The 72,089-nt window shown below is 35.7% G+C and overlaps 4 protein-coding genes across 5 annotated transcripts; 1 reads left to right on the top strand and 3 right to left on the bottom strand.

The window, feature by feature from the left end:
• Positions 1–11,852: 11,852 nt before the first annotated feature.
• Positions 11,853–12,552, bottom strand: LOC101892388 (cytochrome c oxidase assembly protein COX20, mitochondrial). Its single transcript, XM_005182891.4, has 3 exons — positions 12,393–12,552; positions 12,137–12,324; positions 11,853–12,075 (listed from the first exon to the last, which is right to left on the bottom strand). The coding sequence occupies exons 1-3, from the start codon at positions 12,411–12,413 to the stop codon at positions 11,961–11,963; spliced, it is 324 nt and encodes a 107-aa protein (XP_005182948.2). The 5' UTR covers positions 12,414–12,552; the 3' UTR covers positions 11,853–11,960.
• A 2,795-nt stretch (positions 12,553–15,347) lies between these two features.
• On the top strand, positions 15,348–16,997 carry LOC101892100 (golgin-45). 2 transcript variants are annotated; one of them, XM_059123110.1, is made up of 2 exons: positions 15,348–15,503; positions 15,563–16,997. In XM_059123110.1, the coding sequence occupies exons 1-2, from the start codon at positions 15,479–15,481 to the stop codon at positions 16,930–16,932; spliced, it is 1,395 nt and encodes a 464-aa protein (XP_058979093.1). In that variant the 5' UTR covers positions 15,348–15,478; the 3' UTR covers positions 16,933–16,997. The 2 variants fall into 2 exon arrangements, with proteins under 2 accessions (XP_058979093.1, XP_005182947.3); XM_005182890.4 differs by having other exon boundaries at positions 15,349–15,503; positions 15,566–16,997.
• A 10-nt stretch (positions 16,998–17,007) lies between these two features.
• LOC101892560 (omega-amidase NIT2) lies at positions 17,008–23,654 on the bottom strand. The gene is made up of 4 exons (XM_005182892.4): positions 23,483–23,654; positions 22,897–23,403; positions 22,607–22,840; positions 17,008–17,240 (listed from the first exon to the last, which is right to left on the bottom strand). The coding sequence occupies exons 1-4, from the start codon at positions 23,502–23,504 to the stop codon at positions 17,152–17,154; spliced, it is 852 nt and encodes a 283-aa protein (XP_005182949.2). The 5' UTR covers positions 23,505–23,654; the 3' UTR covers positions 17,008–17,151.
• A 4,507-nt stretch (positions 23,655–28,161) lies between these two features.
• On the bottom strand, positions 28,162–52,204 carry LOC101892728 (phytanoyl-CoA dioxygenase domain-containing protein 1). Its single transcript, XM_005182893.4, has 3 exons — positions 51,905–52,204; positions 28,672–29,329; positions 28,162–28,598 (listed from the first exon to the last, which is right to left on the bottom strand). The coding sequence occupies exons 1-3, from the start codon at positions 51,926–51,928 to the stop codon at positions 28,414–28,416; spliced, it is 867 nt and encodes a 288-aa protein (XP_005182950.1). The 5' UTR covers positions 51,929–52,204; the 3' UTR covers positions 28,162–28,413.
• Between the last annotated feature and the right edge of the window lie 19,885 nt (positions 52,205–72,089).

Raw genomic sequence — 72,089 nt, forward strand, 5'->3', positions numbered from 1 at the left:
AATGTAAATTTCAACTATTTCAGAGCGCGTGTATTGGTTCATAGTAAAAATCAGCTTGGACTGACGCTTCAAACGCGGTATGTCATTAAGCGATGTGACATCTCTGTCAAAAGTTATGGCGTTGCCAGATGGGTCCGTCGAATATGGGCAACACTGTAGTCTTTAACAATTTATTTTTTACATGCCTTGCGTGTGTGTGTGTGTGTGTCTTTTATTTTATAACAACAACAGTATGATATAAAAATAAATCAATAAATCTCAATTAATTACAAAACAAAAAAATGATATCGGAACAGCTTGAAATCACTTAAAAAAGGTGTTAAATTCGCCAAAGACCAAAGGCGTTAATGAAATGCCAATGCAATTGACTGGCAAACGTTTGGCTTTGTGAAAAGCGGCTGCTTTTCATGGTAGACGGACGTGTAGACGTTTAATTTGCATTGCGAGTGGTCATATGTTAGGGTGGCTGGATGTATTACACACAATTGTCTATGTGTTAAAAGATAATTTCATTTACCGTGAATATAATTTTAATAATTCAAATAGTGCAACCCTTAATATGCAAATATTTATATTCAATATCAGTTTACATACTAATGTTATATATAACTTATTAAAAATTTCCAAAAGTGTGAGACCTTACAAGATAACTTTATTGTTGATTGGAATCAAAATATATTTAAATAATCAAAATAAAGTATACTTTTTATCAAGGCTTGTCCTCTGATTTTATTACACCCTACAACAGTATGTGCTGGGGATTGAGCCAAAGAGTTTATGACACCTCGAAATATAGGTTTTAGACCCACGATGTTATGTCTTCCTATCTCGACCGAGCTGAGTCGATCGATATTGATCGGTATGTGTCATCCGTATGACGTCGGTCCGTCTATATATTAATTCACAATTTCGATCCTCACGTAATTTTGTATAGAGAGTCAGAATAGAAACGTATTATTTTTGGAAATGTTCGCAAATATTGGGATGTTAAAATGAATAAAAACAACAATTTTCCTGATATTTCAACAGCTTAAGAGCACACTATTGTAAACCAGTCGACGCGGAATTGACAGGACAATATTGGATGGTCATCGGATAATATTTATAGAGTGAAATGGGTCATTACTTTTATGTGAAAAGTACCAAAATGTCGCAAATATTACTAAACCCGAACATTTCTTACACGTATCGGTTTATATATAAACATTTTTAAAAATAGTTTTGTACTCCCTTTTAGTACAACAGGTGGCAATTGCTACTAAATTTTGCATGGTGCTTGGATCCGGTCAAAACCCGAGATAATTTTCTAGTGAACATAATTTCCTGTTAAATATTGATTTCAGATTTATGAGAATTGTTTGAAAATTGGAGAGCTAGCCTTGTTATTTAGGAGATCAATATCTTGAGGGATTCGTTCAATCTAGTCGAAAGAATTTATATTCTCAAAATCAAGTTTAATGCGAACTAAAGTATTGTGATAAAATATTGAAATTAAGCATTTTCATGTGCCGCCTCAGGAACAAAAATGTAAAGATTTTTATAAAATTCGCATGTGAGTTGAAAACATAAATTGTAACCATTATTACCAACATAAGTCTGAAAAGGTTTTTTTTTTTAAATAATTAGCTATAATTTAATGTTTAAAACCTCCTTAACATTTAAAGTGATAATGACTGATGTTTAATTTAGAATCGCATTAAATATTGCTTTTTATTGACCCCTGGTTTGGTCCTTAATTATTCGTTAAAATGTACGCGCTACCGTTTTTTTGCAACCTTGTGCTGGCGCCTTTGACATTTTAACTAGTAATTAGTTGTCACTATTTTTTGCCGCCTCCTTTAGACATCAAGTAGTATTTTCGCTGCCATTCGGCAGACAACACCCACAATACCGTTTGCAATCACATATAGTTGTGCATAGGGAGGCATATTGCTACCAAAGGTTATATAGTTACCCACCAACCAAACTAATGCCATGTTTACGTTAGAACTTTTTGTAGGGTTAACCTACTTTGAGAGGATTTATTTGAAGTAAAAGTAATGGATATGACAATTTAAATCCAAATCCAGTGGGTAAACCCTCATATATATAAACGTACTATAAGAATAAATAGTTGGATTTAATGCTAAGAAAAACCCTTGTGTTTGTATTTATCTTTTACATATTACCCTACGGTCCACTGCTCGACGCATCCGGCCTATTACTCCCATCGGCGGAGCCCTTCTGAGCTAAACAACTGACCTGCCCAGAAAAAGACCGATCATATAGTTGACATTTTTACACTTGTAAATAAGCAAAATATTTTAAATTTAACGGGCCCGAACTTTTAATAACCATTACTATGAGGTGAAGAAACCTATTAAAAATTAAAGTGTCAGGATTCAATATTTATACCAGTTCCATTTTAAGCTGCAATTGCCATTCTCTGTTGGAGAATGCAATTAAAGTCTTCAAAATGTCATAAAGATGTAACTAAAATCATCGTTATGAGGTGCTAAACAAAACACGAGCCCACATAGACAATAGCTATAGAGGCTCTTGTCTATTGCGAGATTTGCATTTAAACCGATTCCATGAAAAAATCTTAATAATATGTGGGATATAGAGAGAATATTTAGAGAGAACATATTTACACATTTGTCTGCTACAGTGGTTGTCACCTATTGTGAACATCAAATACCAAACACTCCCGTTGAAAGATGTAATTAAAATCATCGAAACACTGAATTTTGGGAGGTACAATTATATGGGAGCTATAGGAAAACGTAAAGCTGTATATAGAACCCATTACGACCTCAGATAGTTTAAAATAATTACATTTAATGTGGCTTCAATCGTCAAAATACTGAACATCGGGTAGCACAATGCAAACTATTAAGCCAAGTTGAAAAACTCTTAATTATTTTACGCTGATCACAAATATAGTTCCTTTTGAGGACGTAAAAAACTCATTCTATGTGGGTTTTCATGGCATCTTTGAAAACAATAGGCCTAGCCCTTCTGAGTCTAACCCTACCCTTGTGAAAATTATCGTGAGGATCGGACACTAATTGCAATCTGTATATAATATCCCCTAGCTGTATTGTAAGGTGAAACCAGTAAAGAAAGTCTTAAAGTCGGGCGGGGCCGACTTTATGATACCCTACACCACTTTGCTAATTTAGTAGAGCTCCACGTAACAATTAAAAGTTTTTTCAATCATACACGCTATGATTATAATTATAATTTAAAGTTCAAAGGACCAAATATGCCGAAGCATTTGTATCTTTTAAATTCGGACTTGTATTGCCCATTTGATGCAAAATTAATTTAAAATCAGATAAAGAGATATATGGGGGCTATATCCAAATCTGAACCGATCTCGAAAAAATTTTGCAAATATATTTCTGAGCTGTATATGTTATATTTCCTGAAATATCGTTGTTACGGAGTGCATATTACGGCTGTGGGTAACAAATACTAGAAATCGGATGAACAATATATATGGGAGCTAAGCTATATCTGAACCGATCTTCACCAAATTTGACATACTAGCTTCTAGACTCAATTCAAGACACTTCTAGTCGTATGTGTCAAATTCCATCCTTTTTGCGCAAATATTAGACGTTTGGTGCACAATAAAAGGTAAATCGAACGAAGTTATATATGGGAGCTATATCCAAATCTGAACCGATCTCGATAAAATTTAGCAAATGTATTTCTGAGCTGTATTTGATATTTTTCCCCAAATATTGTAGTTACAGAGTGCATATTATGGCTGCGGAGGACAAAAATAACAAATCGGATGAAACATATATATGGGAGCTATAGCTATATCTGAACCGATTTTGATCAAATTTGGCATACTTATTTTCAGGCCTAATTTGGTTGTATGTGTAAAATTCCATACTATTCGGGCTGATATTACACGTTTGGTGCACAATAAAAGGCAAATCGGACGAAGATATATATGGGAGCTACAACTAAATTTTTACCGATTATCTCCAATTTCAATAGGTTTCGTCCTTGGGCCAAACAAATGATTTGTGCAAAATTTCATCTCAATCGGATAATAAATGCGACCTGCATTTTGTTCACAAGAATACATGGACAGACGGACGGACAGACGGACTGACATGCATAAATCAACTCAGAAAGTGATTCTATGGAGATCCTCAAAAGTAACTATGGGTCTATTTCGCTTCCTTTTCCATGTTACAAACAAATGCACAAAGACATAATACCCTTACCACTATGTGGTGTAGGGTATAAATATGGGGGATATAGAAAAACGAGAACATATTTACACATTTGTCTGCTGCAGTGGTTGTTACCTATTGTGAACGTCAAATACCAAACACTCCCGTTGAAAGATGTAATTAAAACCATAGAGACACTGAATTTTGGGAGGTACAATTATATGGGAGCTATAGGAAAACGTAAAGCTGTATATAGAACCCATTACGACCTCAGATAGTTTAAAATAATTACATTAAATGTGGCTTCAATCGTCAAAATACTGAACATCGGGTAGCACAATGCAAACTATTAAGCCAAACTGAAAAGCTCTTAATTATTTTACGCTGATCACAAATATAGTTCATTTTGAGGTATCCGACGAATAGACGTAAAAAACTCATTGTATGTGGGTTTCCATGGCAGCTTTGAAAACAATAGGCCTAGCCCTTCTGAGTCTAACCCTACCCTTGTGAAAATTTTCGTGAGGATCGGACAGTAATTGCAATCTGTATATAATATCCCCTAGCTGTATTGGACGGCGAAAAAATATTACAAAATATACACTTTAATATTATAAGTCAAATTGAAAATATCGCATGCGATAAAAAATATGAAAAATTTATTCTTTTATGCCAAGAGGACATTCTGAATTGACAAAATTTGTCGAAATCGGCCAAGCCATTCTTAAGATATAAGTATTCTAGATAACATTCCTTTCCTTTGTATATGAAGATTGTACATATTTCGCTATATATATTCGATATATTTACTATCGACATCTACGTAATGGTCAGAATTGACCTTTGTGTCTATTTGTGATTTCGCCGGATTAAAAATATTTGCGGTGTAATGGAAAATTTGACTTTTATTGAACACAAATGTTATGGTATATTTCACCCACTAACTATTACCCGATGACCATCAAAATTGGAAGGCTTCTGCACAGACCTAAGATTTAGTCCCTCGTAGAATTTTTTCAGTTTTTGGGCCATTTCCACCCCTAAATATTATGCGATTATCTCCAAAAGTAATAGGCTCTGGCTCTAGCCCCACCTCAATTCTAAATTTTGAGAAGATCGCCATAATTGTGACCTATAGACAGACGGACGGACATACATAGCTAGATCGACTTAGCTCGACGAGATAGGAAGATCCATATATACATTCCAATGTGGAAAACCAATATTTCGAAATGTTACATAATTTTTGGCCCAATCAAACTTATAATACCCACAAAAATAATTGGAACCAGTTAAGAAAGTCTTAAAGTCGGGCGGAGCCGACTTTATGATAACCTACACCACTTTACTAATTTAGTAAAACTCCGCATAACAATTAAAAGCTTTTATGGAAGAATTCAATCATACACGCTATGATTATAATTTAATTAGTTTAATAGCTTTGTTTTGTTTTTTTTTTTTTTTTTTTTTTTTGTAGTTGTAAGTCCTAGTTATAAGTACACATCAAAATATAGATAAAACTCTATTCGCTACAGCAAGTGTCGGGAGCAAACACTATTTATCTTATTTACTGATTATTTGTTAAATACAATTACATATCTAAAGAATGTTTAAGAATGTAGCATACCCATTTTATATAATGATATTAGAATAATACATGATAGTTTTATTGTTATTGATATTTATTGTTAATACCATGTCTTTAATGAAATGAATGAAGTCTCAATAAATAAATAAATAAATAATAATAATAATAATAATAAAAGATTATAATTTAAAGTTCAAAAGACTATATATGCCGAAGCATTTGTATCTTTTTAATTCGGATTTGTATTGGCCATTTAGTGCACAATTCATTTGAAATTGGATAAAGATATATATGGGAGCTATATCCAAAGCTGAACCGATCTCGATAAAATTTAGCAAAGGTATTTCTGAGCTGTATTTGATAGATTTCCCTGAATATGGTTGTTACGGAGTGCATGTTACGGTTGTGGGTAACAAATATAACAAATCGGATGAACAGTATATATGAGAGCTATAGCTATATCTGAGCCGATCTTCACCAAATTTGACATACTAGCTTCTAGACTCAATTCGTAAGTGCCAAATTCCATCCCATTTGGACAAATATTAGACGTTTGGTGCACAATAAAAGGTAAATCGGACGAAGTTATGTATGGGAGCTATATCCAAATCTGAACTGATCCCGATAAAATTTAGCAAAGGTATTTCTGAGCTGTATTTGACAGATTTCCCCAAATATTGTAGTTACAGAGTGCATATTATGGCTGCGGAGGACAAAAATAACAAATCGGATGAAACATATATATGGGAGCTATAGCTATATCTGAACCGATTTTGATCAAATTTGGCATACTTATTTTCAATTTGGTTGTATATGCAAAATTCCATACTATTCGGGTTGACATTACACGTTTGGTGCACAATAAAAGGAAAATTGGACGAAGATATATATGAGAGCTATATCTAAATTTTGACCGATTATCTCCAATTTCATCAGGGTTCGTCCTTGGGCCAAACAAATGATCTATGCAAAATTTCATCTGGATAGGGCAATAAATGCGAACTGTACTTTGTTTACAAAAATACATGGACAGACGGACGGATATGCATAAATCGACTCAGAATGTGATTCTATGCAGATCATCAAAAGGAACTATGGGTCTATCTCGTTTCCTTTTGCCTGTTACAAACAAATGCACAAAGACATAATACCCTGACCACCTTGTGGTGTAGGGTATAAAAATAACATAGAATAACACATTTTCCTCTATTTATTTAATATGACCACATCTTCCGCGTAAAATATGTTTTTAAATATGCCTCGGAGAATCATGCTAAAATAGATTGGATTGAGAAAAATCAGTTCGCAAGTTACAGTACTCCAATTATTTAATTTAAAAAGGTAATCAGTTTAATAAAAAATAAGTAAAAGCTTACACAGAATTTTACATTCTAGTAACTTGAATGCAACTTTATAACATATTTGCGTTCGAAATTTTTATAACAAACGAATTATAGTGGCGGCTACTAGTACACTTTTCCTAGTCACAAAGAACTTTTACTGATAGAAGGGTCGTGGAATGAACTCAAAGCATTTTACCTCATATTTGATATTTTAATATACGTGCGACAATTTATATTTAAAAAATATTTTATCAACTGTCTAATGCTTCAAAGCCAACTTAGTTCCTTCCAGTTTGGAGAAAATATTTTCATTTAAACACAGCAAATTGAGTAAGAGATAAATAAGTGAAATGGAAAAGTATGTACTTACCAATTCTGCCTTCAACTTCTCTATATGCCTTAGATTAGGTGTACAGTCATTTTAATAATTTGCAATAAAAATATTATTTATATTTAGATACTATATCACCACTTAGATTTCTTGATTATTTTATTATTTTTCCATTGTTTTACACAATTGTTTCAACAATAATAGTGCATCTAAACTTAATTAGGGTGCTTTCTTTTGTTTCTCTTTCATAAAAAAAAAAACACTTTTAAACGCTCCAAAGTGTAACGCATGCCGAAACAGAAACATGCACACTCAGAGGTACACACACCGACTTAACTTAAGCAACAATTTTTTTTCTCTCACTTAAATGCAACTACTCGAGGAATTACCACAACCGCACATCATAAACACAATATAAACCATCAATGGCACTCGAAATGTTCAATTATTAAATAAAATTCACATTAATTTTATCACTTTCCATTATTTTATAATTATTTACAACGATTTATGGCCAACATTTCACAATGCGCGTCTATGCATAACGAACCCGACAAAGAAACTAAAAACTTGTCATTATTGTTCTCATTGAGAGAAAAATGAGAATGAGAGTTAATATAATTGGAGCATTTCCCCCACTCGGCATAGATCCTCTCAGAGATAAGCAAATGATGTTCTCACATAGGTATATAAGGTAGACAAAACAAAAACAAGCGCTTCCTTATTTTTGGCGGAATAGTTGACATTTTGCAATAGTTTCTTTGTTGACTTCTTACTGTGTGGTGCATATTGTAGAAAATTTGGTATAAAAGAAAAACTCATATTTTTAATTTGGAAATAACGTCAAATGTTATTAGAATATGGAAAAATGTTTTGTTGTGTTTCATTGGTGCGTGTGTGTGCAACAGTTTAACGACTTTTAAATAAAAAATACGATTGTTTACTCTTAGAGTTCGACGGAAAAGTCTTAAGAAGCTAAATAAGAAAAACAAAACTATAAATGTGGTCACGTTGTTGCAAAGTTTCAAAATGCGTCGTTTAAAATATAAAATGTACATTTTTGTCGCGAGTGTAAAATTTTAATCCTAGTTAATTCGGTCGATTGGCTAGTCTCTTTTCATTAAATGATATCGAATATGAATTTCCTTTTCCCGTCACTGCGTTTCCGGATTGTAATATTGGTAAGTGTTTACAATAATTTCGAAAAAAAACCATGCTTTTCTTTAATGTAGCCACCTGGCGGATGTTATGAAATTAAATATATTGGGTGTGTGTCATTGATAACAGCATAATTTGTTGGTCATTAAGGTGACTCGCACGTCCATGTCGACTACTAATTTGTAAATCAATGTTTTGGATGTGAGATGTACTACAATAAAGAAAAGAACAAGACCATCGCACATCTGCTACTGGATTTTTATACCCTACACCACTCTATGGAGGATATATAGAAAAACTGCAACAAAGTCAACCGCCATAATTTTTACATGTTTTTTAATTTTATTGAATGAAAGCAAAAAATTTCAGAAATAGCATCAAATTTTAGTATAATTTTAGATTTGTTCGAATTGGTCACCTTTGGCACAAATTATGGCCATTGTGCGCTGGAAATGAAGCGAGGAACCCCATTTTGTAACCATTCTTGGGTGGCGTGCTGAGTGCGATGGTTCCTCCTGTCCTGTTGGAATGTCCAAGGTCTGCGGCCAAAATGTTTGCGTGCCCAAGGCTTTAATACACCCTCCAGAATATTTTCGCGATAATAGGTGTGTCTGGTTATTTTTCCAGCAGGAATTGTCCAGCAACTTCTTTCTGGGAGAGTAAGGTAGTTTTATTCTCTTTTGCAAGGAAAATGCGAAAAGTAAACAGACGGTATTCCTGCAGAAGTTTGCAACTAATCAGCTGATTTGTCAAAACAAACCAATTTGTCCCCATAAGGAGAATTAAAACAAAGGAAGCAATACTAATTTTACAAGTTTTTTAAATAAAAATGTTGGAAATAGTCTTTTATTTTCTTATTACATATTAATATTTACTTTTTTTCACATTCTTTTACGTTGTTCTCAAATTGAAACTAAACAAACAATAGAAAACATCTGATTGAATTTCGATGAATGAGAAGAATAAGAGTTGCAAGTGATTGCAATAAGAAATTTGTCCAGCAAGAATTTGCAAACTCTCACTGAAAGAACTGTCAAAATTTCTCTCTCCAACCGCTCTCTTTTGAAGAACTTTCGTGTTAACAGACAATTTGTAACAATTGTTACAAATTTTAGAGTAACCAGACACACCTAATATTTGGCATTTATTCTGATGCCAAGGTCGATTAATACTAGCGGAGAGCTAACGACAATATTTGTCGAATGGAATATTGCGATATGTTCGGCTCACGAGCCATTTTTCGGTCACTATGACGCGGGTTTCGATCGAGTCGCTTCTTTAGTTTTCTAACCATTTCTGCTGATGTTGATGTTTTCTACTTTCCTTGACGTCGGGCTACGCTACCAATATCACAGTAACGAGCAATGGTACGAGACACAAAAGATTTATTCACACTTAAATGCTGAAGTGCTCTAACGATAGCCACTTGTGTTATTTTTTTTTTCTGGAAAATTCTCACCAAAATGCTTTTCTACGCTTGTAAACAATATAATTAGCTGTCACTGGAATAATTTTAACAGCTATCGGACGACTGGCTTAGAATTGACAGCATCGTAATGGGTACTTCAACCTATGACAGCAAATTGTCTATGCAGGTCCGCATCTTCGTATAGCCCACATATAACGGTAACACCATTTTTTATTTTCATTTCATTTATTTCATACAATTCAATATAAATAAGCCAACATGGCCAAAATCTTATATTAACATACAACAGTATAAAAACAGTCTATAACCAAATTAATCCTAAAAAAACTAAATAAATAACAAAAATTATCAACGAATAGTAAAATATATACAAACAAAAAAAAATAATAATAATAATTTAAATTTAGTAACAATTAGACCCTCAGACAAAACTCCTCTACCAAGCTGAACAACAGTTTAGCAAGGTAGAGAGGAAAAAGGCAAGAGGCATCAATACACTTAAGCGCTAATCATCACTCGTTTCCAACCGAGCGAATGTAGCTACTACAAGTATAGCAAAAAAATCCTTAAAAAAGAAAAAAATCAATAAAATTATGTACTACATGGAAAATAAACAACCATAAAAATGGCCCTCCAGCCAATAACAAAAAGAAATAACAAAATATAACCCGCAACCAGAAACTCAATGAACAGACAAATATTCAAAGCACCTCTTCTTGTACATATCAAAAGAACAGGTAAAATTACGCAGGGCCAGAGGGAGCTGATTCCACAATCTCGCAACTCTTACAACAAACGCCTTCTCACCAACTACAGACGAAAATCTTGGAAACAGCAATTGCGGATTTCGAGATGATCTACAAAACACAAACTTATTATACAAAGGACAATTAACATTCCTCATAATTCTGTAATGACACAATGATATCGTTTTAATGATATTAGCTACATTATTCAACGGAATTATTTTAAAGTTCGTATTTGGAGGTTCTACAGCCAATTCTACAGCGTATGCATGTGCTCGTTTGCGTTTAATTGTTGTTTAATAAAAAACGAGATGAAAAAATTATTTGTTTAACTCTACATTAGTTTAAAAACTCTCGGATCTTTTTTTGATATTTTTTCTAGAGAAATGTGTTTGAACCCTGATTTTCTTACTTTTGAGATATTATATAAAATTTGGGTGAAAAAATTACTTAGAATTATAATATTATTGTTATGGAATGCATATTACAATCCTGAGAGAAATATGTACATGTGAGCCATATGTTTATCTGAACCGATTTTCACCACACTTGCTTCTATAATAATAAAATCCATACTTTTCCATACCATTACACATAACTCTTATGAAGTGTATATTACGGCTGTAGAGAGCTTAAATGTCAAATCGGATGAAATATATAAAAAAAGAGTAATAACTGTATCTGAACCGGTTTCCACTAAATTAAACAGACTTACTTCCCACACCGAAAGTCTAGTTTCTAATTTCCGAAAATTTATAATTTAATTTGAATACCTCCGAACTTACAGTTGTAACATTTCGAATCAAAAGTTAAAAAACTTAGAATTTGCACCAAAAAAATATTTCGATTGTTGAAATTGTTGAGTATTTTGTTGTCTAAACATCAATATTTAAAAACACCTCCACTGTTTAAACAAAGACAAACCAACGAATATCATGATTTTCCATTTGAAAAATTACGAAAACGGCCCCGATCAGGTATCTCTAAACAAGTGAGCTAAAACTATTTAGAATCTAATACTGTCATCACTACAAACATAATTTCTCGTTCTATCTAAAATAACAAATTATATTTAATCATATTTTACGAATAGGTACTTAGTTTTAATTTCGCGCTTTGATATTAAAAATAAACAACATTAAAACAAAATCACTTTTTTTATATACTGAAATAAAGAGATACTATCACTACGCCGATTTCAAATCCAATTGTTTTTCGATTTCCGTGCCCTCGTACAGGGCCTGCTGTCGCATAGCCTTTTCCAATTGGGCATATTCAAAACGCCTTACAGACCACTGATATCTGTAGGAAATAAAAGATTTATAAAAAAGTGTAACAACCATATCAAAGGTCCATATCTTACCTGCACCATGCCCAATACGACAATGTCCCACAAAAGAAAGATCCAAAGCCAACATGCGTTGATAGTTTCGTGCGGGAAGTGGCCAAAAATGTGAGTAAACCTATACCGACACCACCACCAATGCCATACAGAAAACTATTACGGAAACAGGGAATCTGAGAAACATCACGGCCATACAGCATCAAGCCCTAAAGACAAAGAAGATATTCATTTAATATTTGAGTTAATTATTGTCAGAAATCATTGTGAAACAAACCTTTTTCGGTTCATCCTCCATCGTGCGCTTGTGTTACGTAGTTTTTTCTCTAAAGGCTGGAAATGTAAATATTTAGAATGTCAGGTTGAGAGAGAAATAAAAAATACAACATTCACTATGAAATGTGTTCTACATATGTTACGTTGTACACATGGTAGAAAAATACAGGTCGATGCATCAAAGCTTGGGAAAATTGATGTGTCAAAAAATTGTTTTTTTTTTTTTAATGAGAAGAGTTTAGTAAAAATTCTTCAATTTTTCTTTATTTTATTCCAGTGATAGGTATCTAACCAGTTCATTAAAATTATGTTTTCAATAAAAAAAGGTTTATTTCGCGTAGCCGACGTTGGAAATACAAAAGTAACAAATTTAGAAACTTGGGTTCGCGTTAGCCGGTGCGGGTTGACCCCCCATAATGGGCCCTTTTCGACTTTTTGGATATTTTATAAAAAAAACCAGGTCCAAAAAATCAATAATTTGACTATAACTTCCGAACCGCTCATGTAACACTTGTTGAATAGGTATTTTCATAAGCTCTCAATCCGTATATTGTCTATATCGGGTAAGTTGATCCGGGTCTAGTCTTGAAACCGGGCTTTCGGGTCAAAAATCTGGGGTCCCAGGTCCGTCCCTCAAGAAAAAAATAGTTTCACGGAATCAGGGTGAAAATAAGTACCTCTGGAAAAAATTTAAAAAATAGAAGAGTTTTTACCAAACTAGAGTTGTTCCCAAATTTTAATAATTTTTCATTCCAAATTGTCATTTTCAATATTAGTTGACAGTTCATTGTCCCAGCAGCTGTGTCGATGCCATGGTACAATGAAGAGAAGGTAGGTCAACTTTGAAAAAATTACAAGTATAAAGGTCTACCTGTTTGGCTTGTAATGTCAGAATTAGTATTAAAACAATAAAAAAATCAAACCACTTGTTGCATTTATTTTGAATATATAATTGAAAACCGCGATAATTGAATGAAAGGTCAACACTTATTTTCAAAATCATGTACTATATATCTCTAAAGGATTATTTCGCTACAAAAACTCTAGATTTTGTCGATGCATACGTTGAATTAAACATTTTGAAAACACCCGAATTTGAATGTTTTCTGAACAATTTTTTTGTTATTGAAAAGAAAACACATATATAAACAAATAAAGATGACATATTAAGCCAAGAAAATGAATAAATTGAAATCATATGGTATCATAGCCCTACCTTAATATCATTGTACCATGGATGCGACCATGGTACAATGAAGAGAAGGTAGGTCAACTTTGAAAAAATTGCAAGTATAGAGGTCTACCTGTTTGGCTTGTAATGTCAGAAATAGTATCAAAACAATAAAAAATCAAACAACTTGTTGCATTTATTTTGAATAAATCATTGAAAACCGCGAAAACTGAATGTATGGTCAAAATTTCTTTTCAAAATCATGTACTATATATCTCTAAAGGATTATTACGCTACAAAAACTTTAGATTTTGTCAATGCATACGTTGAAATCAACATTTTGAAAACACCCGAATTTGAAGTTTTCTGAACAATTTTTTTGTTATTGAAAAGAAAACACATACATAAACAAATAAAGATGACATATTAAGCCAGAAAAATAAAAAAATTTAAATCATATGGTAGTTCTGCCCTACCTTGAATTCATTGTACCATGGATGCGACCATGGTACAATGAAGAGAAGGTAGGTCAACTTTGAAAAAATTGCAAGTATAGAGGTCTACCTGTTTGGCTTGTAATGTCAAAATTAGTATCAAAACAATAAAAAATTAAACAACTTGTTGCATTTATTTTGAATAAATAATTGAAAACCGCGATAACTGAATGAAAGGTTAACACTTCTTTCCAAAATCATGTACTATATATCTCTAACGGATTATTTCGCTACAAAAACTCTAGATTTTGTCGATGCATACGTTGAAATAAACATTTTGAAAACATCCGAATTTGAATATTTTCTAAACAATCCCAACATACCAAAAATACAATACAGCTTGAGAACAATATTATAAAAATATAATTTTTCAACAATGCTTGAGAAACACTTATGTTCCACAAACATTTCTCAAGTCTGTCCCTTGTTGACAAATTAGTTTTGATTTTTTGTGAAAATTGTCAGCAAGAAATTATTTTCTTTGGCAAAAAACAAAATCACGCGAATTTAGGACCCATTTGTGGACCGAACCCTTAAGGTATGGATGAATAATAAATCCGGGAATCTTTCACATAAATTATTCCAATCCCATTTCAGATTGGAAGCATCAAAAAAGTTGCAGGAATTCAATAAATGTGTAGTCTTAGTGGAAGAGATGCAGAAGTTCAAATAAGGGAGAAGAAAGCGTCAGAGTATCAAGGCCACATGCGGCAGTGACTACTGGGATGTCCATCAAGAAAAAACGTTGAAAATGATTAAAAACTAAAAAAAAAAAAAAAAAATAATATTTTATACTATTACAAAAATAAGCTTATTATAATATTATTTTTGTAAGCTTATTCTACAATTTCAAGTATAAGCTTATAAATAAGGGTTCCGTTTCGATTATTCTATACTTGTTATACAAACATTTTTCAATGTTTTCTCAAGATTTTCTCAAGATTAAGGCTTATGTTCATAAGCTTATTGTAATATTATTCTCAAGCCATTTTGGTATGTTGGGATTTTTTGTTATTGAAAAGAAAATACATACATAAACAAATAAAGATGACATTTTAAGCCAAGAAAATAAAAAAGTTAAAATCATATGGTATCATAGCCCTACCTTTATATCATTGTACCATGGATGCGACTAACTGTATTCTTCTGCCATAACTTGTTCCAAGCCACCAAGCAACTAGTTCCGCGGCTCATTCAATGAATGCATCCAGCTGATTGCGTTTTCCTCATGTCTCATTCGTAAACAAGAGAGGTACTCGGGGATTTTGTTTTCTCTTCATTTTTCATCGTTCACTCCTTTTTGTCTTTCTTATTTATTTCGTTTGATTTGTACACGACAACACAACTAAGTTGTTAATAAAAACTTTTAAATTCGGATTTATTCGTGTATTGTAGCTAATTTAAGTTTTAGAATTTAACCAAATGGCTTTCGTGGAGATGGCAAAGGGTATGTGGAAAATAAAAAATAAATTATGTGAATTCTTAAATTGTCAATATATTACAAAGTAGGTCGGACCAGTGGCGATGGTATGGATCAAGAGGATCTGCAAGAGAAAGTGGGGGCACAACAGTCAGCAAATCAAGCAGATAATCAGGTCAGCAGTGCTAATGACGTTGAAACAGCCAATCTACCTAAAGAATCAATAAGTGCTGCCTTGGATAATAAACAAAAGACGAGAAAAACATCAAGCTGCTCAAACAGCAACAAGGTCAACAATGGCTTGCCTTTACCCGGTTTGCATACACTATATCGTAGACCTGAATGCGTTACCAGAAGCTTAAAACCTGTAGTTCCTAAGGGCGAATTGGTAATGATGAAACCAAGACTTGTTGAACCCGTAAATGCAGTGCCAGAACACAAAAAGACAAAGCCACCGAAATTTATACCTTTTGAACCATATCCAGGTGCTGTTAATCCCATTGTGCCAAAAGCTCGTAGTGGTTCGGTTACGCCAAAATTTGGTAATACATCCGTGAAATCAAATCGCAATAATTTGGATATTGGTGTGCTAGTTTCACAAATGTCCAACATAAGAACACAAGAGCTACAAGATGTCGGTGCTGGTGAGGCAAAACAAACATCTATTGAAAGCGATTCTTCTTCAGATAAAACGACAGTGAACTCAGAAGAGTTGGAAAAATTAAAAGAGGAATTGAAAAAGATCAGAGACGAGAGGGATTACTATCAGGGGCAATATAAATTTCAAACCCAAGTCAATTCTGAATTGAAAAATCTTCTCGTTGCCTCTGTGGGAGAAGATCTATTGACGCGGGTGAATGTCTTGACTGAGGATAAACTTCAATTGGCACGCGCCCTATTGGACACAGCAAATAATGTTACCACTCATACGGAACAAATTGAATTCCTTGCTGGCCAATGTGAAGTATGGCGTTCGAAATTCTTAGCTAGTAGTGTAATGGTAGAAGAATTGGCCCGTTGGAAGGCTGATTTAACACAGAAAAATCAAATGTTAACCGAATCGACAAAGAAACTCCTACACACTACACATCAGTTGCGGCAAATGCACTTGGATATGTTGAAGAATTTAAAATTCCTAGCCAAAATACGTTATCTCAATTTACCAGCAACTGATGTTGTAAATTTAGCAGTGGAAAATTTAAATATTCTACAACAAATGGTTTTGCATTCGGGTGTGGGTATGCCCGAAGGTGATTTAACCATTTCATCTGCATCCACTTCGCCTCTGTGTGAATCAGAAAAATATGCGGTACAGGCTTTGCAATTTATTAGTCAACCTCTAATGGCAACAGATGAGGCCATTAAAGCTCTATTCGGTCAAACCCATCGACCATATGTGGTGCAACAAAGCTCCGCAGGTGGCGAACAGACAGGTGATACTAAACCAGTAGAATAAGTTAAATAAATACGCGTGGTTGTATATAATTGTGTTTTATATATTTTTAATTGAGAAAAAAGAAATCAAAATGTATTTGTTTTTTTTTTTTTGTTTGTATCCATATTTGTCCCTTTTATTTTTTAGCCATAATAAAACGATAATAAGCAATATTATTACCAGTTACAAAAAACAAAAAAGAATTAAATTAAATGCAATTATAGTCTGGAGATAACATTGTTAACATTTTTTGTTGGTACTATACAAATCCAAACGTCTTTGGGAGTACACTGGAATTTGTTGACGAACTTGTTCAACCAATGAGAAATCTGCAAAGATAAAATTCAGAGATTGATGGAGTTAGAAAAAGACAGAGAAAATATGTGACACTAGAGTAATTTTGAACAAAAATTGAAAATTTATGTTTTCTATACAATTTAATTTTTTAACGTTTTTATAAAAATTATGGAATTGAAAGATTGAAATGAAATATAAATAGTTTCATTCGAAACGCATAAAAAAGAATTGAAACATGCACGGAAAATTCCGGACAAATTTTGCATTGTCAGGCAGTTCAGTCTATAGAGCAGTAAAGAGATAAGGTTGTTAAATTTAAGTAATTATTTGTCATCAAAAATCTCAGTCGAGCATTAAATGAATAACAGCTATAACGATCGATGCGAAAATAAGTAATAATAGAATTAAAATGCTAGCAATGTCTTCAAAAAGGCGACAATGGCTTCAATATGTCCGTTTAACTTTATAATATTCCAATAATTGTTGTTGTTGTTGTAGCAGTAGTACATGTGTGTGTTTGTGTTCTGCTAATCTGGTTCCAACTCCAGGTTTAGAAATTCGGCTACTTTAACGGGCTGTTGCCAGAGATCCTCTGGAGTGAGTTGGGTAGGTTTGGCTGAGCAATTAAAAAGGTGTAGCGTATTGTGCGGGCCTGTATCACACGCCGGGCAGGCGTCACGCACATCTTCATCAATTCGTGCCCAATACGAATTGAGGCGACTACACCATCCTGAACGTAATTGCGCCAAAACTACCCTGGTTTGTCTAGGCAGCTGACGTTCTTCGGCTGCAATGGATGGGGGGTGGACTCCGAGGACGGCATTCACTTTATAACTGCTAATAGCATCCGCGACTGCATCGGTGTGAATGCCACTCAGACCTGCCTGATAGGCTTCTTGATCTAGAGGCTCTCTCTTGTAGCGCTGGACCTCCCTCTCTAGATCATGTATGTCCTTCCTGACACGCCTGGGTGGGGGAGAGTTATCCACCATATGATGGTTGGGATGGCTCTCACGGTAACACCCAAGCAGGTACTGCAACGAAAGCATATGATTATGCTGACGTAAGGGAAGGACTTTCGCCTCCTCATGTAGATGGTCCACTGGTGTCATGAGGAGGCACCCTGTCGCAGTTCTCAGGGCAGCGTTCTGGCAGGTCTGGATATTCTTCCACTGCGTAGCACTAGTATTCGCAGACCACACTGGAGCCGCATAGTTGACCACAGACCGACCTATCGCGTTATAAGAGGTCAACAAGGTTTCTTTGTCCGCACCCCAAGAGCTGCCGGCTAGCGCCTTGAGGACCTTGTTCCTACTTTTCATCTTGTCGCAGATAGCTGTGGCTTGCGCGGACGACTTGAACATGCTGTCGAACGTTACCCCAAGAATCTTGGGGTAGTTCGTGGTCGGTATTAAATTCCCCTCGACCTGAACATTCAGCTGTGTTCTCATCTCCGCAGACCATGTGGTAAAGAGTGTGGCCGTTGATTTCGTGGCGGATATTTTCATATTCCTCGCGTGGAAGTATGCGGCAAGCTCCGCGAGATAGGGGTTCAACCTTTCGCATATGTCATCGACCACTGGACCCGACGCCATGATCGTACAATCATCCGCATACGTTACGATCTCAATGCCGTCTGGAGGGCGAGGAATTCCGGAAAGGTAGAGGTTAAACAGTTCCGGAGATATCACCCCACCTTGGGGAACTCCCTGTTTCACTCTACGGGCTTTGGACTTCTTGTTCCGGAATTCCACGTACGACTGGCGTCCACACATATAGTTGATTATCCAACGTTTCAAACTTGGCCGGAGGGTAGTTCTCTGTACGTCCTCAAACAGTGTGGCATGATTGACCGTATCAAATGCCTTTGATAGGTCAAGGGCTACCAACACTGTTCTGTCACACGGCCTGTTCTGGTTTAGTCCTCTACTAATATGTGTGGAAATGGCGTGTAATGCTGTTGTGGTACTATGTTGTGGACGGAATCCGTGCTGGTGGTTGGCAACTGCATAGCTTCCTCTAATGCTGGGGAGGAGTAAAGCCTCAAGAGTCTTTGCTACTGGCGACAAGAGCGAAATCGGCCTGTACGATTCGCCTTTACTGGCATCCTTGCCTGGCTTCAGTAGCGGGACCACCCGGCCCATTTTCCAGGTTTCGGGCACTATGTGGGTGGCTAGCGACAAATTGAGAACTTTCGTTAAGTACTCGACTCCCGGCGTATCCAGCTGCTTCAACATTACCATTGAGATTCCGTCCGGGCCCAACGCTTTGGATGACTTAGCGTTACGGATGACATTTGCAACATCACCCATCGTAAACTGTGGTGGTTCCTCCTCGGCGGGAAGAGATCTGATACGACGTAGTACTCTTCGCTTCGCCCTATCACTCTCGGGGTGCTCGACAAATTGTCGGTTAAAATATTCCGCGCACCTCTTCGGATCAGTCACCGTTACGTTGTTAAAAGTGACTGAGGTCCTATCATCCTTTTTTCCAGGGTTCGAGCGCGACTTAACCGTTACCCACAGCTTACTCATATCGGTACCAATGTTGCAGCACTTCAGATGGTCTAGCCACTTTTTCCTCTTATGCTCCTGTACCAACCGGTTGACTTCCACTGTCAAATCACTGATTCTAGGATCAGTAGGGTTGGTACGACGGAGATCATCACGCTCGTTTGCTAATCCCGCTGCCTCTGCTGGGAAGTTTGGTCTTATCTCGGGTATTCGACCAGCAGGTATATAGCGAGCGGCTGCAGCTCTGATGATGTTTCGGAAAATCCTTTCTGCTACCCGAACATCAGAAGGGTTGGGCAGTTCTCTGAAGCGGCGGTTGGTGAATTCTCTGAACTCTGGCCAGTGAGCTTTCCCATGGTTAAGGAAAGTGCGGCGTTCAGAGGTTATGAAATCGGGCGACCTGCTTATGGAGACGATTATCGGGAGATGGTCTGAGCCAAGAGAAATGACGGGTTGCCAAGTCACGTCATTTATCAGACCGGGTGACACTATGGTTAAGTCTGGCGAACTGTGACACTCTCCTCTTATTCGGGTGGGGGCATCCTCGTTAACCGTGCAGAATGTGGAGCAGTCAATCTGCTCTGCCAGCGCTGATCCCCTCTGGTCATTACCTAGGACGGAATGCCACAACTCATGGTGGGCATTAAAATCCCCTAGTACCAGGCGGTTATTGCCTACCAATAATGGGCTAATATCAGGCAAATAACGTGGTTCACAGCTATTAATCGGCGGGATATACACATTAAGCACCTCTACCTCGGCAGTTCCACACTTGACTGCTACCCCCATACATTCCATGTATGGGTCACTAGAGACTAACTCAAGCGAGATAGGTCTGTACTGAACAGAATGGTGTAACAGGAACGCTAATCCCCCACCTCCACTTCTGGTGCGATCCTTCCTTAGTACGTTGTAACCATAACAACGTTGTAGGCTGCAATTTTCATTCAGCTTGGTTTCCTGCACCGCTGCGATCTTAATATTCCTCCGACTCATAAATTCCACTATCTCATCTATTTTGCCTCGAAGTCCGTTGCAATTGAATTGCAAGAATGATGCACAATCCGGAGTTGGAACAGCAACATGTGGCGTTAGGTGCTGCGGTGTTGGTTGCTGTTCTGGAGACTGCGGTGGAGTGCCATACTCCGACGACGTCTCTGACGAGGACGACGAAGAAGAGGACTCACTGGGGACTACGTTACTGCAGCAAGTCGCAACATAATCCCTTTCGCTGTAGTCTCGCAAACGCCTTAATCCGGAACAGTTCTTGAAGTGCACCCACTCTCTGCATCCATTACATCGCACCGAGACAGATCTGTGGTGGATGACGTTCTGACAAACCGAGCAGAACCAAGGTCCGGGGTTTTCCTCAATCCCGGCACGGACCAATAAAATCCGGAGCAAGCATTCCGGGATATGCTGCTCCCAATGCAGAAAAATAAACAAACACAAACATGTACATACTGGGTTGGCAGCCGCTGGCCGAAACTGGAATCTTGTTGTTTCGGGTCAATCCGGTATCGTAGAACCCGCTGCCGTGGGATTGATTCCAATAATTGGTTCTTTTCGGTATATTGGACACCTTCCAAAACCTGAACATGCATATAGGTATCTTTTTACACAAAAAAATTAATAAAAAAGCAATAAGATTCTAAAATAAGTTCAAACACTAGGTTAAAATTTAAAAATTTTCAAAAAAAAAAAAAATCGTTGAAAAAAATAAAATGTAAGGGATGTGCCGTTATGTATGGGGGCTATAAGAAGACGTGGACCTACTTTTCGGTCAGTGGCAGTAGCACGCATTACGAACTAACAATACCAAATTTGAAACAATTCCAGTGGATAAATCAGAAAAATAGCTAAAATCAGTAGAATACCGAATACTGTGGGGTCTTAAATGTTTTAAAAACGGATTGACAATCTTAATATACCCTGCATACTGCAGTCGAGGGTATAATAAAATAGTAGAGTGACTCTAGAATCTAGAAATTTTGCATGGGGGCCAATGTTGGTGTGTAGGTGTGAGTTAAGGCTTGGTCTTTGGAAATTTGGAAAAAGCTGCTAAATCTGAATCCATTGTATTGGGAAAGCGGATAGAGGCTAATACCACTTGGTATAAGAATCATAATTATGTTTTCATGCGGCGTGTGTAGTACCGTCGCGGTGCCACGTTGCCGTCGAAATCTATATTAATAATTGACAATTAAATAGCCATCCCTTTTGAAGGCGAATAGTAATGCTTTAAGAGGATTTGCTACTGGCAGTACGAGTGATATTGGAATTTACGATTCACATTTGTTTGGATAATTGCCTGGCTTTAGTAACTGTGCTAACCTTTTCCAACGCTTCTAGAACGGTTGAATTCTATTGTGAGATATTCGATTCCCATCTCTTTTCTCGACGAAAAGAGGTTTGATAATCCGTGCTTTGCCAGCTCACTATTTCGGATCTGTCTTTGTTTCTTCGTCAAATGTGATTGGTGTCCTATCATTCCCGGTTTCAAGACCGACCTAAACCCTTGTTCACAATTTTCTCAAATCCATGTCAATGGATCAACCATTAAGATAGTCAAGTCAAATATTCTGTTTCCCTTTTAATGGTTAAAGAATTTGATATTCTGCCGAATGAGAAGATTGCTGGGAAATCTAGCTCCCGAGACGTACATAGAAATACATTTCAAAAGCATTTCGGGGTCACCAGCGAAAAATAAATTTTTAATTTGAAATATTAGAAAATTGGTAGAAAAGCACCACATAACACGTGGGATATTTTAGTACTCTGGAGGCTAATGCTACGCTTTTGATCTCTTTGTAATGCAGAAACGTAGTAACTATCATAAAAATGTTGGTATTCGATTTTTTCCATTGAACTTCCAATTTCCTTACCAATATCTGCAACAACTGTCTCCTCGCCCTCCTTAGCACTTTTGACTACCTTGGCCCAGGGATCAACAACCATTGAATGGCCATAGGCGACATATTCGCCCTTTTCATCGCGGGCAGGTGAGGTTGTCACAACATACAATTGATTGTCATTGGCCCGAGAACGTTGCAACAATTCCCAGTGCATTGGTCCAGTTGTCATATTAAAAGCAGCAGGATATATCAGCATTTTACAACCTAACAAATTAAGAGATTAAAAATAATTTTAATTAGGAGATTAAAACACTACTCACCTTCATTCCTATAAACCTTGGCCATTTCCTCAAAACGAATGTCATAACAAATACCAATACCAATTTTATGACCATCAACCTCAATAATGGTAAACTCATTACCGGCCGACAATGTCTCAGATTCTTTGAAACGTATTCCACCTTTGACATCAATATCAAATAAATGCATTTTACGATGTTTGGCAATTAGATTGCCCTCCGGTGACCAGATGGTACAGGTATTATAGATTTTATCATCACTATCTAATTCAGGAATTGATCCACCCACTATGTAGATACCCATTTCCTTTGCCAATTGCGATAGAGTTTGTGAGGTTTCACCGCTGGGTATGCTTTCGGCATATTCACGGAAATATTTGGTGCCATAGGGAGAATTAAAACATTCCGGCAACGTAACAATACGTGGCTTGTGTTCCTTTACCGCTTCTCGTATCTTTTGCGATGCATGTTGCAAATTCACCAACTTATCTTTCGACACATTCAACTGCAGCAGGGCCAATCTCATGACTGCGAAAAATGATAACAATAATTATGTTGTGAATCTTTCGAGGAAACTTTTCTAAATGAACCATAAAATCTTACTTACGGTTGTTAACAACTTTACTCATGGCTTTATTTTAATCAATGCTTTGCTTTATCTTGTTGTGGTCGGTCGTTTGGTTCTAAACTTGATTACTTAATTTGTTTATATTATTAAAATGATAAGACAAATCGCAACAAGTTATATCAGCCAGTGTTGCGGTTTTTGTAACGAATGAACTAGTTCAATTGAAGAGTTCACAATATTTACTAAAAGGGATTTAAAATTAGAATGGTATAATCATTTTCCTTTCTGGGATAAAAAGTATTGGAAAAAGGCTAGCCTTGTTGCGGTATTTGAGGTCATGTTGCGAAACTAATTTATCAAAATGATTTACTAAAAATTTAGTAAGTCGAAGTAATATATTTTTTTATACTTTCCACCATAGTATGGAGGGGATATTAAGTTTGGCATTCCGTTTGTAACAACTTGAAATATACATTTTAAACACAAAGTATTTATATATTCTTGATCAGCATAAAATTCTATGTCGAAAAATTCCGAAAAATTCCGTCTGTGAAAATCACTCTAGCTTCCGAACGAAATGAAGTAGATTGATAAAATTTTACTCAAATGTATATTATGTCTGCAGGACTCTTGGTATTGAAAATGGGCCACGATTTGGTATAACACCCATATAACGGTACCTCCCGATATTCGGTATTTTGATGATTTTAGCGACATTATTCACCGGAATTGTTTCAAATTTGGTATTAGAAGTTCGAAATGGATACTACAGCCAAATACAGAAAATTGTCTGTGCAGTTCCACGTCTTTGTATAGTCCTCATATAACGGTTCCTCCCGATATTCGGGATTTAAGCGACATTATTCATCGGAATTGTTTCGAATTTGGTATTTGAAGTTCGTAATGGATACTAGAGCATATGACAGGAGATTGTCTGTGCAGGTCCACGTCTTCGTATAGCCCCCATATAAAGGTATCTCCCTATATTTGGTATTTTTATGATTTTAGCGTTATTATTCATCGGAATTGTTTCGAATTTGGTATTTGAAGTTCGTAATGGATGCTGCAGCCTAAGGCAAAAAATTGTCTGCGCAGGTCCACATTTTGGTATAGCCCCCATATAATAGTACCTCCCTATATTGATGATTTTAGGTACATTATTCACCGATTTTTTTTTCATGTTTCGCATTTGAATATTGTAATGGCTTATGACAAAAGTTGCCGATACAGGTCACGTTGTCGTTTAGACCCTAATATGATGGCTACAGTTGGTATTTTTTGGATTTTAAAAGAATTTTTAACGAAATTTATTTTTTTTTTAATTCAAATTCGTTCCAAATGATTAAATATAAAACCGGTTGAAACACATATGTGGGAGCTAGAGATTTACTTTTCAGGGCTTTTTTTGTTGGAGCTTGATCGTATGATCCAATATGATTGGACATATGTAGAATATATTGTGCATCATTTACATCAAATTAGAGAGGAATGTGTATAGGAGCTGTATCTAAATCTGAACCGATGCCAACAGTATTTGGCATTTGGGTATTTTGGGTATTTTCAGTATGAATATGTGTATTACGGCTTTAGGTCGCTTAAATGTGAAATCGGATAAAATATATATCTTCTATAGATATATGTTTTATCCAATTTGACATTTAATGATTCTTTTTACCCAATTTTTTACAAATTTTCTCCTAAGCTGGATTCTTTAGTATGTGCCAAAATCCATGTGGACTTTTGGTACACAATGAACCTGATATCGGACGAAGATATATGTGGGATTTACATCCAAATCTGAACCGATTATCCCTAATTTCAATAGGCTTCGATTTGAGCCAAACAAGGGAACGTACAAATGTTTACCTCATGTGGATAATTCCTATAATTCGTTTTCTTGAACTGTCGATTGTAATTAACGAATGAACTAGTTCATCACGAAATGAGTGCTCTTCGGAATGTGTAAAACTGCCCAGCACTAATCAGCAGCGTTGCCAACTAACATTTTTAAGCAATATTTTAAAAGCTTTTACTTGCGGTTATCTGAGAATGACATGGATTTTTTAAATGATTCTTTATTGTTGACAACTTTGGGAAATTAGAAGTCACAACATAGATACTTTTATACGACTAGTGGAACTTTCCTCTTGTGATAAGCTTTACAACAACTAAGGCTGCTGGAAATATTTATAAACTTATCATCGGTTACTGGCATCTGAAATGCTGGCAAGTTGTTTTGTTTCCACTTTAATGCGGTGTCCGTTAGAATTGCAATTTTTTTGAATGGCGAGAAAAGGAAAATCAAACTACATGGTCCTTTTTTGTGTGCAACTGTGGCGATATTTTTGTTTTACAGTTTCCATCCCATTTAAGACATTTTTGGGGTTTGACATATTTTACCCGAATTTGCTGTAAATCGGAAAATTTGTATATAGCGAGGATTGGAAATATCCTCTCAAGGAACTGGGAACTGGATATGGCCTTAGTTTTGGTACTTTTGGATATTTAATATTTTTATGGTTTTAGACATATTAAACAGAATTGTTTTTATATCCACAGCAATATGGCTACAGACGGTATATATCATTTGATACGGCCAAAAACCAAATACGTTTCACGACAATTGAAGTCGATTTGTGGGTTCCCGTCCGTCCATCGGCCTTGTCGGTTTGTGCGCACGAAAACTCTCGAAGGGAGTATCCGATTCGTTCAAAACTTAATAATATTATAAAACTTAGATCGAGTTTGGAAATGGATAGTATTGGTTCACTCCTTCTGGTACCTCTCGCACAAAAGATCAAAATTATCAAAGAAAATATTTTACTTCACCAAAGAAAAAGGATCTGTCGCATGTTAGCTCAGGTGCCAAATGGCCCACTCCATCAACTACCTCTCCTACAAAGGGCCATTATTTTTTAATAATTATAACTCTCATATAATATGAAATAAGAGTACGATTGTCTTCAAATTTCGCACCCTTAAATATTTTTACCAAGACAAAATCTGAGATGAAGAACAGATAGAACGGATCACTACTTCTGGTACCTCCCTCCACAAAGGTTCAAAATTATGAATAATCATGCAGCTAATAAAACGCAAAATAGTCATCCGAATCTTTTGAAAATCGGCACATCTCAAAATGTCTATCAACACAAGAACTGGTGTGTAGGTGGAATATATCGGACTATTCTGTCCGGTACCTCCCCCACACCGGGTCAAATTATGCCTATATTCCTCTAAACTTGTGAAACAAATCAGCGATACTTTTCAAATTTGATATATCAAAATCTTTCTCTCAACAAGTGATCTGCATGAATATGGAATTTATAGGCCCACTCCATCTGGTATTCTGATATTCTGGACCAGCGTAAAATTCTAAGATGATTTAGCGATGTCCATTTGTATGTCGGTTTTGCAACCCTATCTTTCGAAGGAATTGAGATAGAAAATTAAAATTTGTGTTTTGCCAGTAGGCAAGTTAAGTTTGTAAATGGGCCATGTTGGTCCACGTTTTCGTATAGCCCCCATATAACGGTACCTCCCGATATTCGGTATTTTGATGATTTTAGCGACATTATTCACCGGAATTGTTTCAAAATTGGTTTTTGAGGTTCGTAATGGATCCTACAGCCTAAGACAGAAAATTGTTTGTGCCGGTCTACGTCTTCGTATAGCCCCCATACACCGGTACCGTCCGATATTCGGTATTTGGAAGATTTTAGCGACATTATTTGCCGGAATTATTTCAAATTTGGTATTTGAAGTTCGTAATGGATAATACAGACTAAGACAGAAAATTGTTTGTGCCGGTCCACGTCTTCGTATAGCCCCCATATAACGGTACCTCCCGATATTCGGTTTTTGATGATTTTAGTGACATTATTCACCGGAATTGTTTCAAATTTGGTACTTGAAGTTCGTAATGGATACTATAGCCTAAGACAGAAAATTGTCTGTGTCGGTCCATACAACGGTACTTCTCGATATTCGGTATTTTGATGATTTTAGCGGGATTATTCGCCGGAATTGTTGCAAATTTGGTATTTGAGGTTCGTAATGGATACTACAGCCCAAGACAGAAAATTGTCTGTGCCGGTCCACGTCTTCGTATGGTCCCCATATAACGGTACGGTTGATGATTTTAGCTACATTGTAACCCATGTTTTTAAGTTTCGCATTTGAATATTGTAATGGCTTATGACGAATGTTACCTTTGCAAGACTATTTGGGAACACATCAAATCTATCTTTCTTTTATTGCTCATATTTTTATTTTAGTACTAATTTCCTTTTATATTTATAGAACTTGTAAAATTGGTGGGGCTTCCTTTCTTTTAATTCTTTGAATGTTTTGACATATCAGCTGATTAGTTGCAAGCTTCTGCAGGAATTCCCTCTGTTTACTTTTCGCATTTTCCTTGCAAAAGAGAATAAAACTACCTTACTCTCTCTCTCTCTCTCTCAGAAAGATGTTGCTGGACAATTCCTGCAGAAAAAGTAACCAGACACACCTAATATTTCAATCAGAAAATCTGTGATACATTTTAAAAGAGTTGCTTTGGCGAAATATTGACTCTTTGTGTGGAAGATAGCAAAAGGAGGATTGTGGGGCATGTAACGTTGGCAAAAGGCTATAATATTTAACGCCGACATCTATTAGTCTCTTAAAGGGTTTGCACCGCTTATTTCACCAACCCTCTTGCGATTGTTTTTTTTTAATTGATTTTTCAGTATATATTTATTTAAAAATTACAATTATTTTATCTATGTTACGTACATATTATTTGTTAATACACTTGTTATTTGATTTAAACATATAAAGCTACATGAAATGATAGAAAACGAAAACTTATAAAAACACAAAATGTTATGCTATTTTACAATTAAAAAAGAAGTACAAAAAAGTAATGTGTGGGTAAAAATTGGGGATTTCACAGATACAATTGTAGCTCAACACAAAGGTACGAGATATCAGTTCTTTCTTTCAAATAAAACAGGGAAGGGCTTGTCTTTGGGTGGCTGCAGCCAGTTGTCTTCGGAATATTTAACATTATTTTCAGTCTCGATCACATGGAAGGTGTAGGCGTGGCGGCTCTTCGGTGAGCGATTTGAGTCGCTTTTGTGCACCACATTGCCGTGGATGACAATGCAAGTACCTGGTGGGGGACAATAAATATATGTTATTACTAAAATCTATCTTAAATATTAGAAGCATAATGTTCTGCTTACCTTTACTACATTGAATTGGTGTAAAACTCGAATGAGGATAAATGGGTGCAGCTCTATCGTAAATCATTAGATCCTGGGAATTCTTGTCGGGATTACGAATGTAACGACGATGTACCCCGCTTTTATGTGAACCCTTGATGAATTGCAGACAGCCATTTTGCAGGGTACAATCTTCTAGAGCAAACCAGAAACCAATGGCCGAATTTGGTTCCGTGTGTAAATACCACGAGTCCTGATGCGGTATAACTTCGCCACCAACTTTGGGATTTTTATAGATGTACATACTCTGGCAGATGGCAGGTCTATTGAAATTCAATTGCCAGCAAATTTCCTTAACCCGATTACAGAAACTAATCTTATTGAAGACAGGATTTTCCACATGCAGGGCATGACCGACTTTGTTCAATGCCACCATGGGATCTACCAAAAGTTCTCCCTTATCTCCAACGGAACCATTTTCAAAGAAATATCGTACCTTGTCACCCGATTCGAGGAAGTATGTCTCCTTGCTTTGGGCATCTTCGTGATTGGACGTGTCGAAAACTTTACGATTTGCTTGTGGTGCATCCATGCACAAAGCACGACCGGCTTTGTAGAGTTCATCAACTTCTTCGGCTGTGAGAAAATCTTCGAGGACAATGTAACCGTTTTGGTTGATCTGAAATGAAAAGAAAAAAAGCAATTGGAAAATTAGTCTTAGAAATGTAAGAATAAAAATAATAAAATAATAATAAAAAAACTCAAAAAAATATAATAACAAATAACTACAAGAAAAAAAGCGACTCAATAATTAAAATTAGGGGGGTTTATTGTGAGAATTATAATTAAATTTTGTGAAGAACATTTTTTCCTTCGACAGTTTTCGTTAACAACTAAATTTCATATTCCTGTCACGCATCTAATTTTACACAAATTTAAAAAAAATAATAAGTAAAAAATCAGCTAAGTTCGGGACGAACATTTAATTCCCTCCACCATTTGAAAGGAATTGGCAAAATGTAAAAAAATGCACAAATTTCCGAATATCAGGTTTTACTCTTATATGGGGCTATAGGAAAATGTGGACATTTATAGACAATTATCTGCCAAAGGTACTTATTACGGACTCAAAAACCAAGTTCAAGATAATTCTGTTGAAAAAATTAGCTAGAACCATCAAAATTCCAAATATTGGGAGATACCGTTATATGGGGGCTACATGAACGTGAATTTGTATTTCTGTCCTAGGAAGCAGTACTCGCTGCGAACTCCAAATTCCGAATTTGAAATAATTCTTATATAAAGTTTGGCAAAAATCATCAAAATACCGAATTTATAGAGGCACAAATATATGGGAGCTATGCGAAGATGTGGACCTGTATAGGCAATTTTCTGTCATAGGAGGTATTAACAGTAGTACCCATTACGAACTCCAAATACCAAGTTTGAAAGAATACTGTTAAAAAAGGTATCTAAAATCATGAAAATACCGAATATTGGGAGGTACCGTAACATGTAGGATATACGATGACGTGGATCTGTTGAGGAATTTTTTCGTCATAGGAGGGCGTACTTATTACGAACTCCAAATACTAAATTCGAATCAATTCCCACAATTATCAAAATACCGAATATCTGGAGGTGCAGTTATATGGAATATATACCAAAACTTGGACATACATGTACAGTTCCCTGCAAGGATGTTTCCCACATAATGGGACCACATGTTCACAAATTTACACCAAATATTAAATTTCGGTACAGTTATTTAGGGCCTATACGAAAACGAAAACGTGGACATACTTATCTCATTTTCAATACCAAAAGTCCTGCAGATATAAAAACATCTGGGTAATTTTAAAAATTTGATTAACCTTTACTTCGTTCGGAAGCTAGAGTGATTTGCACAGACATACACACAGACGGAAGGACATGGCTAAATCGACATAAAAATTAATGCTGATCGAGACTATATGTACTTTGTAGCTTCTAAAATTTATATTTCGAAGTGTTAGAAACGGAATGTCAAACTTTATATAACTTCCATACTATGGTGGAGGATATGGACATCGACCTACATATTTCTTTGTTGGAAATTAGGAACGAAAACTTTGAGATTTTGAAAATCAGAAGATGCCGTTATATGAGGCTATAACACAAAGTGATTCTACATTCAATTAGATTGGAAATCGGAGCCGAATCCTTCGAACCACTGATAATTAGGAGTCTAATTGAATGAGGTCCATTTTCAATACCAAACATCTATACCAACATTTATTGAATTATTTTCTTTGCCCTCGGAATGTCATTTTCTAACCTAAGGTCAAAGTATATTTTAGTCGAGTTTCATACAAATATGATCCAATGGTGGTCACGCAAATGCTTAACCTTTGCCCCGTTCTAAGCCCTAACGTCATGCAAAATTCCGTGCCGATTGGTTTTAAATTGTGACTTGTAGAGTGACTGCAAAATCTAGATCAAATCTAGAATGGTCCGACAGCTGTTAAGATTATTCCTGTGACAGCTCATTATATTGTTTACAAGCGTACAAAAGCATTTTGGTGAGAATTTTCCAGAAAAAAGTTATTCGTGATGGAATACAAGCGTGATAGTGTGATTTCCTTATATTTGGCTGGAAAACCACAAGTGATATCGTTAGAGCACTCCAGCATTTAAATGTGAATAAATCTCGCCCATTACCGTGATACTGGTAGCGTAGCCCGACGTCAAGGAAGTGGATGGAAGAAAACAGCAACATCAGCTGAAATGGTCCGAAAAGTAAAGAAGCGATTTGATCGAAACTAGCGTCGCAGTGACCGAAAAATGGCTCGTGACCTGAACATATCGCAATATTCCATTCGGAAAATATTGAAAAAAGAGCTATTGAAATTCCAAAAAATGCTGAGCAACAGAAAGAAAATAGACTCAAAAGAGCTAAAGTGTTGCTTCGCTTGGCCGAAAGTGGGGACCTCAAAATTTTTATTTTCTCCGATGAGAAAACATTCGTTGTCCCGCAGTTTGTAAACAAACAAAATGATCGTGTTTACTTGCGAAAGAGGTCAGCTGTAAATGTGCACCTTCGGTTGGCCACCAGAACTCAAGCGCGGGCCATGGTGATGGTGTGGGCCGCCATAACAGCCGATATTCGCCCTCCGCTCGTATTAATCGACCATGGCATCAGAATAAGGACTCAGCACCATCGCACTCAACACGCGCCACCCAAGATTGGTTACAAAATGAGGTTCCTCGCTTCTTTTCCAGTGCACAATGGCCACCAAAATCTCCGGATACCAATCCGTTGGACTATTGTGTCTGGAGTATTTTGGGGAGCAATGATGTCACTACAAAATACCAAAGTGTCGATCACCTCAAGCAAACGCTTCGCCGGGAATGGACTAAAATAACGCAGACCAACATTCGGACAGCGTGTGACGGTTTCATTGGCCATTTAAAGGCCATAATTCATGCTAAAGGTGACCAATTCGAACAAATCTAAACTTAACCTAAAATTTTAAGCTATTTCCGACAGTTTTTGCTTTCATTCAGTAAAATTAAAAAAAATATATAAAAATTATGGCGTTTGATTTTGTTGCAGTTTTTTTGTCTCACCCTGTATATCATTTGATGCCAAATGTTAAAATGTACTTCATCGGATTTAGACCCCCTTCTCTTTGGATGAAATCTGTTTCAGGACTTTAGAGTGAATCTAGCAGAGTCCGCCTGTCAGGCTGGAGCGCACGATAACTCTGGAAGGAAGTATCCTATGACCCTCAAACTTAATATTATTATCGAACTTTAATTGAGATCGAAGTTGGGCAATATCGGTTTACTCCTCTACACAAAAGGTCAACATTTTCAAAGAAAATAATTTACTTTGTTGTTGCAAAATATGATTGTTGTTTTTATAACAAAACAACTGAGCAAAGGCTATTGTTGCGCGGCCAACCATATGCTACCCTACAACACCAAAACATATTGAAAAAAACTCCTAAGGTCCAAAGTTATTTTAGTCGAGTTTTTAAAGTAATACCATATAGTCCTACACAAATACTACCTTAGGCTTCTCCCTCACTGTTGTACTGATAGGTATTCAAAACTAATTTCATATAAATATGATCCAATGGCCCTCAAAAATTCTGATCTTTTATCCAATACTAAGTCCTAAGAACATGGAAAATTTCATATCGATTGGTTTTTAATTGTAACCTGTAGAGCGACTGGAAAATCAGTAATTTTTTGGTCCATTTGAACCTCTAAATAAACATCTTCAAAAACAAATTCTGATTCTAACCCTGCAAAATTTTCGCGAAGATCGGACTATAATTGCGACCTTCAACCATTTAAGTTTTTAGTCTTCTGCCCAAACCTAAACACTAGCCCCATGCAAAATTCGGAGTCTATTGGTCTATAATTTTGACCTCTAGTGCAACTACAAAATCATGAATTTTTTTCTGTTTTGGTCTAAACCCCTCCTCCATACAATTTTTTTAAGGATCGGGGCATACTCGACTCAGCTCGGCGAGATATGAATATATAGTTATATAGTTTCCTATGTCTTGGACCAATAATATCTCGTAGTGTTACATAATTTTTGGCCCAATCAAACGTATAATACCCCCAACACATAGTGTTGTAGGGTATAACAACGTTTGTTTATCACCGGTGAAAGAGGGTAATGTTTACAGGGGGACAATGCAGGGAATAGCAAGGTTTCGGAAAGAGCCACCAATTCTCAAAAAGCCACCACTCAAACCGACTGATACTACTTGTTGATACTTATTGATAATGCGAATTTGTTCCATAGGTTGACAATAATTGTTGCACTTGTACATTTCCTCACATAAGAATTAATTTGTAAGCACATTGTAAAAGGGCTTATCTGTATGGGCAATTATGGACTTGACGAGACTCTTTCTTTGTTCCGGCATAGAGGCATAGTAGTTATTGCGCATTTCGATTTTCCTTAAATTGCATAGAACTTTTTCAAACCATAGTTAGATTATTATTATTTCTAAATTAGAAAAGTATGGAAAATAAATGCAATAGATGAACAAAGATTAAACGAATATCTGATGAACGATGTCACACACGTGTGTAACCTTCCAACAAGTTGGGTGTTTGACAAACAGCTCATCCCACAATGACACTCATTACCTATTATTTCATAATAGATTAATAGTAGTTGTTTCCCAATAATTTACACTCTATTTGTAAACAAATGCATCTCTTGCCTTATTGCAATTATTGTTATTATTATTGTTATTCCTTATCAGTAGAATTATTTAATTGCATTGCTCGTTGATGATTATTATTACTGTATTACAGAATAGAATTGGGTCATTGGGTTTTAGAGAAAAAATCACGAAGCGTGTCACTCTTCAAAGTTTGACATTAAACAAGAGTTCTCTTCTCGCATTGTTGTGGCAATTAAACGAATACTTATGCAATTGCGACAGATATACAGCGGCCTAGCCCAATAAACTTACTACAATTATGCATGCATGCAATGGCTGGGCCCGGACTATTAAGAATTCCCTTGTGTGATAAGAATGCATTGATAAATGAAAGCGCAGGCGGAGGCTAGACTCATAAAAAGTCAGTGATTGGTTCTGTCTGTCTGTCAATCAAGCGATCATTAACCGTTGAATGGAAAATTTTCCAAACAATTTATGTTTTTGCGTTTTGCGCTCTAAAGATTTACATGTGTTTTTTGTTATTATTAATTTATGTAATTTGTGTAATAAAAATTCGTAGAACACCAAATAGCGGATGTTGGCAGGCATGCGAACGGCATCACCTTTTTTCATCGTTGAATGACAAACGCCTCACGCCAAGTTATCACATCAAAGACGACGGATTTGTTATGCTGATTTTAACACGTAATAAAGATCAAATTGTTGTTGAGAATATTAATTTGATTGATTTTTTTTTCCGAAAACTTGTTATAAAATGTAACACTTAATTAATGAAAATTGGCTACATAATTAGGAATGGGTAATATTCCATCGATTAATCCATAAATTGTTGATTTATTCTTTTGTTAATTTATTTCGATATTTTGATGGTATTTGTATGGCAGCATTCAAAACGAAATAGAAGAGAATGTTGGGGATATCTATTTAAACCATTATATTTTAACATCCACACCTATAGAAGAACTAAAATAGGCAGGGCGGGCCGACAATTTGATACCCTACACCATATGTATATTTAACAGAGCTACCCGTAATAAAAATACATTTGCACCGAGAATTTTTTTTGACATTAATTATTGAATGAATATTAAGGCTTTGAAATCGGACACGGGAGCTATATCTCAAAGCGAATTGATTTCCACTACGTCTGATGGAGGTATTTGTTTCTGCTGCAAATGACATCTCATGACAAATACCAATACATCGGTGTCATGTTTAGGTGTTCAAATGCCATTTTGACTTTTTGACTTTTGTCATTATTAAGGAGTTTTTTTTGTTCGCTTTCCGATATTTGCTTGATTCTCTATAATTCGGCATACAGACTTTGAAATATTTTTTTTTTTTTGAAAACAGGGAAATGGTATTATACAGAGGCAGCTATAGTTATGTCTGAAACGATTTGGTACTAACTAGTCAGACTCTATTCTAGTTGTGGCTCGAACGTGTGATCCAAAATTTAACCAATTTAGACAATTGTAGCTCGATTGGTCATCATGTACATCAAATCAGAGGGAAATATATTTTGGATATATGATATCCATATCTGATATCTGTATCTGATTTCTTTTAGCAAATATCTTCCTTATAGAGTGCATATTACGGCTTTGAGGGGCATATAAGCGGATGAAACATGTATGTAGGAGTTATAGCTATATTTCAATCTATTTCCATAAAATTTTATATTTCGTCAGATTTTACGTTTTTGGTGTTCATTAAATCTAAAATCGGGAAAAACTAATGATATAAGTCGAATCTGCACGATTTTAAGCGAATTTTACCTGAAAAATGGCCTGAATAGTGATAAGTGAAAGGAAGAAGACACTTGAAAGGTCCTTTTCCATAGAAGACCTATGGAAGTCCTTCTAACCAAATGTGGAAGTGTTTTCGTCTCCCTTCTATTTATTGAAGAACTTGAAACGTGTTCTGTCTGTAGAATGTCTGAGAAAACTCTTCTATTTGTATAAAAAGTTTGAGAGGTTTTCTATCCAAATGACCTGTGGAACTCATTTAAACATTTCCATGGACCATAAACATAGAAGTAATTTCTTTTTCTACCCCCCCAACATACATAGTATGGAAGGTATATTAAGTTCGTCATTCCGTTTGTAACTCATCGAAAAAATAATTTAAGACCCAAAAAAGTGTATATATTCTTGATCAGCGAAAAGTTCTAAGACGATTTAGCACTGTCCGTACGTTTGTTGTAATCACGATACAGTCAAAACGAACCTAAAACTTAGCACAGATCTGTATTTTTCTGCAGGCAGGTCAGGTTATTTTGATGATGTACCCCCGATATTCGGCATTTTAATGATTTTAGTCAAAATTTTCAACCGAATTGTCTGAAAATTCACACAAATAGTTTATTGTGAGTACTTTATACCCTAGAAGAGAATTATCTATATAGGTTCACGATATCGTATAGACCCCATATAACGGTACCCCCGATATTCGGTATTTTGATGATTTTAGCCAGATTTTTCAATGGAATTCTCTGAAATTCTACACAAGGAGTTCTTTGTGAGTACTTTACACCTTGACAGAGAATTGTCTAAATAGGTCCACGTTTTCGTATAGCGCCCATATAACGGGAAATTCCGATATTTTTTTTTATGATTTTAGTCGGTATTTTCAATGGAATTGTCTGAAAATCCACACAAGTAGTTTCTTGTGAGTACTTTATCCCCTGGAAGAGAATTATCTATATAGGTCCAAGATATCGTATAGCCCCCATATAACGGTACCCCCGATATTCGGTATTTTTATTATTTGAGCCATGTTTTCAATGGAATTGTCTTAAAATCCACACAAGGGGTTCCTTTTGAGTAATTTACCCCTTATAAGAGAATTGTATAAATAGGTCCACGCTATATTAAGAGCCCATATAACGGTTCCCCCCGATATTCGGTATTTTCATAATTCTTGCAACATTATTCACCGGAATTATTTCAAATTTCGTATAAAAAGTTCGGAACCGTTACTACAACCTATGACACAAATTGCTTATGCGGGACCACGTCTTCGTACAGCCCCCATAAAGCGGTTTTCATTCATATTCCGCGATATTTTTCGCTGCTTTTTTACTTGTTTTTTCTTTGTTTGCCGTCACCTAGTCTCGACAAATCAGCAATTTTTGCTTGGTACTATTACCATACACGTTCCATATTTTCTGTTTTCCTAGCACTAACTTACTTACTTTGTTTACAAATATTTTGCTTCCGTTTTCAAATTCAAAATTTACATCCCAATGAAATAGAATAAATTTATTAAATTTAATTCTATTAAAAATTCCAGGTCGTACTAGAATCGCCCACCTTTAATCCGTTGTATTTATTAATTAAAACTATTTAAATTGTCAAGTCTTTCCGCTTCCTTAATTGGCAACAAAAATATAAAGAAATCTATATATACGACAACAAATATAAATAAATTGAACATTTTAAACATCTGTTGCCGGACAATTCGTACATACGGTCAGCAATTTGACGTAATTTTTTCAATGGATTTTGTGTGCTTTGAATTTGTGTCGTAGTTGGCGGTGGCGATGGCCGTGGACACCTTTTACTCGTCAGCCAGTCTCGCCATTGAATACTAATTTGCCATCAAAATGCACTCAAATGGAGCACCCCTTACTTGTCTGTCTCAATTTAAGAAATCATTTTTCACTTTATTTTTTTAAACAATGTGCTAAAAATTAAAAAAAAGCCTGAAGAAGTGAACAGATTTTGCGAACGGCAAGGCAAGGGAAGGGAAAGCAAAAGAAAAAAATTAACCCAATGTCGAGCAAATTCAAAATCAATGTTTAAAAATAAACTGACAATCACATGAAAGGGAAATTGTGACACTCGTGTACATGTCGCTCTGGTCTGCTCGTGAAAAGTGGCAGACAAACAGGCGCACAAAACATTTGAATGGTGTAGAATTTTCTTCACTTTCACTCGTTCAAACAAAAAATATATATGTATAAAACAATAAACAATAACATTTGTTTTTTTTTATTTCATCTATAATTGGTGATTCTGCAATAAATTTAATCCGTTAAGAGAACAACAATAGAACAGAAGTGATTTATTTATATTTCGTTAAAATATTTTCTTTTCTTCTTCTTTTTTTTTTTTTTAAGAAATGCTATTTTACACCTGCATTTGCAGTTCTCATTGCTTTTGGGGAAATGTCATGTTTGAAATATTTCATCAAACAAACGATTTCATCGCTTGTTTAGCATTTGTCACGTAGTATATGTACAGGTGAATTTTAAATAATTTTATAATGCATTATTAGATTTTTTTTTTTTTTTTTTGAAAAATCGGAATATTTCTTTGTTCTAGAAAAATGTAGAAATTCGGTAGTTTTATTGTAATAAAGTATATTATTGTAAGTAGTTATATTCAGTTTGTCGTTCCCTTTAAGTTATTATCTTTTTTGGCAACACTGGTTTAAACAGCTCACAGAGATTTCGTGTTTTATTTCACTGTCAGCTTGGTCTATAATTTAAGCATGACTCTTCTTACAAACGAACAACGCTTGCAAATCATTGAATTGTTTTATCAAATGTGTGCTTAGGAAGTTTAATCGACCCATTGAGGCAGCTATTTGGACTACTGCAACAAGATTTCCCACCAAATGTACACGGTTCGACATTAAAGCACCAACACGCTTACGTAGCGTGCAAACTTAGGAAATAATCGCAGCTCTATCGTCCAGTTTTAATGATAACCATCAAATATCGATTCGTAGCCATTCGCAGTAATTGGGCCTATGTTACTCAACAACGTGGACAATTTTGCCAAAGGGTTTAGATGTGAAGACTTTCAAAATACAGCTGGGCCAGTATTAAAGCCGAACGAACGGGAAAGTTAAACGAAGCTCACTTTTTTCTATTGAATAATCGACGGAGCTCCTTTTTGGCTCAATGAATGAAAAAATGCATGAAAAAATAACCCAAAATGCCAAATCCATATTGAAATCTTATTTGGTTGGACTTCAGGTTTCTTGTTAAAAGAAATATTTAGATATAGCAAGTTGTAAAAAATCGCAGATTGTTTCTGAAGTTATGACAGATAAAAGTATTAAAAATTGTGACCCTTTGTGGACGAGAGACCAGAAAGGGGTTATATCATCTCTACAACAGATCTTATGTTAGCAAACAAGACAGTTGGATATTTATTTCGCTTTCTGTGATATTTATTTCGCTTTGTTTTTCAAAATCTTGAACCCTATCTAGGAGAGGCACCAAAAGAAATGGTCCGATCTCTTACATTTTTATAACAGAACTTGTGGTGATTGAAATATTGAGGTGTACCAAGTCTTGAATGGAATCGGATGTTAATTTCGCTTTTTATGAGTTTCATGAATATTCAAAATTTTGACCTTTTGTGGGGGAGGAGTGAAGCGATATATTCCATCTTCATGCCAAACCTAGAGGAAGTTAATAAAAATATTCTGATGTGTATACTTAGAAGACAGTCGGATTCTAACATCAAATTTTATAATATAGTTACAATTATAATTAGTTATAATTTTTCAAAATTTTGAACCTTTGTGGGGGAGATACTTGATTCCGCACCAGCTCTCATGCATAGATTAGGATTTGCGAAGTTATAGCAAAATCGGATTATTCTTTCTCTTTCTGTGCAGATCAATGCGAATAATCCGTTGTAAAGTGGACCGAGCCATGCCCAACTGCTGAGAACGGCATTTTTGGGATGTTCTTGGGGACCTCTCAATACTGGCTCGTACGGCAGCGATATTCTCGGCCGATCGCCTTGGTCGACTTTTATATGGCCTCTTCGGATTAGAAAGAACCTTACCATTCGAAAATGGTGTTCTTAGAAGGCGCACTTCTCACATTTTTCAATGTTTTAAAAGCACGTTGAGTTTTCTCAATTGACTTCTTCTGTTGAATGTAAATTGCCACTATTTCAGAACGCTTCAAACGCGGTATGTCATTAAGCGATGTAACATCTCTGTAAAAAGTTATGGCGTTGCCCGATGGGTCCGTCGAATATGGGCAACCCTGTATATATATTTTTTTTTCTTATTTTTTTTGTTGAAAATTTGGACCTTTTATGGGTATGTACCAAAAAGAGTGGACCGATGTTGCCCATCTCCGAACTCGATCTAAGTTTGATTATAATATTACGATGTACCAAGTTTGGATCAAATCGAATACTCTCTTCGGGAGTTATCGTGACATGTTTTGGGCGAATTTAGCCATATGGCTGAGGGTAAAAACATGGTTTCTACGCATTACCCGTTCGATACCCATTGATTACTTTTTTATACCCTACACCACACTGGACTCATGGTATTATGTCTGTGTGCTGTGTGTTTGTTACATGGAGAAGGAAGCGAGGTAGACCCATGGTTCCTTTTGATGATCTGCATAGAATCACATTCTGAGTCGATTTATGTATGGCCGTCTGTCGGCCCATGCATTTTTTAAACAAAATACAGGTGACATTTATTGCCCGGACGAGATGTATTTTTTAAATAATAGGAGATAATTTAAATTGGAGATATTCGGTCAAAATTAAGATACAGCTACTATATTTATGTTTGTCCGATTTGCCTTTTATCGTGACCAAATGTGTAATATTAGGATGGACACATTTGTACAAATGGAGCCTAGAAACAAGTATGTAAAATTTTGTAGGTACAGATATAGCTATAGGTCCCATATACATAATTCATCCGATTTGTTTTTTTTTTTTGTTCTCCACAGTCGTAATATGCACTCTGTGACATCGATATTCGGGAAATATATCAAATATAGCTCAGAAATACCTCTGCTAAAATTCTATAGTTCAGATTCGGATATAGCTCACATACATATCTTTATCCGATTTTTAACGTTTATTTCGCCTAATAAGTTTATATCAGCTCAAATGGGATTGGTTTTGATAAACGATCTTATTTTAATTTTTTTTTCTCATAAGTTCCCCATAAATTTGTTATCATAAAGACGGCCCAGCCCGACTTTTGCCCTTCTTTACCGGTTTTTATTGGTAGAAAATTACGATGTCAAAAATTTCATAAAGATGGATACTTTATAAAATAAACTCCTACCTATAAACCATTACCTTTGTTCGTGTCACAGTGGTTCCCATTAAATCAACTACAATTTTCTTAATATTTCATCGATGTGATAAATGTTGAATATTGGGTCAAGATTCGGTATAGCCCAATCGTATCGAAGCAAGGCCAATTTCAAGTATTTTTTTAGGTCTGTCTTTGGTTCAGTTCGGATATTGCATTATATAGAATTCCACATACTGCAATTAATTGAAAACTAATGCAAAATAAATGTCAACAAAAAAACAAGTTAAAAAGCATTAAGTTCGGCCGGGCCGAACTTTGAGTGCCCTCCACCATTTGGAACGAATTTGGAAATTTTCAAAAAATAAAATCCTTAAAACATTCTGTTAAAATTTTAAAAATACCGAATATAGCCGTTATATTGGGGTCAATACGACGTGGACCTACATAGGCATTGTTTGCCATTAGCCATTACCATAGGCAAATTCGAAACTTGAAATAAACGGTGAATAATGTAGCTAAAATCATCAAAAGATCGTAAATAGGGAGGTACCGTTATATCGGAGCTGTGCGAAGACCTGTCACAGGCTATAGCATCCATTACTAACGTCAAAGACGATATCTCAAACAATTTCGGTGGGTATTGTACCTAAATTCGTCAAAATATCGAACATAGGGAGGTACTGATATATGCGGCCTATACGAAGACCTGGACCTGCGTAGGCAAATTTCTGTCACAGACTTTAGTTCCCATTACGAACTCTAAATACGTAAATTGAAAAAATTCCGGTGAATAATGACGCTAAAATCATCAAAATACCGAATTTTGGGAGGTACTGTTATATGGAGGCTATACGAAGACGTGGACCTGCACAGACATAGGCTGTAGTATCCATTACGAATCTCAAATACCAAATTTGAAACAATTCCGGTAAATAATGTCGCTAAAATCATCAAAATACCGAATATAGGGAGGTACCGTTATATGGGGGCTATACGAAAACGTGGTCCTGCACCGACACATTTTTGCCTTATGCTGTAGCATTCATTACGAACATCAAATACCAAATTTAAAACAATATGTCGCTAAAATCATCACAATACCGAATATCAAGAGGTACCGCTATATGGGGGCTATACGAAGGCATGGACCTGCCCAGAATATTTTCTGTCATAGGCTGTAGTATCCATTTCGAACTTCAAATACCAAAGTTGAAACAATTCCGGTGAATAATGTCGCTAAAATCATAAAAATACCGAATATCGGGGGGTACCGTTATATGGGGGCTATATGAAAACGTGGACATACATGGCCCATTTACGAACTTAACTTGCCTACTGGAAAAATAAACACGTGTGCAAAATTTTTGCCTTCTATCTGAATTCGTTCGAAAGATAGCGTGATTACAACAGACAGACAGACAGACAGACGGACATGGCTAAATCGACTTAGAATTTTACGCTGATCAAGAATATATATACTTTGTTGGGTCTGACATGAGTATTTCGAGGAGTTACAAACGGAATGACAAAGTTAATATACCCTCCATAGTATGGTGGAGGGTATAATAATTAACAAAAAGTACAGTGCATGTCAAAGGACAAATAGTGTGTTAAAAAATTAAATACAAAAATCTTCGAACAGAAATGTAAAGAGGGATTGGTATGTGTTTATATTTTACGTGTGTTAATAATAACATTATTTTTATATTTTTAGTCGAGGGCATTCCATAAATGAAGTACCATTTAGAAGTTTTCTCTAGACACAATGTTCTCAAAATCATGTTACTAGCTTTTACTAGGCCATGTTTTAAAGAAGAACAAATTTTAGAGCTTTTGATTTATGATATTATTAATTTTGCATATAATTTGGATTGACAACGCATTACTGTAAAAACAATGCAAAAAAAGTTAAAATTAGTAAATACTTCTACATTCTAGAATAAGCTTTTATTAATCAATTAATCCATGGTGACCAAAAATAGCATCTCTCTAGAACACTCCTTTGCAACGCACTGTTCATCAGCCACTTTAGTGCCTACAACTAATTTTAGTTTTAATAAACAATTTTCATTATTTTATTTCTTTTTTGATTGTGCTAAAGTACAGTGACCCGATTCGTATGGGTTTGTTAATGTGTTTTTTTTACTTTTCTTGAAAACATAAAAAAAATAATAAATTGTTTACTCAACTGGTAATTTTATAATAGGTACAGCACTAGTTTTCAATAGGCCATGATGGGCCACGATCACAGCGCCCGTTCGTTGTGAGGGGCACTCCATTTCTATTGTTATATACAAAGAAAAAAACATTTTGTCTACTTTTAAGTTTTTTTTATTATTTTTTTTTTGTTTTGTTTCTCCGCTGATAAGTCCCGAAAGAAAACAAAAACGTGTATCACAAAGAGATATGTATGTTGATTTGTTTGTTTTTCTTTCATTTTTCATTTGTTGCCATTTTCAATTATTATACAATTATTTTTATGTTGTTATTATTATTTTTGTCATACCTAATTACGGTCTTAGTGTGCTACCAAGCAACCTACTGCTCCGACTTTTTTTTGTTTGTTATTCGATTTTGCCACCATCAGATAATGCTGACAAAATTGGTTGTCGACAAGTCTATGGGCGATGATTGGCCAAGAGGTAACCAACCGAAGGAGTGCAAAGATCTAGGTCAGTGTTAACCTGTATCGCATGGCTTGTATTTTGTTTTTTTCATTTTTTTTTGTAACACCACCAAGCGATTATTTGTTATAATTAGGCTGGGTCCGAAAATCTAATCTTGGGTGTTGATTATGGTTTTCCCCGGTGTAAACAAATTGGAGGTGGGCGAATTGTTTTTGCTACCCTTCACCATTCACCTTTTGTGTTTGCTGTGCAAATTTTGCGGTATATACTGAGCCTACCCAGTGATTTGATATCACTACTTTAAACAATGAGCTGATAAGGTAGGTTAATTGCCTTGCGTTTGGACAGTTAATAAAATTTAAAAAAAAATGATTTAAAATGTTTTATGAAACATGTTGATGTTATTATGCCCTAAGACCTACAAGAGTACATCTATGTTTATTAGCCTTCCACAGGTCGTGTAATAGATAATTGACATCGATACCATGTTTTCCCACTAATATTTTCCCTAAAAAGATGAAGGAGAGTTCTCTTCTGTCAAATGACAAATCTTCAAAAAAAAATGTTATGTAATGAACCTCTTAAAATGAAAGACCGTCCAATGCTATTTCATGAAGATACAGATATCTTCACCAGAATTAGATTTATACAGAGGTCTCCTGTACATGCAATATCTTTCAAGTGTCTTCCAGATACAGAAGGCATCTTTACATAGCAAAACGTCTTCTAAAGCAAAACTATAACTTTCCAGAAATGTTCTGTAGATGGAAGGCTTTCCAGAGTCAAAGGACTTCTTCTTCAGGAGTCATCTACCAATAAATGACCTCTTGTAAGATTTAAATTTTAAAAAGATCAAAAAAAGGTCAATAACAACAAAAGATCTCGAAAATTCTCCTATCCACAGAAGACGTGTAGAATTCCTCCTTCCTTCAGAAGATCTGAGAAAGATATCGAAAATTCTCCTATTCACAGAAGACGTGTAGAATTTCTCCTGCCTTCAGAAGACCCGAGAAAGATATTCTGCCTTTAGAAGACCTGAGAAAGGTTCTCTTCCTATAAAATACCTGTGAAAGTTCGTATGTCAATAGAAGACCTGTGAAAGGTCTTATGTCTACAGAAGAACTTGGAAAAATGGTATTTCTATGGATTATCTACGAAAGCCTTTTGACCTGTGAAAAGTCTTCCGTCCATGGAAGATTTTTGAATGATATTTTTTCTATAGTAGACCTGTAAAAAGTCTTCTGTCTATAGAAGGCCTTTGAAAGGCATTTTGTCTAGAAAACATCTGCGAAAGATCTTCTACCCATCGATGACGTGTGCTGGAAGACCTATCTGTAGAACCCTTCTCGAAGGTCGGAGGTATAGCCTATGACAGATAGTTGTCTGTGCAGGTCCAAGTCTTCGTATAGCCCCCATATAACGGTACCTCCCGATGTTCGGTTTTTTGATGATTTTAGCGAAATTATTTTCCGGAATTAGTTCAAATTTGGTATTTGAAGTTCGTAATGGACTCTATAGCCTTTGACAGAAAAACTGTCTGTGCAGGTCCATGCTTCGTACAGCCCCCATATGACGATACCACCCGATACTCGGCATTTTGATGATTTTAGCGACATTATTCATCGGAATTGTTTCAAATTTGGTATTTGAAGTTCGTAATGGATGCTACAGTCTATGACAGAAAATTGTCTGTGCAGGTCCAAGTTTTAGCATAGCCCCCATACAACAGTACTTCCCGGTTTTTTATGATTTCAACAACATTATTCACCGAAATCGTTTCAAATTTCGTATTGGAAGACCTTAATAGGTACTTCAGCCTATAAAAAAAAATTTCGTATGCAGGTCCACGTCCTCGTATAGTCCCCATATAACGGTTTTCATTTAAGTGGTAGTTTTCGGATTTTTTTTTATACCCTACACCACAAGGTGGTCAGGGTATTATGTCTTTGTGTATTTGTTTGTAACAGGCAGAAGGAAACGAGATAGGCCCATACTTCCTTTGATGATCTGCATAGAATCACATTCTGAGTCAATTTATGCATGTCCGTCCATCTGTCCATGTATTCTTGTGAACAAAATGCAGGTCGCATTTATTATCCGATTGAGATGAAATTTTGCAAACAACATTTGTTTGGCCTAAGGACGAACCCTATTGAATTTGGAGATAATCGGTCAAAATTTAGATATAGCTCCCATATATATCTTCGTCCGATTTGCCTTTTATTGTGCACCAAACGTGTAATATCAGCCCGAATTGTAAGGAATTTTGCATATACACCCATATTAGAAAATATGTATGCCAAATTTGATCGAAATCGGTTCAGATATAGCTAAAGCTGCCATATATATTGTTCATCCGATTTGTTATTTTTGTCCACCGCCGCCGTAATATGCACTATGCAACAACAATATTTGGGGAAATATATCAAATACAGCTCAGAAATACATTTGCTACATTTTATCGAGATCGGTTCAGATTTGGATATAGCTCCCATATATATCTTTATCCGATTTCAAATTAATTGTGCACCAAATGGGCAATACAATTTCTAATTTAAAAGATACAAATGCTTCGGCATATTTAGCCCTTTGAACTTTAAATTATAATTATAATCATATCGTGTATGATTGAATTCTCCCATAAAAACTTTTAATTGTTATGTGGAGCTCTACTTAATTAGCAAAGTGGTGTAGGGTATCATAAAGTCGGCCCCGCCCGACTTTAAGACTTTCTTTACTGGTTTTTTTTTTTAAATTTTCAAGTTCCTTCCAAATGGTGGATGGTATTAAAAGTTCGGCTCGGCCGAACTTAGCTGTTATTTTACTTTTTTTTTTAATTTCTTTAATGAACACCTTTTCTATTTCTTCTACACATTGAGTCATTTCAATATTGAAATTATTCTTCTGCTGCTCATAACGCCACACACATGTTCTAATTTTAAATATTTAGTTTGTTAAAGAAAATCCAACAAACTCTCCCAATACCACATTCGTTCATTCATTCACCTGCAATGTAGAGATTTTAAAATAAACAATAAAATGATTAACCTTTGCGGGGGTAAAAACTTTATTCAAATAATTCGAGTATTTTCTTTCGTTTTAGAAGGGAACACATGTATGACTGTGTGTGTGCGGTTGTGGTGGCAAAGGGGAGAGTGGAAAAATAAAACGCATCTTATTTTCAAATTGTCTGCGGCATTGTCACATGGGGGCGGGCGTGTGAACGGCATTTTTCATTAGTGATTTGTTTTGCGTGGTAAGTAATTACGTATTGGGTTAAATTTAGACCAAACGACTAATTCATCTTTTTTCGGGATAGACGTGGCACTATTGGCTATGTTGTTGTTATTGTTTGCGACATTAGCCACAATTTTCCTGTGGTCATTACACCTTTTTGTGTGGTCGTAGAAATGTCATGGCAAATCTGAAGACAATTTTATATTATATGATTTTCACAAGAATTATTTCCCGGCAATCACAACACATCACTCAAAATAATTCTGATCTGTGTGTACAACGCACAATCCAACACACACACATCACACAATTCTTATAATTAGCCATGGCTAATCATCTTCATCATTAAATATTTGAAATGAAAACAAAAACGAAATTGATGGCGTGGTTTTGAATGCTTTTATGACTTTTCTTTCACCCAAAAGAAAAAAGTGAAAAAATCAGGAATTCTTAAGAAATCGATGAATTGCAGACAGTGAAATCCCTCCTCCATCATCACCACGGTTCTGTCGCTGCCACCAAAAAATGTTTATGCATTTTCCTCCAACTCAACTGTTGTTGGTTGGTTTGTTTGTTTATTCCGTACAAGATTGCTTTGGACAGGGCAATTGTGTTTGGACTTTCTTTGTATTTTTCTTCTCTTTTTTTTTTTTTTGATCGACTGAGACTTTTTTCAAACAAAGGCATTGATTGTTGAACAGTTTAATGACTTTTATTTTAATTTTTTTTACCTCCCACCCACTTCTAGGCATTGTTAATATTGCAAAATAATTCCTTATTTGGCTTTAAGAAAATATAATGATTTTTATATCATCCACCATAGTATGGAGGGTATATTAAGTTTGTCATTCCGTTTGTAACACCTCGAGATATACATTTTAGGCCCCACAAAGTATATACAAGTTGAGATGAAAAAACTGCAACCAACTTCAGACTGCTGTCATTTCTAAGCCACTCGTCCGACAGCTGTTAAAATTATTCCAGTGACAGCTCATTACCTTGTTTACAAGCGTACAAAAGCATTTTGGTGAGAATTTTCCAGCAAAAAGTTATTCGTGAAGGAATTCAAGCGTGATTTCCTTACAGTTGGCTGGCAAACCACAAGTGGCTATCGTTAGAGCACTCCAGCATTTAAATGGGAATAAATCTTTTGTGTCTCGTACCATCGCTCGTTATCGTGATACTGGTAGCGTTGCCCGACGTCAAGGAAGTGGACGGAAGAAAACAGCAACATCAGCAGAAATGGTTCGAAAAGTAAAGAAGCGACTTGATCAAAACCCTCGTCGCAGTGGACGAAAAATGGCTCGTGAGCTGAACATATCGAAATATTCCATTCGGTAAATATTGAAAAAGGAGCTCGGGGTAAAGAAATTGAAATTCCAAAAAGTGCAAGAACTTACACCGCAACAAAAAGAATATAGACTCAATAGAGCTAAAGAGTTGCTTCGCTTGGCCGAAATTGGTGAATTGCCGAATTTGGTTTTCTCCGATGAGAAAACATTCGTTGTCCAGCAGTTTGTACACAAGCTGTTTACGTGATCGTGTTTACTTGCCAAAGAGGTCAGCTGAAAATGTGCACCTTTGGTTGGCCACCAGAACTCAAGCGGCGGCCGTGGCATCAGAATAAATGCCCAATATTATCGCGAAAATATTCTGGAGGATGTATTAAAGCCTTGGGCACGCAAACATTTTGGCCGCAGACCTTGGCCAGCGCACAATGGCCACCAAAATCGCCGGATACCAATTCGTTGAACTTTTGTGCCTGGAGTATTTTGGAAAGCAAGGTTGGGACTAAAAAATACCAAAGTGTCGATCACCTCAAGCAAGCGCTTCGCCGAAAATGGGCCAAAATACGCAAGGCAACATTCGGGCAGCATGTGAAGGTTTCATTGGCCGTTTGAAGGCCATAATTCGTGTCAAAGGTGACCAATTTGAACAAATCTAAACTTATTTTAAAATTTGATGCTATTTCCGACATTTTTTGCTTTTATTTAACAAAATTAAAAAAAAAATGTAAAAGTTATGGCGTTTGACTTTGTTGCAGTTTTTTGCATCTTACCCTGTATATCCTCTGTGGGCATAAATAAAACAAGTAAAAAAGCTGTAAGTTCGGTCGGATCGAACTTTGAATACCTTACACCATTTGCTACAAACTTGGCAATTTTCAAAAAAATAAAATCCGTTAAAATTTCTGTTAAAATCTTAAAAATACCGAATGTAGCCGTATATTATGGTCTATACGACGACGTGGACCTGCATAGGCAACTTTTGTCACAAAATATATTACAATATTCAGGTGCGAAACTCGAAAAAAGTCTGTTTATAATGTAGCTAAAATCATCAAAATACCGAATATAGGGAGGTACCATGGGGGTTATAAAACGTGGACCTGCACAGACAATTTTCTGACACAGGCTGTAATATTCTTTACGAACTTCAAATACAAAATGTGAAATAATTCCTGTAAATAATGTCGCTAAAATCTTCAAAATACCGAATATCGGGTCTTCCGTTATATGGGGGCTATACGAAGACGTGAACCTACATGGGCCATTTTCAATACCAAAAGTCCAGTAGACATAATACACATTTGAGTAAAATTTTATCAACCTACTTCATTTCGTTCTAGAAGCTAGAGTGATTTCCACAGACGGATAGACGGACGGACATTGTTAAATCGACATAGAATTTTATGCTGATCAAGAATATATATACCTTGTGGGGTCTAAAATGTATATTTCGAGGTGTTACAAACGGAATGACAAGCTTAATATACCCTCCATACTATGGTGGAGGGTATAAAAATAGCTTGTTAGAGACCAGTAGTACTCCAAAGAGTAAAATTACATTTGTTTAGAAAAGCGGTTTAAACTTGAGACATTTAAAATCGGTCGGTACGGAATATCCTTTGAGGTTTTCTACTTGTTGCTGAAAATTAGATAAGATCTCGAATCGAATAAAACGTAACGACGTGATATTTAAGCCTTTTCAAAGCCATAATTTGTACTTGATACCAACAATGGTATAAGATATCAGATCCAGTCCAGAAAATCCTTGCCAATGTATATTTTTTGGTGTATGGGTTCACATAAATATACAGCTCCTACATATATTTTCCTCAGATTTCATATAAATTATTCTCCAACCATGCCAATTAAATTGGATTTTAAATTCTACGATTAATTTCCAACTATGATAAAGTGTGCCAAGGTCGGACCGAATTGGTTTAGATATAGACCTAGTTCCCAGATATCTTATTCACCCGTTTCACTCCCAAATTAATAATAATATTTATCATAACGGGCTTTTATTTTCAAGTATGGCAAAAAATGTACCCTTTTTATACCAAATATTTTTAGTACGATTGCAAAATGTTTCTAATATATAGTCCAATTATTGTATGAATTTCGCTGATTTTTTGGTACCAAAAAGCTTGAAAGTTTTTCAAGAGACAAACATCTTATGTTTTTAGCTAATGTTCTGAAAATATGTAAAAGTTGACATTTTTGGAGGGAGCCTCACCTCCTGGCGATGTCGGTACCGTACCCTTGCAGCATGAATTTCTAAAATCATACTTGCGTAATTTTTTGAAGATTAGGCCACTCCATAAGAATGAATCAATATTTAAGTACAATATTTAGTACTCTTGCCTTCTTACAACATGAAAAAAACTTTTTTCCGCGCTATTTTGGTTTTTACACAACAAATGACTAGAAACCAGTAAAGAAAGTCTTAAAGTCGGGCGGGGCCGACTTTATGATACCCTACACCACTTTGCTAATTTAGTAGAGCTCCACATAACAATTAAAACAATTAGGGAGAATTCAAACATACACGCTATGATTATAATTAAATTTTAAAGTTCAAAGGACTAAATACGGCGAAGGATTTGTATCTTTTAAATTCGGAATTGTATTGCCCATTTGGTGCACAATTAATTTGAAATCGGATAAAGATATATGTGGGAGCTATATCCAAATCTGAACCGATCTCGATAAAATTTGGCAAAGATATTTCTGAGTTGTATTTGATAAATTTCCCTGAATATCGTTGTTACGGAGTGTATATTACGGTTGTGGGTAAAATATAACAAATCGGACGAATAATATATATGGAAGCTATAGCTATATCTGAACCGATCTTCACCAAATTTGACATACTAGCTTCTAGACTCAATTCGGTCGCAAGTGCCAAATTCCAACCCATTTGGACAAATATTAGACGTTTGGTGCATAATAAAAGGTAAATCGGACGAATAATATATATGGGAGCTATATCCAAATCTGAACCGATCTCGATAAAATTTAGCAAATGTATTTCTGAGCTGTATTTGATATATTTCCCCAAATATTGTTGTTGCAGAGTGCATATTACGGCGGTGGTGGACAAAAATAACAAATCGGATGAACAATATATATGGGAGCTATAGCTATATCTGAACCGATTTCGATCAAATTTGGTATACATATTTTCAGGCCTAATTTGGGTGTATATGCAAAATTCCATACAATTTGGGCTGATATTACACGTTTGGTGCACAATAAAAGGCAAATCGGACGAAGATATATATGGGAGCTATATCTAAATTTTGACCGATTATCTCCAATTTCAATAGGGTTCGTCCTTGAGCCAAACAAATGATCTGTGCAAAATTTCATCTGGATCGGGCAATAAATGCGACCTGTACATGCATAAATCGACTCAGAATGTGATTCTATGCAGATCATCAAAAGGAACTATGGGTCTATCTCGTTTCCTTCTGCCTGTTACAAACACATGCACAAAGACATAATACCCTGACCACCTTGTGGTGTAGGGTATAAAAATAGAGATTCCTATATATTGTCTAGATTCTGGTCTCGGAACATAAAAATTAATCTTCGGTGAACTTTCGAATTATCTTCTTTTCTAAGCAAACATGAAAGAATTAGACTTATAGCTCAAAATATAAATTTATTTTATTGTATCTTTTTTCTCTCACAAAAATTTAAAAAGGAGATTTTTAAATAAAATTTATAGCAAAAATTTTTTTCACACTATTTCATTCAAAATAAAATATTTTTATTTAATACATAATTTTTTTAAAGCAAATATATACGTTTATTTTGATTTGCAATAATAAAATAATCCTTAAAATAATTTTCTTTTACTTACCTCATCCAACAGAGTGCTATGCATTTTGATGTCTGTTGTCCTTTCCTTTAATTTTTTTTATTTAATTCAAATTGAAAATTGATTTGTAATAAACACAAATTTAGCTAATGATTCACTTTCGTATTTTCCTTCTTTTGACAACAAAATTTCTTATATTACTTATTTTCTCTTTTTTCCTTTATTTAAATATTTAACGTATTTTCTTCGACAATATTTCTTTAAATCTTTTATGTGCTCCGCTATTTTCCTTTCGTGTGTGTTCACCGCTTAACTCTTAGTTCTGAACTGAACTAATTTGATTTTGGAAAATATGAAATGAGTTCTGTTCCCTAGAAAGAAATCGCCGTCTGTCAGCTGTCAGACACACAAACAAAACACACAATTGTCGCTAAGTGTTGTTGTTCTATCGAAGAACAGAAAAGAAAACAAAACAAATCCATGCGATCTCAGAGTGAATAAGAAATAAGAAAAAAAAAAGCGAAACGAAAACAACAAGAACAACATATGTACTACATGCTGTCAATCTCTACCCACAGAGAGATATGTAGATACTCAATCGCAAATCTATCTCGAATGTAAACGACGAAACAACAGTGGCATTTAAGTGTTGTCAATTTGATTTAATTTAGAATGAACTATGCGGAGATAAATTAATTTCTTACATTTAATAATTATTATTAAGAACATTTCGGTAACACCCAGGAAAAATACTTATGGCAAATTAGGTTACCAAGCCGTTGTATAAACAAGGGCATGTCACACTAAATAGGTAGTTTAATTTTGTGTAAAATAAGTACTTATTTATGGACTTTGGCTACTAAAAGTAGTTACATAAGTATTTATTTGACTTTTATTGGCCAGAAAATAAGTACTTATTTCGTGCGAAATGTGCTTGTGGAATAATAGGTTGGTAACCCGATTTCTAATGAGTATTCTTGTTGGACCGTGACCATGGTAGAAGAATATAGGTAGATGCATCAACGCTTGGGAACATTGATATGTCAAATTTTTTTAAGTGCCTTGTCAAAAATAAGTCGATTTTTATATGATTTCTTATACGACGTAAGTCGGAGGTTGCAATGATATGTATGATATGTATTTTTTGTATACAAATATAAATAATTTTTCATTCAACATTTTCCATTCCAAAATTGGTTTGACAGTTCCAGCAGCTGTGTCGATGCGACTACCTGTATTCTTCTACCATGACCGTGACTACTGACCAAACAGTGTTCAGACCCCGTATTTTGTAGTGAACGTGTCATAGGATGCAAGTTCTTATCAAAATGGCACCGAGAGTCAACATTTAATTTCAAACAAGTAAAAAGGGCATCACGTTCGGCGCGAATTATGCGAAATATTGCTCTTGGCCCTTGTGTGCTGAAAATTAAGCGAGGAAACTCATTTTGTAACCATTCTTGGGTAGCGCGTGCTGAGTGCGATGGTGCTGAGTCCTGTTGGAATGTTCAAGGTCTGCGGCCAAAATATTTGCGTGCCCAAGAATATATGAGGCGCGAGGTGAATGAAACCCTCCAGAATATTTTCGCGATAATATTCGGCATTTATTCTGACGCCGCTGTTATGGCGGCCCACACGATCACCATGGCCAGTGCTTGAGTTCTGGTGCCAACCGAAGTTGTATATTTTCAGCTGACACCTTTGGCAAGTAAACACGATCAAGCGAGGCAACTCTTTAGCTCTTTTGAGTCTATATTCTTTTTGTTGCGGTGTAAGTTCTTGCACTTTTTGGAATTTCAATGGCTTTACCCCGAGCTCATTTTTCAATATTTGCCGAATTGAATACTGCGATATGTTCTGCTCACGAGCCATATTCTGGCCACTGCAACGCGAGTTTCGATCAAGCCGCTTCTTTACTTTTCGAACCATTTCTGCTGATGTCGATGTTTTCTTCCGTCCACTTGCTTGACGTCGGGCTACGCTACCAGTATCACGGTAACGAGCGATGATACGAGACACAAAAGATTTATTTACATTTAAATGTTGGAGTGCTCTAACATTAGCAACTTGTGGTTTTCCAGCCAAATATAAAGAAATTACACTATCACGCTTGAATTCCATCACGAATATTTTTTTCTGGAAAAGTCTCACCAAAATGCTTTTGTACGCTTGTAAACAATATAATGAGCTGTCACTGGAATAATTTTAACAGCTGTCGGACGAGTGGCTTAGAAATGACAGCAGTCTGAAATTGGTTGCAGTTTTTCATCTCACCTTATAGAGGTAGAACCTATTATGAAATTTATGAATTATATTTTAAAAATTTCGTTTAAAAAGATGGGGGCTATAAAAATTCGTAGGGCGAAATGACCCATTTTGGAATTTAACCTGTCTATCAACAAAATACAAATATATGCAACATTTTAGCATTCTATCAAACTTGAAAAAATCGGCGAATAAAAATCATCAAAATACCCAATATCGGGAGGTGCCGTTTTATGAGGGCTATACGAAGACGTGGACCTGTACAGACAATTTTCTGTCTTAGGCTGTAGTATCTATTACGAATTTCAAATACCAAATTTGAAACATTTTCGGTGAATAATGTCGCTTAAATCACCAAAATACCGAAAATAGGCAGTTACCGTTATTTGAGGGCTACGTTGAACTACATCACCCATTTTTAATACCAAAAATCCTGCAAACATAATATACATTTGAGTAAAATTTTATCAACCTACTTCATTTCGTTCGGAAACTAGAGAGATTTCCACAGACGGACAGACGTGCGGACATTGCCTAATCGACATAGAATTTTATGCTGATCAAGAATATATGTACTTTGTGGGGTCTAATATGTATATTTCGAGGTGTTACATACGGAATGACAAACTTAATGTACCTTCCATACTATGGTGGAGGGTATAAAAAATCTGTTACAAAAAAATAAAAAAAAACAATTCAATTCGGCCGGGCCGAACTTTTAATGCCCTTCACCACCGTGTAGAGAGAAAAAATAAAAGTATCTGAATTCAAACGAGTTCCACTTTAAACTGCAAATACCACTAAGAGCGTTTGAATAATGCAATCAAACTTTTCAAAAACCCATAAAGTGTGTGAGGCCGATATATGGGGGCCATACTATTGCGAGTTATCAAAATACCGAATATAGGCAGGTGCGAAGAATGGATGGAATGGAAGAGAGTCCTTTCTTGAATTCCAAAGAAATCTTACGAAATCTGGAATTGTACAAATACTTTCAATTGTTGATGTAGTTACCTATTTCTTCCACTTTTTTTGGTTCCAGTTGTCAACACTGTCATATTTATCTTATAAATTCAATTCATGCCAACATTTACTTACGTTCTAGTCATGTTAATGTTTCTATTCTCTTTCTTCTGCCATTACAGGCCAGGCTCAGCACATTTGTGGACCGATCAGAATTCTCACTACGTATGAGATATCTCACATATGTTAAAAACGAACGAACGACAACAACAGTTGATTCGCACCCACATGCCAACACACTGGCTGTCTGCGTGTCGTCTGATTCGTATAATAGAAAACACATGTTCGCTGTTACTTAACATGGCTAACATATGCATTACAGACAGATTGTTATGTGCATGTGTTTTGTTGGTATGGGTTATTCCATAGCTATTATCAACGTAAAAATCCATTAAAATGGGATTAGTTGCCAACGATGTTTTAATGAGTAAACAGGTGAGAGAATAAAATGTATTTAAAATACCAAAATAATTACTGCTGAAAACAAAACGATTTGGCTTAATCTGGATATTGGAAAATTGACTCAAATTCGAAACTTAATTCGATTCAAAATTTATATTAATTTAAAAAATGGCATGTTTTATAGAGCATTTGTATAAAATCAGGGATATTAAGTTCATCATTCCATTTGTAACTCATCGAAATAATAATTTTAGACCCCGCGTATACAGTGTGAGATGAAAAAACTGCAACCAATTTCAGACTGCTGCCATTTCTAAGCCACTCGTTCGACAGCTGTTAAAATTATTCCAGTGATGGAATTCAAGCGTGATAGTGTGATTTCTTTATATTAGACTGGAAAGCCACAAGTGACTATCGTTAGAGCACTCCAGCATTTAAATGTGAATAAATCTTTTGTGTCTCGTACCATCGTTCGTTACCGTGATTCTGGTAGCGTAACCCGACGTCATGGAAGTGGACGGAAGAAAACAGCAACATAAGCAGAAATGGTTCGAAAAGCAGTGGCCGAAAAATGGCTCGTGAGCTGAACATATCGCAATATTTCATTCAGCAAATATTGAAAAATGAGCTCGGGGTAAATCCATTGAAATTTAAATAGTGCGAGAACTTACACCGCAACAGAAAGAAAATAGACTCAAACGTGCTAAAGAGTTGCTTCGCTTGGCCGAAAGTCGTGAACTACCAAATTTGGGTTTCTCCAATGAGAAAACATTCATTGTCCAGCAGTTTGTAAACAAACAAAATGATCATGTTTACTTGCCAAAGAGGTCAGCTGAAAATGTGCACCTTCGGTTGGCCACAAGAACTCAAGCGCCGGCCATGGTGATGATTACAATGTTTCGCCACACGAGCTAGAACCTATTATGAACTACAAACACCAATTTCTGGACAAACACGTTAAGAATGTAGGGGCTATATCAAAACGTGGACCTATACATACATTGTTTCACCATACGAACTAGAAACCATTATCACTTACAAATACCAATTTTTGGACAAATCCGTGGAAAATGTGGCAAAAAGCACCAAAATAAAGAATATCGAAAAGTACCGTTATATATTATACCAAAACGTGGACCGATATATCTCATGGTCAATACCAACCATCCTAGACACAATACAAATTATTCTGCTAAATGTTGACGCTCTATGTCAAATGAGTGCTGTATCGTGATTTCAACGGACAGACAGACGGACATCGTTAAATCGACTTAGAATTTTATGCTGATTATGACTATTACACTTTATGGGATCTATGACGAATACTTAGGGATGCTACAAACGTTATGACAAAGTTAATATGTCGTCCTTTCCAAGGTGGAGGGTATTTATTTTACTTTACGATGTAAACGTTCAAAGTTCCAACACATGTGTCGTATGTTTTTATACCCTACGCCACACTGTTGTACAAAAGGAAATGAAATGAACTCATACTTCCTTTTGATGATCTTCATAGTATCACATTCTGAGTCAATTTATGTCTGTCCGTCTGTTCACGTATTTTTGTGAACAAAGTACAGGTATTTGTAGTCGCATTTATGGTTGGATTGAGATAAATTTTTGATTGATTGGAGATAATCAGTTCATAGTAGAATATACCGCTCATACATTAGTTCCTTTTGATTCCAAATTATAACTGCCATAATACGCTTTTAAAAAAGCTTCACTGTAGATATGATGTAATTCACATTAGTTCCCAAAATAAACGTTTATTAGTTACGGGTAGCTCTACAAAATATACATAGTGGTGTAGGATATTATATAGTCGGCCCCGTCCGACTTCTGAACTTTCTTTATAACTTTTACACTTTTTATACCCTACAACACTATGTGTTGGGGTTATTATAAGTTTGATTGGGCCCAAAATTATGTAACACCTCGCAATATTGGTTTCCCATATAGGAAAGTATATATGGATTTTTCTATCTCGCCGAGCTGAGTCGATCTAGCTATGTATGTCCGTCCGTCTGTCCATCTTAATTTGTAATCACTCTAGAGGTCGCAGTTATGACCCGATTTTCACGAAATGGAGGTGGGACTAGACCCAGAATAAAACACTATTTCTTTTGTACATGATCACTCGATATTTATGGATTGAAATGGACCAAATGGACTGAAAAATTTTCTGATTTTACAGTTGCTCTACAGGTCGAAATTATAGACCAATCGAAGCGGAAGTTAGCATGGGGCTAGACCTTAGGGCTGAGCAGAAGTCTTCCAATTTTGATGGTCATTAGGTAATATTTAGTGGATGAAATAGACCATAACATTTGTGTTAAATAAAAGTCAAATTTTCCATTAAACCGCGAATATTTTTAATCCCGGCGAAATCACAAATAAACGAGAAGGTCAATTCTGACCGTTACCTAGTAAATTCTGACCGTTACCGATAGTAAATATATCGGATATATATAGCAAAATATATACAATGTGTATAAACAATGGAAGGGGATGTTAGCTAGAATGCTTATATCTCCAGAATGGCTGGACCGATTTTGACAAATTTTGTAAATGTAGAATGCCGTCTTGGCATAAAAGTATAAAATCTAAAAAAATCGCATAAAAAGATGCCAACAATGGTGATAATATGGATTTTATAGTATTTTGCGACATATTTTTAATTTTTCAAATTTTATCGCATGCGATTTTTTCAATTTGACTTATAATATTGAAGTGTATATTTTGTAATATTTTTTTGCCTTACAACATAGATTGGGTTGGGGTCATACAGATTGCAATTATCCTTCGATGCTCACGAAAATTTTCACAAGGGTAGGGTTAGGATCAGAAGGTCTAGGCCGATTGTTTTCAAAGATGTCCGCAATATATTTAGGGGTTGAAATGGACCAACAACTAAGAATATTCCCGATTTTGCAGCCGTTATGAAGGTCACAAATATAAACCAAAGGACACGATCTTGCATGAAGTTAGAGTTTAGGACAGCGGGTAGATTGGACCACTACTTTTGTGTGAAAAAATACCAACATTACTTTCAGGCGATATACGAAATACACAAAAGGCGAACTTCTTTTTATGCTGATTTCGTTGACGAATATTGCCAAATATCGTAGACAAGCAAATCATAGTCTAAATTTGGAGATACATAGGGGCGTTTTGCTTTTGGAGATGATCACAAACTATTTTGGACTATGAACCAAAAACAGAAAATATTTCTTGATCACATAATTGAGAGACGGTTAAGGACGGGGAATCCTAGCATTTAGGATGACCATTGGATTATATTTAGCCTAAAATGGACCATAACAACAAACAGCACGACGGAGTGCGTAAATATTGGGCAAATGTCCCTGGTCAAATTGCTAAGAGTAATATCTGGGCAGTGCCCCGTGACATGATTTCAAAAGCGAAATCTTCCAAAATGGATTTGGACATAAAGGGGCTTCTAACATATTCTAGTGTTGTAGGGTATCACATGGTCGGCCCCGCACGGCTATAGCCTTTGCTTACTTGTTTACAATGTTATTATGTCGTCATGCCATGAGCCTGCATTTGTTCTAATTTCTGTAGGAGTATCCACACCACTCATAAATCAAATACGTACACATTTGAGCCAAATTTTTTTGTTTTTTGCAAAATATGATTTTATTAATTATAAACAAATACCCACATTCTCAGGATTCTTAATCTTTTTAAGACGAGCCCTCATTTTTTTTTCATTAAAATAATCGTGAAAATTTTTTAAACAATGTTCGAATGATAAGCTCGACAAAATCTGACGACATTAGTATCAAAAATGACAAATAAAAATTAATATATGTTCGCATATAAAAATCAAAACAAATTAAAAAAAAAAATCTTTTTGATGTCAAACCTATTATCGCATATTTATGATTAAAATATTCATGTGAACGACAATAAATGCAATTCTCGAAGACTTGGTTGCCATACTGGAAAAGTTTTTTGCAAACAATAACTGTGACTTTGACTTCTTTGCAATAATCATCAGTTTGATGGGTACTTTCACGTCAACTTCCACCGCCATTGATGTTGTAGTTGGCGATGTTAATTTCCAATTTCAAGTTCATTTCGGAGGGAGCTGCATTTCAATTGGCTTCGTTGGCGGTTTGGTCGAGGTGCCTACCTGCCTGCTGCCTGACGATAAAATTAATTATGCCCAGTGCACTGCGACGACGCGCCGTCAGTAACATGTTAAACTCTCCAAAGATTTCCAAATTTTGTAAACGAAAAAGAAACCCAACAAAGACACGCTTCTTTGACATACAGACACAAATTCGAAACAACACAAAACAATCGAATTGACCTTGAAAAAATCACAAAACACACAAACGAAAACGAAATACAACAGCGGATCATCAAAATTATAGAAGATGACATGAGAGTTCATCATCGTCATAATCATAATTTTTTTTAGCTCTGCAGTACGAAAAAGCTTAATGATTAAAATGAGATAAAGAAGCAAAAAATGAGGATGACGATCATGTTTGGGTGAACTTTTTTCATTGTTAATTAAAGCAAGCTTTCAATGATTTAAAGTGGATTATAAGATTTATTTGATTGGTTGCATCTTCTTGAGACTAACTACTTGAACTCGAATTTTGAGTATTGCTATTAATTTAAATGGATTTTTAGCAACTGAGAGATTTTAACAACTTTAGAATTAATATTTTGCCGGCAGCTATATACCTTCAGTCCATTATCATACAAAACCAGTAAAGAAAGTCCTAAAGTCGGTCGGGGCCGACTTTATGATACCCTACACCACTTTGCTAATTTAGTAGAGCTGCGCATAACAATTAAAAGTTTTTTATGGGAGAATTAAATCATACACGCTATGATTATAATCATAATTTAAAGTTCAAAGGACTAAATATGCCGAAGCATTTGTATCTCTTAAATTCGGACTTGTATTGCTCATTTGGTGCACAATTTATTTTAAATCGGATAAAGATATATGTGGGAGCTATATTCAAATCGAAACTGATGTCGATAAAATTTAGCAAATGTATTTCTGAGGTGTATTTGATATATTTCCCCAAATATTGTTGTTACAGAGTGCATATTACGGCTGCGGAGGACAAAAATTACAAATCGGATGAACAATATATATGGAAGCTATAGCTATATCTGAACCGATTTCGATCAAATTTGGCATACTTATTTTTAGGTACAATCTGATCGTACGTGCAAAATTCCATACTATTCGGACTGATATTACACGTTTGGTGCACAATAAAATGCAAATCGGACGAAGATATATATGGGAGCTATATCTAAATTTTGTCCGATTATCTCCAATTTCAATAGGGTTCGTCCTTGGGCCAAACAAATGATTTGTGCAAAATTTCATTTTTGGATAGGGCAATAAATGCGAACTGTACTTTGTTTACAAAAATACATGGACAGACGGACAGACGGACGGACGGACATGCATAAATCGACTCAGAATGTGATTCTATGCAGATCATCAGAAGGAACTATGGGTCTATCTCATTTCCTTTTGCCTGTTACAAACAAATGCACAAAGACATCATACCCTGACAACCTTGTGGTGTAGGGTATAAAGAAAAGCATTTACTTATTCTGTTGGAACAACAATACATCCCACTTATTTGGCGTAGAGTTTCAAAATTTGGTTGGTATTGAGATATATCGGTCTATTTAGGTATAGCCGCCATATAACGGTACCTCCCAATATTCGGTATTTTGACGATTTTTGCCACACTTTTCCAAGGATTTGTCTAAAAATTGGTATTGGGTTCTAGCTTCGGTAGCGAAAAATTGTATGTATAGGTCAACGTTTTTGTATAGCCCCCATATAATGGTACCACCTCAGTATTCGGTATTTTGATGATTTTTGCCAAATTTTCGCACGGATTTGTCTAAAAATTGATATTTGTAGTTTGTAATGAATTCTATCTCCTGCGGCGGAATATAGTATGCATAGGTCCAAGTTTTCACCCACCAACCTACCTCCCCCCCACATAATGGTACCAGGATATTCGGTATTTTCATGGTTTCATACATTTTCCATGGATTTTTATAAAATTTGGTTGTAGATCAAAATGGATTCTAGGGTTAGATCCACGTTTTCCTAAAGCGCACATATAACTACATCCACCGATATTCGGTATTTTGATAATCCTAGCCACATTTACCCACATAATTGTTTCAAATTTGGTATATTAGAAGTTTTGTAGATGACAATCCTTGAAGTATAAAATCGTCTATGGAGGATCCCGTTTTGGTATGGCTCCCATACAACGGTGACGACCACTTTATGGTTTTTTGAAAAATTTAACTGTATTATCCAAATGGACTTACTGATATTTGTAGTTTAATGTGGAACACGTTTGAATTCAGATAGTTTTATAAAAAATGTTTTTTTACCTAATTTGGCCCGGCCGAACTTAATGTTTTTACATGTTTTTAAACCCTACACCACAAGGTGGTCAGGGTATTATGTCTTTGTGCATTTGTTTGTAACAGGCAAAAGGAAACGAGATAGACCCTTAGTTCCTTTTGATGATCTGCATAGAATCACTTTCTGAGTTGATTTATGCATGTCAGTCCGTCTGTCTGTCCGTCCGTCCGTCTGTCCATGTATTCTTGTGAACAAAATGCAGGTAGCATTTATTATCCGATTGAGATGAAATTTTGCAAACAATATTTGTTTGGTCCAAGGACGAACCCTATTGAGATTGGAGATAATCGGTAAAAATTTAGATATAGCTCCCATATATATCTTCGTCCGATTTGCCTTTTATTGTGCACCAAACGTGTAATATCAGCCCGAATAGTATGGAATTTTGCACATACAACCTGAAAATAAGTATGCCAAATTTGATCGAAATCGGTTCAGATATAGCTGTAGCTCCCATATATATTGTTCATCCGATTTGTTATTTTTGTCCTCCGCAGCCGTAATATGCACTCTGTAACAACAATATTTGGGGAAATATATCAAATGCAGCTCAGAAATACCTTTGCTAAATTTTATCGAGATCGGTTCAGATTTGGATATAGCTCCCATATAAAACTTCGTCCGATTTACCTTTTATTGTGCACCAAACGTCTAATAGTTGTCCAAATGGGATGGAATTTGGCACATACGACCAAATTTAGCCTAGAAGGTAGTATGCCAAATTTTTTGAAGATCGGTTCAGATATAGCTATAGCTCCCATATATATTGTTCAACCGATTTGTTGTATTTGTTACCTACAGCCGTAATATGCACTCCGTAACAACGATATTCAGGGAAATAAATCAAATACAGCTCAGAAATATCTTGGCCAAATTTTATCGAGATCGGTTCAGATTTGGATATAGCTCCCATATATATCTTTATCTGATTTCAAATTAATTTCGCACCAAATGGGCAATATAAGTCCGAATTTAAAAGATACATATGCTTCGGCATATTTAGTCCTTTGAATTTTAAATTATAATTATAATCATAGCGTGTATGATTGAATTCTCCCATAACAAAACTTTTAATTATTAAGTGGAGCTCAACTAAATTAGCAAAGTGGTGTAGGGTATCATAAAATCGGTCCCGCCCGACTTTAGGACTTTCTTTACTGGTTTTTTTTTTGGTATACCCACAAGAAAGTTCGGAGTTGTCGTTCAACTAAAAATCTATTGAAATTTGAAACTCAATATCGTGATTTTGTACCTCGCTTATTAAACATATCCGCACGGAGATTACAACTTTCTACAGGGTTTGCAATATTTCTAATTTTTCTTACAAAACTCACAATACATCTTTTTGGCAAGTCAAGGACGTTTATGATTGTTGTCTGTGTTTTTTACTTCTTCGTTTTTATATTGTAGTTAACTGCATTCTCTGTTTTTCTTTTTTTTTTCTTCAGTTTCTATCCAACATCTCATTTCAATATTTGCATAATCGTAAACCGCAAACACGTTAATATGCAGTCGTCGTTTCAGTAATAGTCAAACTACGAATCAATAGATCCCATCCAGGCGGATGAACGGACAATGGCTAAAATCTTAGAACCGCTAACAACTAACATTCATTCATAGCCAGACTAACTAGCAACGAAGGCTATAACAATAACAACTCATAAAAACAAAAACAAAAAAAAACATAATTTATCCCTCGCCAATAAGTCAATTTGACTATTGGAGCGGTAACCAACCGTGCAGCTGATTGTACAATTGTTATTGTTGTTGGTGTTGTTGTTATTGTAGGTTCATTCAATCAATATCTGAAACATGAGCCATCATTTGAAATGCCTGAATAGAAGTTTGTGAATACTTTAAGTGTCCAACATTTACCACCGTCACCGAAGCTGGCAACAACAACATCATCATCTGCCTCTTCATCACCGTAACCACAGCTCCATGTCATGTTTGCAATTAATTACAATTTCAAGCTATTGTCTGTCGGTGTACCTACCACCCGCTTACCAAAGTACTGTCTCAATCCGAAAGTTAACATTCATTTAAACAAATGTAGCCACAAAAGCAAAAGTTAAGCTATCATTGAGTGCCCATTTCGTTGCGCGAGTATTTTATAGATTCTCGGTTCGAAACGATATTCCGCCGTTTTAAGTAGACTTAGAAGAATTCAGGGTATAAAACCAAGGAGACTCTGGGAAAAAATCGATACATTTCTCCAGAGCAAAATAAAATGCTACAGTTTGACAGAAAATTATAACTAATCGGATAAAAAATATATATCTTCGTCTGATTTGCCTTTTATTGTGCAATATTACAAATGGGATGGAATTTGGCACTTACGACCAAATTGGGTCTAGAAACAAGCATGTCAAATTTGATGAAAATCGGTTCAGATATAGCTATAGCTCCCATAATATATTGTTCATTCGATTTGCTGAATTTGTCCTGCACAGGCGTAATATACACGTGGTAGTGACGATATTTAGAGACATATATCAAATACAGCTCAGAAATACCATTGCCAAATTTTATCGAGATTGGTTCAGATTTGGATATAGCTTCCGTATATATCTTTATCCGATTTCAAGTTAATTGTGCACCAAATGGGTAATACAAGCCCGAATTGAAAAGGCACAAATGCCTCGTCAAATTTAGTTGAAATCGATTTAGAGGAGGATATTCCTCTTCTCTTTGGACTTCAAATAACATAATAGTGGGTATGATTTAATTCTCACAAATTCCGTATAAAAGCTTATATTTGTTGTGTGAAGCTCTCTTAAATATGCAAAGTAGTGTAGGGTATTATAACGTGGGCCCCGCACGACTTTAAGACTTTCTTTACTGTTTTTTTTTCTAAACAAAGTGCAGGTCGAATTTATTGCCCTATCGAGATGAAATTTTACACAAATTCTTTGTTTGGCCTAAGGACGAAACTTGAAATTGGTTATAATCGGTCGAAGTTTTTGGTATAGCCCCCATATATATCTTTTGTCCGTTTTGCCTTTTACTGTGAACCAAATAAGTATATTCCAAATGGGATAGATTTCGGCACATGCGACCAAATTGAGCCTAGAGGGATTCAAGTCAAATTTTGCGAAAATCGGTTTAGATATAGCTATAGCTTCCATATACAGGGTGAGATAAAAAAACAGCAACAAAGTCAAACGCCATGATTTTTACATTTTGTTCTTAAATTTTATTGAATGAAAGCAAAAAATTTCGGAAATAGCATCAATTTTTAAAATAAGTTTACATTTGTTCGACTTGGTCAACTTTCGCACGAATTATGACCTTCAAATGGCCAAAGAAACCGTCACACACTGCCCGAATGTTGTTCTGCGGTATTTTGACCCATTCCCGACGAAGCGCTTGCATGAGGTGATCGACACTTTGGTATTTTTTAGTGCCATACTTCCTTTCCAAAATACTCCAGACACAATGCTCCAATGGATTGGTATCCGGAGATTTTGGTGGTCATTGTGAACTTGAAAAAAAGCGAGGAACCTCATTTTGTAATCATTCTTGGGTGGAGCATGCTGAGTGCGATGGTGCTGAGTCTTGTGGGAATGACCAAGGTCTGCGGCCAAAATGTTTGCGTGCCTAAGGCTTTAATACACCATCCAGAATATTTTTGCGATAATATTCGGCATGTATTCTGATGCCACGGTCGATTAATACGATGCGAGAGCGACCATCGGCTGTTGTGGCGGCCCACACCATCACCATGTTCGGCGCTTGAGTTCTGGTGGCCAACCGAAGATGCACATTTTCAGCTAACCTCTTCGGAAAATAAACACGATCATTTTGTTTGTTTACAAACTGCTGGACAACAAATGTCTTCTCATCGAAGAAAACCAAATTCGGCAGTTCACCACTTTCGGCCAAGCAAAGCAAATCTTTAGCTCTTGTGAGTCTATTTTCTTTCTTTTGCGGTGTAAGTTCTTGCACTTTTTTGAATTTAAACGGGTTACGCTACCAGAATCACGGTAACGAACGATGGTACGAGACACAAAAGATTTATTCACATTTAAATACTGGAGTGCTCTAACGATAGCCACTTGTGGTTTTCCAGCCAAATATAAAGAAATCATACTATCACGCTTGAATTCCATCATGAATAACTTTTTTTCAGGAAAATGCTCACCAAAATGCTTTTGTACGCTTATAAACAGTATAATGAGCTGTCACTGGAATAATTTTAACAGCTGTCGGACGAGTGGCTTAGGAATGACAACAGTCTGAAGTTAGTTGCAGTTTTTTTCACCTCCCTTATAACTAACCGTTTTCTGTACTAACCGTTTTCTCCAGAGGTATAGGCACATATCTTACGATTTTGTTTTTGTTGGGAACTATACTAAGTCGTGAACATGTATGCAAAGGTTCATACATAAAAGTATAAATCCATTGCGTTGTTCCAGTACCGGGTTTAAGGCAATGCCGTTGAAATTAGCGGCTAAAACTGCAAAATAAGAAATATCGAAAAGTAGCGATCAATTCCATAAAAAGGTGTAAGTGACCATTAAGAATTTGAATATGAAATTCCCGATCATTTTATTCAAAAATGTGGCTAAAAATGAAAATACCAAAATATATCACACCTGCACCCAAAACGCGAACCTCTTCCATATTTAGATTAAGGACTTAACTTTAAAAACCCTTAATTATTTTTTTCACTAACATTTTTCGTTGAGTGTAAAAAAGAAAAAACATCGAAACCCTCCATATAAATTAATGATGCGTTTATTTCGATCCAATGAAAGATGAACAAAAAATAAACACTTCCACAGTTAGAAACAAAAAAAAATGTACAGACAATCAAATATTGTTGTAGGAAACTATTTGTGTGTGTGTTTATATTTAAATTCTTGGACACTTTGCATTTACATTATTGGTAATATATGCAAATTGTTCTTGTAATTCAATGTAAAAATCATAAATTTCACAAATCTTCATGGACATGAAATTCTAAGGCCAAACCCATTTTAAATAAATGAGCAACGAGTGATGAGATTTTTTTGCAGTTTTTAGTGTGGAAATTAAATGAATTATTATATAAAATAATTAATAAATTTAATTGTTAAAATCAAAGTAAATTGTCATGGCGGTTGTGGGAAACTTCTCTAAGAGAAATCTTAGCATTATGCTTGGTGTCCGCTATAAAGAGAAATCTTTAAAATACAATTAATGAAGAAAAATACTTTTGTCTTGAAAATGAATCAAACCTTGGAAACCAAATTGACAATTACTTTTTGACAACAGTTTCAGATTACCTGAAACTGATGATACCATTTAAATGAAAATGAAATATTCTTTTGGAATTTTATATAAGTTGCAATTTGGCTCATCAGATTCTTAAATATAGGTCCACTATTTGGAATACCGCCTGATATTCGATATACAGAGTGAGATAAAAAAAAACTGCAATAAAGTCAAACGCCATAATTTTTACATTTTGTTTTTAAATTTTATTGAATGAAAGCAAAAATTGTTGGAAATAGCATCACATTTTAAAATAAGTTTAGATTTGTTCGAATTGGTCACCTTTGGCACGAATTATGTCCTTCAAACGGCCAATGAAACCATCTCACACTGCCCGAATGTTGCTCTGCGGTATTTTGACTCATTCCCGGCCAAGCGCTTGCTTGAAGTGATCGACACCTTGGTATTTTTTAATGCCAACCTTGCTTTCTAAAATACTTCAGGCACAATAGTCCAACAGATTGGTATCCAGACATTTTGGTGGACATTGTGCGCTGGAAATGAAGAGAGGAACCTCATTTCGTAACCATTCTTGGGTGTTGAGTACGATGGTTCTGAGTCCTATTGGAATGTCTAAGGTCTGCGGCCAAAATGTTTGCGTGCCCAAGGCATTAATACACCCTCCCGAATATTTTCGCGAAAATATTCGTCATTTATTCTGATGCCACGGTCGATTAATACGAGCGGAGAGCGACCATCGGCTGTTATGGCGGCCCACACAATCACCATGGTCGGCGCTTGAGTTCTGGTGGCCAACCAAAGGTGAACATTTTTAGCTGACCTCTTTGGAAAGTAATCACGATCATTTTGTTTGTTTACAATCTCCTGGACAACGAAGGTTTCCTCATCGGAGAAAACCAAATTCGACAGTTCACCACTTTCGGCCAAGCGGAGCAACTCTTTAGCTCTTTTGAGTCTATTTTCTTTCTGTTGCGGTGTAAGTTCTTGCAGTTTTTGGAATTTCAATGGCTTTACCCCGAGCTCATTTTTCAATATTTGCCAAATGAAATATGTTCAGATCACAGGTCATTTTTCGGCCACTGCGACGCGGATTTCGATCAAGTAGCTTCTTTACTTTTCGAACCATTTCTGCTAATGTTGCTGTTTTCTTCCGTCCACTTCCTTGACGTCGGGCTACGCTACCAGTATCACGGTAACAAGCGATGGTACGAGACATAAAAGATTAATTCACATTTAAATTCTGGAGTGCTCTAACGATAGCCACTTGTGGTTTTCCAGCCAAATATAAAGGAATCACACTATCACGCTTGAATTCCATCACGAATAACTTTTTTTCCGGAAAATTCTCACCAAAATGCTTTTGTACGCTTCTGAACAATATAATGAGCTATCATTGGAATAATTTTAACAGCTGTCGGACTAGTGGCTTAGAAATGACTGCAGTCTGAAGTTGGTTGCAGTTTTTTCACCTCACCCTGTATCTTCCTGTACTTTTTTACTTCAGGTTCTTATTAAATGAAAATTTATATTACGAAAATTTATTGTTATCTGTTAACATCTTGACTTTAACACCTGTGATCTTTTGGGGCATTTTACCCTTCTGGTCATATTTTTCAGCCGTATCTTGAAATGAGTTGGAAACATTCTCGTAAAAAGATTATTTAGGTAAAGAAGTTCGATTAACCCTCATAGAATAAAAACCTACCATCTATGGGTATTTTGAATATCTAGTCGTATTTTTCAAATTAATTTTCTATAAATCAGCTCGCTTGAAGTTTTGACATGTGATCCAAAGGCTCAAATTTATATAAAATTTTTAAATTCGGCCAAGCTTATCTTAGCGCTGTTTTCATTGCTCTAAACTAAATTTAAAACTTGGAACATACGTGTTGAGTTTCATTTGAGTCACTCTGGAACAGATTTTATAATTTATATTTATTTTCAAATGGAATTCAAAAACAGGATATCGATATCATTTAAATAACATGTGCGCTTTAATTTTGCCGAAACTAGACATTTTAAATATTTAATTTTATGCAGCCTGAACTACGGGCGCGTGTAGATCATATCGCTTTTGAAAATTAAAAACATTAATTATAGCATAGTCGCAGACCTGCCAAAAAATGACACCTGGACAAACAACGCCGGTTTTATTAACTTCTAAAACCGAAATTATATTTTGCATAAAATTAAGAATTCATTGATTTTTTATTATTGAGAAGTTGCGTTTCAATCATTTTCAAATGAATAACATTTCAATTAGTTGCCTACTAAATAGACCACGATTCAATTCATTTTTTTTTATTTTGGACCTAAAAGAGAAATTTGTATCTTAAAACAAAGGGGATTTTTGTCCAACGTGTTTAGTATTAATGCAATTCAAAAAGCATTGCCAAAATAATTTTTTTTTGTGAAATATGTGAAATATTGCCGAGAACACCTATATGGATTCCAAGAAATCTCCCTTGTAGTTGCTCTATTGGTCTATTGTTATTTCTAAGCCACTCCTCCGACAGTTGTTAAAATTATTCCAGTGACAGCTCATTATATTGTTTACAAGACTACAAAAATATATTCGTGATGGAATTCAAGCGTTATAGTGTGATTTCTTTATATTTGGCTGGAAAACCACAAGGGGCTATCGTTAGAGCACTCCAGCATTTAAATATGAATAAATCTTTTGTGTCTCGTACCATCGCTCATTACCGGGATACAGGTAGCGTAGCCTGACGTCAAGGACGTGGACGGAAGAAAATAGCAACATCAGCAGAAATGCTTCGAAATGTAAAGAAGCGACTTGATCGAAACCCGTCGCGTCGCAGTGGCCGAAAAATGGCTCGTGAGCTGAACATATCGCAATATTCCATTCGGCAAATATTGAAAAATGAGCTGGGGGTAAAGCCATTGAAACTCCAAAAAGTGCAAGAACTTACACCGCAACGGAAAGAAAATAGACTCAAATGAGCTAAAGAGTTGCTTCCCTTGGCCGAAAGTGGTGAACTGCCGAATTTGGTATTCGCCGATGAGAAAACATTCGTTTTCCAGCAGATTGTAAACAAACAAAATGATTGTGTTTACTTAACAAAGAGGTCAGCGGAAAATGTGCACCTCCTGTTAGCCATCAGAACTCAAGCGCCAGCCATGGTAACGGTGTGGACCGCCATAAAAGCCGCTCGTATTAATCGGCCGTGGCATCAGAATAAATGCCGAATATTATCGCGAAAATATTCTGGAGTGTTGGGCACGCAAATATTTGGCCGCAGACCTTGGACATTCCAACTAGACTCAGCACACGCCACCCAAGAATGGTTACAAAATGAGGTTCCTCGCTTCATTTCGAGCGCACAATGGCCACCAAAATCTCCGGATACCAATGCGTTGGACTATTGTGTCTGGAGTATTTTTGAAAGCCAGGTTGGCACTAAAAATTACCAAAGTGTCGTTCACCTTAAGCAAGCGCTTTGCCGGGCATGGGCCAAAATACCGCAAAGCAACATTTGGGCAGCGTGTGCCGGTTTCATTGGCCGTTTGAAGGCCATAATTCGTGCCAAACGTAACCAATTCGAACAAATCTAAACTTATTCTAAAATTTGTTGCTATTTCCGACAATTTTTGCTTTCATTTAATAAAATTAAAAAAAATGTAAAAATTATGGCGTTTGACATTGTTGCAGTTTATTTATCTCAATCTGTATCTGTATATATAAAGGTATGTTATTTAGAAAGCTCAGAACAGCAGGTCGGGTTTGGACGACTCTAGCCAATTGTAAATGCCAATTTGCATAAAAAAACTAATAACAAGTAAAAAAGTGGCCGTGCCGAACTTCTAATGCCCTCTTGAAGGAATTTGAAAAATTTTCAAAAGTTTTGTCGAAAAATACAGTTCAATGAAAAATCGTTATCTCTTTGTACAGAATTTCAGACAATTCCATTAAAAAAGTGGCTAAAATCATCAAAATACCCAATATCGGGGGTACCGTTATATGTGAAATACAAAAGTACTCACAAAAACCTCCTTGTGTAGAATCACAGACGATTCCATTGAAAATTTTGGATAAAATCATCTAAATACCGAATATACTGGGTTACGGTTATATGGGGGCTATACGATATTCGAACTTGACCTACCTGCAGACAAAAGACTGATCTGTGCAAAATGTTTGACGTTCGTTTGACTCTAGCGTGATTACAACAGACCGTCTGTGGAAATCACTCTAGCTTCCGAACGAAATGAAGTAGGTTGATCAAATGTATACTATGTCTGCAGGACTTTTGGAATTGAAAACGGACCATGTAGGCCTGTACCTTACAACACTGTGTGTTGGGGGTATTATAAGTTTGATTGGGCCAAAAATTATGTAACACCTCGAAATATTGGTTTCCCACATAGGGAAGTTTATATGGATCTTCCTATCTCGCCGAGCTGTGTCGATCTAGCTATGTATGTTCGTCCGTCCGTCTGTCCATGTAAATTTGTAATCACTCTACAGGTCGCAATTATAGTCCGATCTTCACGAAATTTAGAAAGGAGGTGGGGCCAGGGTCAGAATAGAACCTTATTTCTTTTGGATTTGATCGCATAATATTTAGGGGTTCAAAAGGACCAATACTGATTTTGCAGTTGCTCTACAGGTTGCAATTATAGACCAAGAAGTTAGGGCTGGGCAGAAGCCTTCCAATTTTGATGGTCATCGCGTAATATTTAGTGCTGAAATAGGCCATAACATTTGTGTTAAATAAAAGTCAAATTTTCCATTAAACCGCGAATATTTTTAATCCCGGCGAAATCTCAAATAGACGAACAGTTCAATTCTGACCGTTACGTAGATGCCGATAGTAAATGTATCGGTAATAT

Source organism: Musca domestica, unplaced genomic scaffold (assembly GCF_030504385.1).
Source record: "Musca domestica strain aabys unplaced genomic scaffold, Musca_domestica.polishedcontigs.V.1.1 1, whole genome shotgun sequence".
In the NCBI taxonomy this organism is placed as follows: Eukaryota; Metazoa; Arthropoda; class Insecta; order Diptera; family Muscidae; genus Musca; species Musca domestica.

Coding starts and splice junctions, on each gene's coding strand:
- LOC101892388 (XM_005182891.4), bottom strand. CDS start 12,413: ATGGAGGATGAACCGAAAAAG. Junction 12,325..12,392: donor TGGAGGATGAACCGAAAAAG/GTTTGTTTCACA, acceptor CTTTGTCTTTAG/GGCTTGATGCTGTATGGCCG. Junction 12,076..12,136: donor TCGTATTGGGCATGGTGCAG/GTAAGATATGGA, acceptor TATTTCCTACAG/ATATCAGTGGTCTGTAAGGC.
- LOC101892100 (XM_059123110.1), top strand. CDS start 15,479: ATGGCTTTCGTGGAGATGGCAAAGG. Junction 15,504..15,562: donor TTTCGTGGAGATGGCAAAGG/GTATGTGGAAAA, acceptor TATATTACAAAG/TAGGTCGGACCAGTGGCGAT.
- LOC101892560 (XM_005182892.4), bottom strand. CDS start 23,504: ATGAGTAAAGTTGTTAACAACC. Junction 23,404..23,482: donor GAGTAAAGTTGTTAACAACC/GTAAGTAAGATT, acceptor CATTTTTCGCAG/TCATGAGATTGGCCCTGCTG. Junction 17,241..22,606: donor GACAGTTGTTGCAGATATTG/GTAAGGAAATTG, acceptor TTATCTTTGCAG/ATTTCTCATTGGTTGAACAA.
- LOC101892728 (XM_005182893.4), bottom strand. CDS start 51,928: ATGCATAGCACTCTGTTGGATGAG. Junction 29,330..51,904: donor ATAGCACTCTGTTGGATGAG/GTAAGTAAAAGA, acceptor TTTTCATTTCAG/ATCAACCAAAACGGTTACAT. Junction 28,599..28,671: donor ACCAATTCAATGTAGTAAAG/GTAAGCAGAACA, acceptor GTCCCCCACCAG/GTACTTGCATTGTCATCCAC.